The following is a 63610-nucleotide window of genomic DNA, read 5'->3' on the forward strand; positions in this document are numbered from 1 at the left end:
GGTGAGTCACTGCAAGCTCCGCCTCCCGGGTTCACGCCATTCTCCTGCCTCAGCCTCTCTGAGTAGCTGGGACTACAGGCGCCCGCCACCACGCCCGGCTAATTTTTTGTATTTTTGGTAGAGACGGGGTTTCACCGTGGTCTCGATCTCCTGACCTCGTGATCCGCCCGCCTCGGCCTCCCAAAGTGCTGGGATTACAAGCGTGAGCCACCGCGCCCGGCCGACATTCCTTCCTTTTGGGCAGTGATTATTAAGAAGGGAAGTGGAAGATATATATGAGGTTTCCCTGGGGCAATTTTTCAAGCTACACATCTCTCCTCCACAAATAGATATATTGCTTTTTGTTTTCTCCCTAGAATACTACAGAGACCCCATTGATTGTAGTGTGCCATATCCCTTTGTGTGTTGGGGGTGCAAAAAGTTAAGAATTGTTTGAGGTTTATCATTGGATAAAATGTTCCCAATTAGAATTTTACAAAAACATAAGACGTTTTGTTTAAATTACATTATTTATTTTTTAGATCATCCCTCTTAGTCCTGCATGCATTGTTAGCACAAAAAGTTGAACTTGATCACAACTTCCTTTGAAGAGAGAGTAGGTACACAATGACCATCTGAAGAGTTTCTCCACGGATGGACCAAGAATTCCAGACGTTGGTAACACTGTCAGTAACCTACACAATATTCAATACAAAAAATTTACCAAATATCCTGTTTAATGTAAACAAGGCAGGAGGCAAAACAGAGTATTACAGTAACACTATTTTACAGGGCCCAGAAAATGTGATTATCTACCATGTTTTAACACATAAAGTGTCACAATGACATGCACATTTAATTTACTATATAACCCAAAATATAACCATATAATGTGGTTTTAGCACTTCACTGTAACTTCTTCTGTCAGTACTGATGGACTTCATAATTAAATGGCAATTGTATATTAATGCAATAATTTATGGAAACATTACCATGAATTTATGAAGTAATTCCATAATTTGTGCCCTGTAAAATTCAGTGTAACAATGTTTACACTAGCAACAGTGTAAGCAAGCTAAGAATTTTGGTCCTTATATATATACATATATACACATATACACACACAATAATGTACAATTAAACCAAAAAGCTATGAATCCACTCACAGCTTCCATATTGCACAAACAGATATATTATGAGAAAGTTACATAGTTATAAGGTGAGTACTATATGGCAATAGGCTAAGACAAATCTGAGTTCAATCAAGTAAAGAATGTGGCTCATAACTAAAAACAAACCCAAAGACTATATTGTTAGAAAGTTTTAAAAAATGTGCATACTTATTGATACAAATGTGAAGCAAGGCTGAAATTCACTTTGGAACTTGCTATGGCAATCAATTGTTATGATGGTGCTTTCCACTCAACATAGTGCATTTTAGTCACTGTTTTTGCAAGTACTGAGTAACAGAAATATTCAGCTGTCAACAGACGGTAAGAAAAACTAGTGATGCAGTATAATGTTTCACTAACAAATTGAACTCACTGTGAGAGCTTCTACTGGCTCTAGGTCTGAACTAAATATAAAAGAAAAAAGAAGGGAAGAAAAACAGAAACTTAGAAACAAATGAAATCTTAAGCCTTAGCTGATTACAAATTAAAGTCATTACAATAACTTAAGAAAATTATATTTTCAGAAGCAGCATACACATACACAAATATAAGAGTTAAAGCTTTTCTGAGCTTGGTTTCATGGATTAGTTATAAGGTCCCATAGTGAAATCAAGGATAAAAGAGTATTTGGTTTCAGAGGTAATATCATTGCTACTACACCTATTGAGCACTATGAAAACATTAAGAAATATCTAATATCTCTTAATGCCTTAGTTTAAATACTCGTATATCAAAGTAGACTGTTACTACATCTAGAAATGGAAATGTCGAAGTGTTCCTTGTATGAAGTGATTAAAAAATACAGCAAACTGAATAATGCCTTCACATCATTCAAAATGATTTAAACAAAATCACGCACAAAATCACTATCTCCCATTTTTGTGTTTTCTTTGTTTTACTTAATAAATTTCTTAGAATAAGCTAACAAAGATTTGCATGAAATTAGAGGTTTAGTCTTTTTGTTGTTTTAACAGTGGTAAGCATTCTAGAGCTGAGGCTATTCATAATCTTTTGATATTTTGTTAATAGCAAAAACAAACTATGAAATAAGCCAGAAAAGCTAACACAACAAAATGAGCAGATAGGAGTAAAACAAGCCTCTATGCACATGCCACACAATGTGTATATGCAAACATGCTACATAAAATAACTTCCTAGAGGGGGTAGTGACAGTTCCCTTCAAGCTGGAACCTTTGATAGCCTGTTCCCCCAAATATCAGCAAATGAAAAGATAAAGAAAAAAGTGCTGCGGCTTAACATGTCAAATAAAAACAAACAATAGCTTAAAAGCAGTATTTGAGTGATCAGCATCACTTAAAGGAAAAATAGAAAGTGGACTGGCAAACACGATTTTGTCAATCAAGTACAAGCATGCTGTGCCCAGCGCAGCTTTGCTGAACTACAGGTTCCTACATGTACACCCATTCACATACATACCCAATTTCCCCAAATCCTTTAACACGTAAACAGGACATTTAAAAGTCTGTTTTCTTTAATCTCTTTAGAATCACTTAAAACAAAAGACTGAACAAAATAGAAAAAAATGTAAACATCGAGGAGCCACTGGCACTTTGATTGCTGCCAAGGGTTATCAGTCAGTTCCCCACCTAGACACCACCATGCGTTTCAGTAAGAAAATCAAATTATAAAGCAATTTTCTGAGAGGGAGAGAGGGGGGAAAAAGGTTCTCAACCCAGTACATGTTACTTAGCTTAAAAAAATACAATTTTAGCAAACACTATCAATGGTGAGCATAAATTCAACACTGTTGCGAAAATGACAGTTTAAATAAACTGGGACCCACACATGAAGAAAATCACTAACATGGCTATGTGCACAAAAGAGTAAAAGAACATTTCTTTAAAAATATAGATATATTAATCAAGAATTTATCATATTAAATTGTTATTCTTAAAAAAGCTGAAGAAAGTTAATGGTGCTCTACACATTTTTATCTCCTATAATTAATTCATTCAATGGTTTCTGAATTGTATTTTTTTCTCATTTACAGTTTTTTTCATATTTTGTTTGATAAGAATTCTGACCTTAAAAAGTTATAAAATTAGTGATTTTTTTTTGCTACTTATTAATCCAAAAGAATATAAGCATTTGAGTCCCAGAGAATGTCAAAATGCCTTGCTACCTAAAAGGATATTAATATAACAGAAATATCATCAAAGTCATGACATCAGAAATATTGCAGCTTTTCACACAGTCATTAGAAATGCTTATTTCCTGAAGTTCCTTTGATTGTATCCTGGATTCAACAATGTGCAATTTTATATATATAGAACCATTATGATAAAGCCAATGAAAACAACATTATACAACATTTCACCAAGAATCTCCACTCAATAGGTTCTTAATGGTTCTGTCCAGTTTACAGCAATACTTCGTTTAAAAAGGCTTTTTATCCTCTTGTGGCTGAGTGGAACTGAATCTTTTTTGATGAAATGTACACAGTAGTTCTGTTCCCCTAGTTACTTGAAAGATGTTATTTATGGTGTGGAGGAAGCGTGATATTTCACGAATGCAATTGCCGCCAGCTCCTTACAGAACTCTTCTAACACAATCACACCCTCTAGCAGTGTGATGTGGTCAATACTGGTAAGGGAAAAACAGACAATAAATCATTTCAAGATCTCAGTCGATCATTAAGTTCACTGAAACTTTTGGATTTAAAAAAATATAAAACACTAACTTACATAGGGCCTTCAGGTTCCAAACCAAGTAATCGCTTTCTGACTAACAGAAGCTTGGGAGTAAAGTCTTGAATACGCTGGATTCGAAGCATAAGGTCTCCAACAACCTGCATCACAGAGGCAAGGCACTTCAGTTCCTAAAATCAGCTACACAGACAATCTCAGGATTTAAAAAAAAAAAAAAATCTTCATTCCCTACTATTTAATAAAGAATGTAAACTTTCACTACTCATATAATCATCTTTAACCAAGGACTCATACCTAATTCTTTAAAATAAAAGTTACATATTATTTAAAATAATTTTAAAAATAATAGTTCAGAATGTATAATATTACTTTTAAGCAGTAGATATATTTTTCATTATGTGACACTAATTGCATACAATGATATTAACATATTAATTGCACAGATTTATCAATCCTAGCAAATATAACAGAACTAGTAACTCACCCTGACAATTACAGAGAAGAGAGATCTACAGCCGGGAGCGAGGTTCACGTAAGGATCCAAAAGGTACTCGTGGATGTGTGGATGAGGGAAGAGAGAAAGTCTAGATAACACTGAGGTTACCTGTAAGTTTACATCATATGGCTATGGAGAGGTAGAAAAACAGAAAGGCATTGAATAATAACGTATACCTGAGCGCTTAATTTACTATTTCAATTTGTCCTTTTAAGAAAGGAGAATCTGGCCAGGCGCAGTGGCTCACACCTGTAATCCCAGTACTTTGGGAGGCTGAGGCGGGCGGATCACCTGAGGTCGGGAGTTTGAGACCAGCCTGACCAACATGGAGAAACCCCGTCTCTACTCAAGATACAAAATTAGCCGGGTGTGGTGGCACATGCCTGTAATCCCAGCTACTCGGGAGGCTGAGGCAGGAGAATTGCTTGAACCCGGGAGGTGGAGGTTGCGGTGAGCCAAGATCACGCCATTGCACTCCAGCCTGGGCAACAAGAGCGAAACTCTGTCTCAAAAAAAAAAAAAGAATGGAGAATCCACCAACTTCCTCCCTGCTCCGCATGCTCTTCTGCAATGAAAATATCTACAACTAAACTAGCTCTCATCATCTCAAATTACATATATTGCAGGCCTAAAACTTTAAAGATTTAAAAAGCATATAAACATATAAAGACAAATACGTGACACAGAATGTTTATTTTATGCAGGTTGATTCAATTAATGAAATTGTTCAAGGGGTCATAAAAAAGCACCAGTGTGTCATATATAATATTAATTACAGAGGACCCATTGAGCATAAGACCAAAAAACAAGAAGGGAAGATATCACATCTTTTTAAATATAGTAATTTTAGAAGTGATATTCCTCACCTCAGATTATTCAACTACTACCAATTCCCAAAAACACATATACAGTAAAATAAAGTCAAATCAGAGAACGTTGTCAGCAGAATGAAAGTACTTGGGGATAGAATCGATGATGACCCCTATGCCTCAAAGTGAATGAGAAGGTTCAAAATGGTGATTACAGAGAGGGATCATCTCATTTCTTGCCTGAGTATTAACTTTCCCCAAACAACTGTCTATCTGTGTACAGTTCCTCACACTTGTTTTGTATGAAATAGCACGATTTTACTTGAATCTAGTTGTCTGTTTATTCTTCACAGAAAGGGGCTTTACAGAGTTATGTCAACATCAAAGCAAAAGGCACACTACACAAGGAGTTGCTACTACTTGCTCAGAACTTTCAATAGAAACCTCTCACCCCTTCCAGTTTGCTTCTTCTAAGCAGCCAAAGGAAACGGATTGGTTGCAACAAAACTAACTACAGTGAGGAGGCTGCAGAGAACCCAGGTGGCAAGAGTGAGACAGACGCTGCAGCACAGTGGAGGGAAGAGGGAGTCAGGACCGAGTGCAACATCAGCCAGCACAGCGGAATGTTTTACTCTCAGCCACTGAACAACCTGCAAAGCCTTGATCACAGTGAATAGCAATGAGGCAGTCAATCTCTGGCATTCAGTGGAGAATGCTCGGGCATGCGCCAGTTCTGCTACAGACTTCGGCATTTTACTGTCTTTTGAAAATCACCACAGCTACAGACGCTGTGATGAACATGTTTTGTTACATAAACAAAAACTCTCAAGTCCTATGCTGTAAGGCCCATTTTAGTCTTTCTAACTTACTACTAGATTCATGAACATGGATTTTTTTAAAGAATAGAAACTGCTCCGAGTCATTTTTTTTTCTTTCAAAACCTAGCTGTAAGGAAGGTAATTGAAAGGAAATCTGCATTCCCAGTAAAGGATAGTTTAAGAGCAAATTCTCCTACTTGGTAATACTTGGGGGCTTTTGGGTATTTTTTATTGACATAGCATGATTGTACCTATTTTGGGGGTCCATGTGATATTTTGATACATTTCACAATGTGTAATGACCAAATTAGGGTAACCGGGACATCCATCACCTCCAGCATTTATCTTTTCTTTCTGTTGGGAACATCACAGTTCTCTTCTAGCTCCTTTGAAATATACAATATGTTTTTGTTAACTAATTTTCCTACTGTACTACTGAATACTAGAACTTATTCCTTCTAACTGTATTTTTGGACTCATTAACCAACTTCTCTCCATTTCTCCTCCCTTGATAATATTTACAATAGAATAGCCTTCTCTGAGACTCAACTCAAAATAAACAATGAATTTACATTAAATTGTATTTTAGGTATGAAGGAATCATTTACAAAAAAATAATTTAAAAGAATGCATTTAGTAAAAAAAAAAAAAAAAAAGTAGAAAAAAAATTTAAAATACAACTCAAGTCCAGAATTGTACATGACTCTTCAATGCAGGTAGTTAAGATTTTTAGGTCACTAAATTTTGCCATCTGCAGGTGCTTAAATAAATAAATCAATACAATTTGGCTTTAAACGAATATATTACTATTTAGACTTTGTATTTTCTCTGTGTGGTGTTACTTTGGTTTGCAGTTTATTTTAACATAAATCTAGGTCATAGGTTGCTTAAGAAATTTAAGGCTGACACAGATTATTTCTTAATGTAGTAAAAATGAAAATAAATTTCAACAAGCTAAACTTGTTTCACTGTACTCTGAAATGGTCTCTACTTCCTATTGGTAATAACTTTAAAACAAGCTGGCCTTTTTGGAGGTTGTTGGTACTTAAGTGTTTATATCTATGATTTGGGGTCCCTTTATTTTATACTTTATACAGTATTTACCTGAAAGGAAAGCAAGCCAGATTTCTCTGACATGCCAAATGGACTTGGCCCATGTTTTTGGACTGAACTCAAATTTTGAGATAATAAACTTTGACTTAAAAAAGTAATATCAACTTCACTTTAACAATTAGAAAATGTGACAAGTAGCTAAGTTACTTGATCAAATTCAAACTCATCATGCTCAGGGCAGGGACAAGATTTGGACTCCTTACCATGTTCCCAGTGTTCTTTACATTCTGCTATGAGCTTTAGTATTTTCATATCTTTTTACAATCACCACCATTACAAACAATAGTAAATGTTTGTATTATGAATTTTTTTTAAATTAGCATTGTGATAACACAATAGTGTTATGAATACTTGATACTGTAAGTTCTCAATTATGCATGAAGATATTAGCCACTTGCCAAACTATTCATATTAAATGTTTAATCTCAGTCAGGTTACCTAGACTCTATTAGGAATACATACTAAGAAAATGCCCTGCAAAGAGAAAAACAAAAGAAAAAGAAAAAAGAAGAAAGAAGGCCAGGCATGGTGGTTCATGCCTGTAATCCCAGGACCTTGGGAGGCCAAGGCGGGTGGATCACCTGAGGTCAGGAGTTCGAGACCAGCCTGAGCAATCTGGTGAAACCCCGTCTCTATTAAAAATACAAAAATTAGCCAGGCGTGGTGGCATGCGCCTGTGATCCCAGCTACTTGGGACACTGAGACAGGAGAATCGCTTGAGCCTGGGAGGGAGAGGTTGCAATGAGCCAAGATCACACCCCGCACCCCCACACCGGGGGAAAAGAAAAAGTTGGGTTCTCAGAAAAAAAAAAAAAAAAAAAGAAACAGGGAGAGAAAGAAAAAAAACTACAAGCAAGTATCACTATCAGCAAAAATGTTTAGGAAAGAAAGAAAATAAAACTAGGCCAAAAATGCTTAGCTTCCTAGGACTCGTGTTTTATCTCTGAGATCAGACTATACCAAAAAGGCTTTGAAAATCAAGGGTTTTTTTGTTTGTTTGTTTGGTTTTTTATTTGGTTTTAGAGATGGGGTTTCACTATGTTGCCTAGGCTAGTGTGCAGTGGCTATCCTTAGGCACAATCATAGCGCCCTACAGCCTTGAACTCCTAGGATCAAGCAATCCTCCTGCCTCAGACTCCTGAGTAGCTGGGACTACAGGTGCACCCGGCTCAAGAGTTTTAAAAATAAAAGGTTTCAGACAGGGCTCCATAGCTTACTAGCTGTAAGTCACATAACTGAAACCAAAGATTCCTCATTTGTAAAATAATACTAGAACTCTGTCTTGCCTATGATACAGGGTTACAGGAAGAATGACTGAAACAGTCTATGAATCAGCTGTGTGCTATGAAGTGCTATCTGATGAAATTGAAAAGTATTTTAAGTATTTCAGATACTGTTTTCAATGTATCCTTTTGTGCCAGCACTCTACAAACTAGAGAAAAAGTGCTCAAGTTTGAAGATTCAGGGTGGAGCTTTCAATTCAGAAATTACTTTTTAAAATTTAGATTTTTTTTAGTACTTTCGGTCAAAATATCTAAACATTACTGTCTTGATACTCATTGTTATTACCTCTTGCTTGTTAGCTTAATCAGATTTAAACTATGCCTAGCAAACTGGCTCAAAAACAAAAACAAAAAACAAAAAAGCCACAATAAACTGATGAATCCTGGCTACCCAGGAGGTTTACACAGCCATGATGTGAGGCCACAATACCTATTAATAGTCAGATTTTTATACTTTGCTTGTCAGGTTTAAAACAACCAACCAAGCAACACTAGAAATACAGCACATGCTATTAAGAGGTTAAAAAAAAAAAAAAAAAAAGGACCTGGTTTCTTACACAGATTACCGTCAGAAACAATGCTGACTAAACTCTAACATAGTGAAATACTTCTTAGATTACAATTTCTTTATTTAACTTTCTGGTTATTGAAGACAGCCTACTTAGTAAATTTCTTTTACAACTCCCTATGCTCACATAAATATTTAACTAAAATGTTAAAAAAGAACACGTACTTTAATATACAATTGCAAATTAATTCCAAATTGGTCCACTCAGTTTCTACACTGAGGAAAGTACTATGCTAGTTGTGTTCTTTCAGGTTTAGATTCTAATGGGTCAAGCATTTCAAAGCTTTTTTTTTTTTTTTTTAGACAGAGTCCAGCTCTGTCTCCCAGGCTGGAGTGTAGTGGCACCATCTCGGCTCACTGCAAGCTCCGCCTCCTGGGTTCACGCCATTCTCCTGCCTCAGCCTCCCGAGTAGCTGGGACTACAGGCACCTGCCACCACGCCCCGCTAATATTTTTGTATTTTTAGTAGAGACAGGGTTTCACCATGTTGGCCAAGATGGTCTCGAACTCCTGACCTCGTGATCCGCCCATCTCGGCCTCCCAAAGTGCTAGGATTACAGGCTTGAGCCACCGCGCCCGGCCTTCAAAGCTCGCTTATCACTACGCTTACGAGCCAATGAGAGATGGAAGGAGGGATTCCATAATCCCAAATTTATTTCTCCTAACAGTTAGATGAGATGTACATAGCAACCTATCAGCTGATGGTGATTTTTATCCACCTTTAAAGGAGTACATTAACCTTTTCTATTTCACCTCTCCCTTATGAAAATGAGGATCGTTTACAAGCTTTGTCTAAAGAGCCAGGTTCATCTAACACTATTCTGTAATTTTATTGAGACCAGAGTGTTCAAGATTCAATCTGAAATGACATTTAGGGTCTTCTAAATCGAGCATCTGTATTTGTACTAAAGGTACTAACTAAAAGGCTAAGAAAGTCATAAAAGGAAAGCACTCCTAATCATCTCCAAAATGTGTTAAGGATATTAAGACAATGGCCTATCATGAGAAGTAAAATAAACAAGCAGCTGTCAGCCCAAATAAATGTTTTTAACATACAGACTGCATCACAAATCTGCCAGTTGTTGGCAATCAAGCTTCAAGAAAAAGTCACCCAGTGGAAAAAGAAAACAATAAAAGTACTTTATTGAAGATCTACTAAGACTTGAGATGATTCCATGGTGAATGGCAACAAAATAATATGAAAATTAGTATTTTAAAATGTATTACCTGATCAAGAATTCTTCCCATTCTGTCAAACAGCACTTTCAAAAAATGACCTTCAAAGAAAGCTGCTTCTAAATTGCACTTTTCCAATGCTTTTGGAGACCCAGGCCACTCCCATCTTAAGCAGACAGCACAGTAGTCTCGGAACTAGGGGGAAAAAAGCATGTGAATCATTAAAGAACAAAAACAAATTAAGATGAAATAGAAATGATTTCCTCAAATAGGCATATGAAAAACCACTTGAATGCAGAATGTCTGCTATGTTTGAGGTGCCAAGGGAGAGGGGGAAGAGATGACTCAGATCTTTCTGTGACTAGGGGCACAGGTAAGATTATATTAACTGCTGCTACCAGTATAAGTTGATGAAAAAGAGACATATTTTAACTTTACTAAAATACCCCTAACAGCTCTTTCCTTTAAAGGAATTTAACTCTTTAGTTACTTTTATCACCGATTTAGAGGACATTTAAAAAGCAAAGTCGGACCTAGCCAAGTTTTCAAATTTATTCTAAAATGGTATATACCATAGATGAATTGACGCATGTTATTTGAGAAGACAAGCCTGACGTTCCTAGAATGGATGCACACTAGTACACTAGGCATGATGTTATGATAGGATCAAACAGTGCTACTGACCAGTGCTGGTCCTCAAAGTGTTTACTACTGTCCACAATGAGATGAGGACAAAAAGCAAGAGCAAGCACTTAAAAACGTTCCTAACAATTTGACTATGAAGAGTTTTATGTCTGTTAACTCTATGAAATAATCAGGGTTTGTATTTTGTGTCTTTTTTTCTTTTCATTTTTCTACAATAGGAATTCTTTTTTTTTTTTTTTTTGAGATGGAGTTTCGCTCTTGTTGCCCAGGATGGAGTGCAATGGCGCAATTTCGGCTCACCACAACCTCCACCTCCCAGGTTCAAGCGATTCTCCTGCCTCAGCCTCCCAAGTAGCTGGGATTACAGGCATGTGCCACCACGCCCAGTTAATTTTGTATTTTTAGTAGAGATGGGGTTTCTCCATGTTGGTCAGGCTAGTCTCGAATTCCTGACCTCACGTGATCTGCCTGCTTTGGCCTCCCAAAGTGCTGGGATTACAGGCATAAGCCACCATGCCTGGCCAGGAATTCATTTTTATTGCATTTACAAAAGTGTTGGTCTGTGACAGATTGGAAATAAAAAACAAAACAAAACAAAACAAAAAAAACACCCTGGTCTTTCACTACAGATAGTTATCAGTGAAACAGTGTGAATATTTATAAGCAAAAGAATAGTTCATTTAATAAAAATGAATTTTAAAAGTCTCCCCCAATATGTAATTTACTTGAATTGAAACAAAAGAAATTTAAAGCACTGTTTTCTTCTACATTCCTTCCCTCTTCAGATTCTCCTTATTTAATAAAGCAAAATTACTTTGACTTCTCTAGTTTAGAAATTACCTGAAATTAAAACAGAAAATGGTTGGGGCGGTGGCATGAGCCACCAGGTCCAGCTAATTTTTGTATTTTTAGTAGTGACAGGGTTTCACCATGTTGGCCAGGCTGGTCTCCAACTCCTGACCTCAAGTGATCTGCCCGCCTTGGCCTCCCAAAGTGCTAGGATTACGGGCGTGAGCCACCGCGCCTGGCCCAAATCTCAATTTTTAAGAAATCATTTTTACATTAACACTTCCTATATTCTGACTTATAATTTCTTGTATCTTTTGGTTTTTCTAATATTTCTGAAACAATTATAGCTGCATTTGTAATCACAAAATGGAAATGAGAGAAACTTTACAGAAAGAATAAAAGCAGTTTAAAAATCCAATCAGTACTGCTGAAAGATGTATTTTACTTTTATTGCCTTTACTTGATTGTTATTTGAATGTTACTTGCTACTCCATTAATTTATTCATGTATTAATGCAGATGAATTCATGTATTAACGTGGACTTGAATTAAAGTATTATGAATTAACTATGTGCATATGCAGATTAGTTATATATAATAGCATACTTCAATACAAAGAATTTAAATAAAAATTAAATGTACATTTTTCAGATTTGAGAATTTTTAAAATTTAGACTATATAAATTTTAAAATTCTCTTTCAAATTTTGAAATATTTTATTCTGGTTATTTATTCAACAAATACTGAATAGTTACTGATACTGTAAAATGTATAAAGCTCTAAGCTACATATTTTGTGGGATTTAATGGTAAATCAAGCATGAATCCTACCCTCAAGAGACTGACTATTACCTTATAACCCCAAGGCAAGAAACAAAACACAAAGGACCACAAAAGATGAGACATAATGCCATGAGCATGAAGATGAGTAGTTACCTTTACTGTTGGGAAGGGAGAGGAGGAAGAGGGTAAAAAGAATAAATCACGAGCTGGCATTTATTCTGGATGTTGAAGACAGTGTAGAAATATAGATATCAGATGGTGGGTGAGAAATAAGAGGAGAACCTTGTAGGCAAACAGAATAGCATCAATAAATGCATGTAAATGTTATATTTGGATAGCAAGCAAAAGTCATAGTAAGAAATACAGAAAAGCAGGCTGGAAAATTGATCCAAAAGGATCCTTAATTCTAAGATTTGATGTCTAAGTATTTATACTTCATGAGTTAATAAAGAAGGGGTTCTCAGATCCACGCTTGAATGAGATTAATCTGTTAATGGCTTCTAAGCAGAAGGAACAGGCTCAGGAAACAAGTTATGAGGCTACTGTAATCCCGGCAGAGGTAATAAAGATGTAAACTAGGATTCTGAAAGCAAAAAGCAAAAATGGAGAAGGGGCAGACAGGAGAGATATAGTAGGGGCAAAACTGATGCAACTTGGCAATACACTAGAGGCTAAGGAGAATAGAAGATGAATGAATCCCAGGCAACTCTGCAATACAAACCTTGAATGACCAGGAGAATGGATGTGCCACTGGCCACAGCAGGAAACAAAGGAGCAGATGCAGTTTTAAAGGAATCAATCATAAGTTCCGCTTTGGAAAGATAAAGTCTGAGGTCTTAGAAGAACATCTAAGTGGCTGAGGCTAGAGCTTTGGGGACACCTCAGATAAAGAATTCAAGACAGAAAGCATGTTAAACCAAAAGAATATCAAAGGAATGAAGATAGAAAAGAGGGCCATTGATAGATATTTTTGGTTTTTTGGCCACATCATAATATGGTGGACAGAGTAAAAATGACACCTGACACCTAAAAGCAGCAGCAGCAAAGAATGATGCTGCAGAAGCCTTAAGAAAGGAGAAAGTTTGAAATGGCAGGGGCTGGGGTGGGGGGTGGGAAGTGGTTTAAACGAGTTCAGCAAAGTTACAGGACAGACGCTCCATACACAAAACCAGCAGTATTTCTACATTTGGAAAGAACAATCAGAAAATGAAGTTCACAAAATAATTTCACTTACAATAAAGAATACTTAGGAATAGATTTAATGAAGGAAGTGCAAGACTTGTACACTGAAAACTATGAAATTCTGTTGAATAACACTAAAAAGAACCTGAGTAAATGGAAAAATATCCAGTGTTCATGAATTGGAAAACTTAATATTGTTAGGATGGCTGTACTTCTCCAATCAATCTACAAATTCAATGTAAGCCTTACAAAAATTTCAACTGCTTTTTTTTTTTTTTTTTTTTCAGAAATGGACAAAGTAATCCTAAAATTCACATGGAATTACAAGGGACTCCAAATAGCCAAAACAATTTTGAGAAAGAAGCAAGTTGAAGGATTCATATTCTCAATTTCAAAACTTACTACAAAGCTGCAGTAATCGAGACAGGGTGGTGCTGGGATAAGGACAGGTACATAGGTCAGTGGAATAGAAACGAGAGTCCTCAAATAAACTTTACACTTACAGTCAATAAACAGAAAATAGCCTTTTCACTAAGTGCTGCAGAGACAACTGGATGTCTACATGTAAAAAAATGAATCTGGACCCCACCTCACACTATATACAATAATTAACTCAAAATAGGTTAAAGACCTAAATGGATAAATTAAAACTATGAAACTCTTAGAAAGAGACTTAGGTGAAAATCTATGTAATCTTGGTTAGGCAATGATTTCTTAGGGATGGCACAAAAAGCACGAAGAAAAAATAGTTAAGTTGCACTTCATCAAAATTAAAAACTTTTGGCCAGGTTTAGTGGCTCACAACTGTAATCCTAGCACTTTGAGAGGCCAAGGTGGGCAGATCACTTGAGGCCAGGAGTTCAAGATCAGCCTAGGCAACAGGGTGAAACTCCATCTCTACTTAAAATACAAAAATTAGTTTGGTGTGATGGCACAAGCCTGTAACCCCAGCTACTTGGGAGGCTGAGGCAGGAGGATCGCTTGAACCCAGAAGGCGGGGGTTGCAGTGAGCCGAGATTGCGCCACTGCATTCCCGCCTGGATGACAGAGTGAGACTCTGTCTCAAAACAACAACAACGAACAAACAAACAAAAAAAACAAAATTAAAAACTTTTGTGTGTCAAAGGACAGGACACTATCAAGAAAGTGAAAAGGCAACTCCCAGATGGGAGAAAATGTTTGTAAATAATATATCTGATAAGGATCTACTATGCAGAATAGTAAGGGACTCTTACAACTCAATAATAAAAAGACAAATAGCCCAATTAAAATACAGGCAAAGGATTTATTTTTTATTTTTGGGGGACAGGGTCTTGCTCTGTTGCCCAAGCTGGAGTGCAGTGGCACCATCAGTGGCTCACTGTAACCTTAAACTCCTGAGCTCAAGCAGTCCTCCTGCCTCAGCTTCCCCAGCAGTTAGGAATACAGGTGCATGCTACCACACATGGATAATTTTTTTTTTTTTAATTTTTGTAAAAATGGGATTGTCCAGGCTGGTCTCAAATTTCTGGCTTCAAGTGATCCTTCTGCCTTGGCCTCCCAAAGTGCTAGGGTTACAGGTGTGAGACACCACACTTGGCCAGGATTTAAATATTCTTCAGAGAAGAGTACAAGTGTCTGCTAAGCATATGAAAAGGTACTCAACATCATTAGTCATAAGGAAATGTAAATCAAAACCAAAAGGAGACACCACTTCACACCTCCTGGGGTAGCTATAATTTAAAAAGAATAATGGTAAGTATTGGCAAGGAAATGGTGAAATTGGAACCCTAATACACTGCTGGTGTGATGTAAAATGGTTGCCACCACTGTGGAAAACAGTTTGGCAGTTCCTCAAAAAAGTTAAATACAGAATTATCATGTGACCCATCAATTTTACTACTAACCATATACCCAAGAAAACGGAAAACCCGTATTCAAGAAAAAAGGAATATTCACAGCATAAGTATTCATAATAATCAACAATTAGAAACAACCGAAATGTCCATTAACTGAGAGATGAACAAAATATCTGTACAATAAAATATTATTCAGCCATAAAAAGAAAGCAAGTACTGATGCATGCTTCAGCTTGAATGAAACTTGGAAACATTACATTATGCTGAGTAAAACATGCCAGACAGAAAAGGTCACATATAGTATGATTCCATTTTTGTGAAATGTCAAGAATAGGCAAAGTCATAGAGACAGAAAGTAGATGAGTGGTTGCCAGGGCTGGGGGTTGGCGGGGAGAAGGAGTCAATAAGAAGTGACTACTTTATTTGTACAGGGTTTCTTTTTGGGGTGATAGAAATCTTCTGGCATTAGATAGTGATAATGGTTGCCTAACATTGTGAATATACTAAAAAAACATTAAATTGTACACTTTAAAATAGTTAAAATTGTATTGAATTTTATCTCAATACAAGTTTTCTTTGCAGGAGGAATTTTTTAATACAATTTTTAAAATCTTACGATGTAAAATGCTGTAAAGAGGAAAGAAGAATGAGAAAAGACTCCTTAATTTAGTACCTAAGAGCAAACCTTCGAGCAAGTCATTTGAGTGAGGTAGAAAGGTGAAATTCAGGGGCTGAAGGAGTGACAGCTGGGCAGCAGAGGGACTATACTTGTGAATCACTGTCTGCATCAGAAGGAAGGAGAAAAGGATAATGGCTTGTGGATGAGGATCAAGGGTGCATGGTGGGTAGAATTATTAAGATATCATGTTTTGGATCAGTAGGAGAAATGGATTCGTGTGAGATATAATTTAAAGTGGGAAAAAATTAAAGAGCATAAAGAAATCTTGAGATGGAGACACACAATCGGCGAAGTGCAAACTAAGGTCACTTGTACAAAGCAAAAGTAGTGACAGCAGAGACCAGGTGTCTCTCTCTTTTTTTTTTTTTTTGAGATGGAGTCTTGCTCTGTTGCCCAGGCATGATCTTGGCTCATTGCAACCTCCACTTCCCAGGTTCAAGCGATTCTCCTGCCTCAGCCTCCCGAGTAGCTGGGACTACAAGCGCCCACCACCATGCCCAGCTAATTTTTGTATTTTAGTAGAGATGGGGTTTCACCATGTTGGCCAGGCTGGTCTCGAACTCCTGACCTCAAGTGATCCACCTGCTTCGGCCTCCCAAAGTGCTGGGATTACAGGTGTGAGCCACCACACCCGGCCCAGGTCTCATTTTTAATAAGAATGAAGTCATTTCCTTGGAGCAGTGGTGGTGGGCAGTGTGACAAGGGGTGTGTGTGTGTGTGTGTGTGTGTCTATTCTTAGATTTCATTTCCAACATTTAGTGACTTCACTTACCTGTCTATGAGCATCTCGGAGGTAGGTGTCATATCCCGTGCCCTCAACATGGTAGGAGGATTTTGCGTCATCCGGTACCAGACAGAGAAAACTTAAATGAAAAAAGCCACAATTATGCAAGATGTCCATTTGCATGAAAAAAAAAGGAAAAAAAAGTAAAAGTGAAAAAGACCATAATCAATATCCTCATAATTCAATAATAACTTTATAAGTACTAAAGTATCTAGTGATATCGTAAGTTCAGCTAAGTATTAATACAAATGGAAACCCGAAAAATGAAATTATACGTTGTTAATTCCTTATGTTGAATAAGTTTTACAATTCATTGATTAAATATTCTCATTATTTTAAAGGATTTAAAAATTACTAATTCCACTTAAAATAGAAGTAAGCCTAAGAAAGACATGTTTTTCCTCTTCAGATTGCCATGATATTTGTTAATCTCAGGAAACTGGTTTTAAGTAATTGAACTTGAGATTTTTATGTGCCCTAATTTTGCATCTTGAGCCACACGCAATTTATCTCTAAAATCACCTGCCAGAACCAGGTATATCAGTGACAACATTGCAAGGGAAGCAAAAGAGAGAAAAAAAATTGCCACAGAAAAGGGCACTTTTAAAAAAACATAAAACCACGAGCTAACGAAAAGGAATAGCCCAACACTTAGCACACATGTTTAATAAGTACATCTTATCAAACCAGCAATTCTCAATGTTGTTACAATTAGGAATTACTTAAAATTAAACCATTTATATTTTTTTAAAATGGGATGACTCAGCACGGTGGCTCACGCCTGTAATCCCAGCATTTTGGGAGGTCAAGTCGCAGTAGCCATGCAACTGTAATCCCAGCTACTCAGGAGCCTGAGGCAGGAGAATCGCTTGAACCCGGGAGACGGAAGTTGCAGTGAGCAGGGATCACGCCACTGCACTCCAGCCTGGGCGGCACAGTGAGACTCTGTCTCAAAAAAAAAGGTGGGGGAGGGAACTCTGAGGGTTCATTTAACAGCGGTTAATATTAAGCAGAGCTTTTCTCTAGTATCAAGTGTTGCCCGCAGGCTTACATAAGCAAGACCAAAAAAACTGACATAATCTTTAAAGAAGATCAAGTTCATAAGAGATTTCTGTAACCATCTAAGAGCACAGCTCTTACATGTTACACACTTTGGGAGGCCGAGGCGGGCAGATCACTTGAGGTCAGGAGTTTGAGACCAGCCTGACCAACATGGTGAGACCCCGTCTCTACTAAAAATACAAAAATTAGCTGGGTGACGTGGCGGGAGCCTGTAATCCCAGCTACTTGGGAGGCTGAGGCAGGAGAATCGCTTAAACCCAGGAGGCGGAGGTTGCAGTGAGCAGAGATCACGCCACTGCACTCCAGCGTGGGCAACAGAGCAAGACTCCATCTCAAATAATAATAATAATAATAATAAACAAAAACAGAAAACAAGTAAGAGAGATGGAAGTCAAATTTTATATAGCAACTCACCTATTTACAATTTTATGAACTTCAGTTTTTCCATCATTTTTGGGGTGGTCTGGAGTAGCAGGAGGCGAAGAACTAAGCCACTCTTGGTTTGGCAAAATGCTTTCTGGTGAAATGTCAGTAAATAATGGATCTTCTTCCAGATCTCTAAGTTAAATTTAATGACATATAAAAAACATTATTTTATTATGACATTTTCTAAACCAAAAGATTCTCTACTATGTTCTTAGAAAATGTTACATAATTTTGCTAATATAAAGGATTAAGGAATTATGTATATTTTCTAGGCAAATTAACATTCTATACTATTTTGTTATTAGGTCTAATGAATACACAATATTATTTGTAACGTAAAAGGATGATAGTATCAATGCATCTAATTTTACTTTTAAGAACTTTTAAACTGTAAGAGGTATTTCTTTTGAGGATAAGGGAGACAGATAAGAGGAGAGAGAAAGTTCTATCTCTACATGAAATGCTGAACTCACGGAGTTGGACGGAAACTTACACTGCTCCTGCTATTAATCCATTTTCTACCACATCTTTATCTTCTGGGCACAAAGGTTTATATTCTGTATAATTTCTTTCTTCAAGATTTCTCAAGACCAAGTTGTAAAGAATGTGCTCATTGGGTTTTTGTAAAAGATGTTCAAACATTCGTAACGTCATTATGCTTATCTGAAACCAAAATTGATAAACGCTAACTGAAAAATGTCTTTAAATAAGTTACTCTTCTTGCCATCTTGTGAGTCATGCTTTCAATTTCCAAAGCCAATAAAAGAGGTTGTATTGAAAATATCTCAAGTATAATACATTAAAACCAGTACTTCAAAGAATCTAAGTCCAATTCTAAATCATTACGTAGCTTACCTCATCAGATATGTGATCACAATGTTCAATTAACCTATGCCTTAAAGGATGTCTGCTGATTTCTGCCAGAGTTTCTGGTTCCCTCTGTTCTCCAAGGATAAAAAACACCATTTCTTGAAGCAAAACATCAGAGGTCACTTGCCGAACGATGCGATGAAGCAGAGCAGTGGATGTGAGAATACCCATCTCAGAACTGAGCACAGTGAACAGGTAGTTAGTGGGCAAAAATAACATGACACAGTGATGCGGTTTTTTTCAAAAGAAAACAGGCTACTCACGTTTGCATTAATTGAGGTTCCATAACACCAATGAAAAATCTTTCATGAACAGCTTTGGCAAGAGCAACAGCAGCAGTCTAGAATATAGTAGGAACATCATTTTTTTTTTAAATATAAAAGAAAGACTAATTTGTAACATTAATAAATCAGTTTGCACTCCCCAACTGAATTAACGTTGAAAGACAAAACTTGCCTAATGACTCTCTTATTGGTAGCATATAAATCTAGATTAGATGTTGGCTACTGGGTCATTTACACTTTTTTCTAAATTTCCAAGAATAAGAGGAATAGGATGAAAAATTATTCCAATGTCGGTATAGTATTAACATCTCACCAAAGAGCAGGACTGAAGGGAAATCAGTGTTACTTTGTAAAGTACTGTACCATAATATTTAAGGAAATATAAAAAGGGCAGAACTTGAACTTTGATTTATTCTAGAACTGTAATACACACATACAAACTTTTTTGTTTACTTATTTTACTAACCATGGTATTCTAAGACAATTAAAATGTATTTGGGATATAAATTAGGTATTCCAATTTCACTTAATAGATATTTATATCTTAAAATGATCAAAAAAACAACAAAAAATTTCAAACCTTTTGGGCTTCCTTAATGAGCTGATCACAATAATCAAACCAGGAAAGAAATGAAATTAAGGCTCGTTTTCCTGGAAATGCTGAAGCATCTTCTTTATGACTATATGAGTCCAAGCTGTAAGACAAGGAAGAATTGCTAAGTCCAAAGTTATCCAAAAGCATGGACCCTATTCAGAATGTAAGGAAAAATGAAGACACATGAACACACTCAGATAATATGGTACATTCGCATAGGAAATGCTGGAGGACAGTGAGAAGAGGATTCCATAAAAGAAACCAAAGATAAGAGAAAACCTTTTAAATAAGAGCTGTAAATAATTTTCACATATTAACTAGGAGAAGAGAGGTTAAAGCAGAATGGAACTGTAGGAGGCCAGGCGTGGTGGCTCATGCCTGTAATCCCAGCACTTTGGGAGGCCAACGTGGGTGGGTGGTGGATTCACTTGAGGTCAGGAGTTCGAGACCAGCCTGGACAATATGATGAAACTCTCTCTCTACTAAAAATACAAAAAAAAAAAAAAAAAAATTAGCTGGGCATGTTGGCGCATGCCTGTAATCCCAGCTACTTGGGAAGCTGAGGCACGGGAATCGCTTGAACCTGGGAGGCGGAGGTTGCAGTAAGCCAAGATCGCTTCACTGCACTCCAGCCTGGGCGACAGAGCAAGACTCCACCTCAAAGAAAAAAAAAAAAAAAAAAACAATGGAGCTGCAGGAGAAAAAACACTGGGATAGCTCCTCATACTCCTGCCCTACATGTTACCAAGTAACATCAACGAAAAGATAGAGGTTCTCAGCTGCTGGGATGGAAGAAAAGAACGGTGAATGGGGATCTACAAACAGAAATAGCGAGTAGACTTCTCTTCCTGCCCTAAAACGCAATACAGTCGTAATGTTAACAAGTGAGTCTGCCCTATAGATGTTGACAGAAAATAGAGTGGAAAAAACAAAGACAGATTAAAAATACAGAGAAATACAATAAAAGGTGATTATGTCAAAATATTAGGTTGCTTATAGGTGGTGGGATTATGGGCAACTTGTTGATGCTGCTTTATACTTTTTAATAACTTATAAACTTTCTGCAATAATCATATTTCCCTATGATAATCAAGTTGGGGAGTCTAAAAGGTAGAAGAGGTGAAAGAATGAGGTAGAAGAGATTCTGTACCAACAGGCCAGGAGACAGATTAGACTGCTCTAGAGGCTGTGGAAATTATTTTAAAAGGAGATTCCTTCTTTTAGGGTTTTTTGTTTTTAATAATCAGTTAAAATTATTGGTTTTAATGTAAGCCCTTAAAAATTGATCAGTAAAATGGACAAAATAAAAATATCTTAACTATATAACAGCTGGATTGTTCCCACACCAATTCATTACCACTGACTGACAAATTTAATACAAGCTTCAAGAAAATATTCCCATTTAATGATCACTAGTGGTGTTCAATTTTTCAAAGACTTCTACCATTGCAAAATAGAAATGGATTTTAAAATGTAGGTGTAAGAAGTCACCTTTATGGGAAAATACAAGTAACGGTCCTTACCCCCAGTTAATTGCTTCCACGGTTTCAATATCTAACGGATCCACTGACTGAGGTAGGGCCTTGTACAGGGAGGCAAGTCTGTCTGTCAGTAGTTCACACAAGCAAGTGCTCTGTGTAAGGCACTTTGCAGCCGCAGGCTCTGGCAAACTTACTAACAGCATCAAGCCTTCACATGCCTTCACAGCTATTCGGCCATCCTAAAGGGAAAAAAAAATCCCCCTTCAATTCTTGAATTGTATATACATCAGGTTGTTTGAAAAAATTCAACACAAAAGGACTTAATGTTTCACACTAAAAGAAAAATAGATTTTGTCTATTTTAAATGCATATTATTGGCCAAGTGTGGAGCTTCACGCCTGTAATCCCAGCACTCTGGGAGGCCAAGGCGAGTGGATCAGCTGAGGTCAGGAGTTTGAGACCAGCCTGGCCAACATGGTGAAACCACATCTCTACTAAAAGTACAAAAATTAGCTGGCGTGGTGGTGCGCACCTGTAATCCCAGCTACTCGGGAGGCTGAGGCAGGAGAATCGCTTGAACCCAGAGGCGGAGGTTGCAGTGAGCCAGGATCGCACCACTGTACTCCAGCCTGGACAACACAGCAAGACTCCATCTCAAAAAAAAAATAAATTAAAAATTAAAATTAAAAAAATAAATAAATGCACATTATTGAAATAATGTTGGGGGAGAAAAGTAAGGACCATAACTCACAGGACTTCTAGTAAGATTTAACAAAGAATTCACTAAATTGTAATCCTGGTTTGGACGAACAACCGAGGCCTCTGGCAGTGAGGCGACACTGAGGTTATCCAAGCTTGTGGCCAGGTGATCCATCTGATGAGGAGGCTCATCTTCCAATTCTGTTTGCTCCATTCCAGTAGCACCAGATAGTTCCTCTGGTTGACGGGACTGTCCTGTATCTGTTGACAAGGAATCCTGACCTTTTAATGTATCTTCTGAAATCACATTTGGTACTCCTTTGGAAGCCAATGATTTCATCTTATTCTGAAAAGGAATATATGTTTTATAAAATTCACATCAATAACTTTTTAAGCCAAAAATAATATTTTAATGGATTTTTCTATAACATTCCACATGCCTAGCCAAAGTAGCAATAGATGTTATGTCACATGAAAATATTCTGACTTTTAACAAACTGTATTTTAGAATGATTTTACCATTGCATAGGAGTTTATCACACTCCTCATACTGACTACAAAATATTTTACACTGACCATAGGTTTCAGTTGCAGTTAACTTTTTTCTCATCACTGGACTACTGTAACTACATAGTCTCAATGTTAATTCTTATAAGATCATAGGGTGGGGTGGGGGGGTTTGCAGGGAGGGAAGTACAAACTTACAAATAAAAATATTTTAAAGTTCAAAAGTTACCAGCATTAGACTGAAGGTTTCCGCAAAAGCCCCCAAATTCTCTCAAATATATAAGCATCTTTTCTAAGTTTTTCCTTAAACCTCTACTCTATAAGAACGCAAGAAGCTGGGCACAGTGGCCCCATGCCTGTAATACCAGCACTTTGGGAGGCCGAGGCAGGAGGATCACTTGAGCCCAGGAATTCGAGAATAGACGGGGCAACATAGTGAGATCAGATGGGGCAACATAGTGAGATCATGTCTCTACTAAAAAAATAAAATAAAATAAGCTGGGTATGGTGGCTTGCGCCTATGGTCCTAGGCCTTGGGAGGCTGAGTGAGGCAGGAAGATTGCTTGAGCCTGGGAGGTTGAAGCTGTGGTGAGCTGTGATCATGCCACTGCACTCCAGCCTGGGCACAGAGCAAGACTCTGTCTCAAAAAAATTAAAAAAAAGAGAACCCAAGAAACTACTCAGGGGACATTTTTACCAGTGTCTTTAGGACAGAAATAAAATATGCTTGAAATGCTGGTGCTCCCTCCCCCAATCCACACACCCAAACACAAAGAGAATCTTAATTGAAGCAAATTAGCAAATTATTAGCTTCAACGCAAAAGTTATCTTGCTTTCCATTTGAACATAAGAGCAGAAATCAAATTACACAAGTAGGTTAAAATTCACTATAAACTAACTTCTCCACAGGGCCTATTATCATAGAAACATATTAAAGGCTGAATGAATTCAGGGTTCTACTTCCAAAGTTATATTATACTAATTATAAATCACTTTTATTGCTGTTAAAAGTATAGGTTAGACCAATCTTCTTGAGAAATTGAGTTCACAGAACATATTTATTAAAAGAAAACAACTCTATGGGACTCAATGAATACTCCAAACAATTTGCCAATTTCCAACAAAATCAATGGCATATTGGCCGGGTGTGGTGGCTCACATCCCAGCACTTTGGGAGGCTGAGGCAAGCGGATCACTTGAGGTCAGGAGTTCGAGACCAGCCTGGCCAACATGGTAAACCCTGTCTCTACTAAAAATACAAAAATTAGCTGGGCATGGTGGCATGTGCCTGCAATCCCAGCTACCAGGGAGGCTGAGGCAGAAGAATCACTTGAATCTGGGAGGCAGAGGTTGCACTGAGCCGAGATCATGCCACTGCACTCCAGCCTGGGCGACAGAGCAAGACTCCACCTCAAAAAAAAAAAAAACCAATGGCATATCACACTCTTTATGAAAGTAAAACATTTCATTCCATTTAAAATACTAGTAATATTGTTGGGAGAGGTGTCTCAAATAAGAACGGCAAGAGGAAGGATGTTAGTATAGCACTCCGTCCTTCAATCAATGTTTCTCAAAGTAAGACCCAAGATTGTTGGTATCCTGGTCTTCTGTGGGGCTTGATAAAAATGCAGATTCCTAGGTCCCATCCAGACCTGCTGAATGAGAATATCTGGAGGTAGAGCCAAGGAATGTGCTTTTAGAAAAATTCCCTAGGTGATGAGGAACTGTGGCTTTAACACTTTGGTTCCTACTAAAACTGTTCCCCTTCTGTTTTAGGGATCTCATCAGTACCCACAACAGAGTCACACACATAGCTTCTACATCTCTTAAACTTCCCTCCCAAATCAAAGATTTGCAATACCGAATACCTGCTAATTATCTCCATCAGGAAATCATGATGATTCAAAGCATCCGGAACCAAAATTATCATCTTCCCCTCAAAATCAGCTCCCTTGGGGCCCCTGTTTTTCTACTAGCAGCAGCCTTATTGGTTCAGGAATTCCAGCATTCAAATCATCCTTTCCCAGCTTCTGCATCTGAGCAGTTACAAGGCCATATAGAGCCTACCTCTAGTCTGAACAAACGCATTTCATTCCAACCCACTGCTTCCAACTTGGTCATAGTCCTTGTTACTTCTTGTCTGGGTTACTCCATCAGTTTCCAAATTAGTTTCCCTGCTTTTATCTCTCCTCTCACAGAATCTGCCATATAAAAGGCTGCTGCCAATTTAACTTAAGGCACAGATATCATCACATAATAACATCCCTGCTCAAAAATAGTTAATGGCTCCCCAGTATCTACAAGTAAGAATAAACTCTTCATCTTGTCATTCAAAGCCTTTGACAATACTTAGTCTATCTGTTTAGGTGCTTCTTGCCACACATCCTAATTATACTGTTTCCTGAACACACCACAAACTTTTATATCTTCATTCCTTATGTTCACTCACTCTAAACATCTGTAAAGGCTCATTTCTCTTTATTTATTTATTTTTTATAGAGATGAGGTCTTGCTATATTGCTCAGGCTGATCTCGAACTCCTGGGCTCAAGCAATCTGCTTGCCTCAGCCTCCCAAAGTGCTAGGATTACAGGTGTGAATCACCGCGCCCAGCCTCATTTCAGAGACGACCTCTTCCAGGAAGACTTTCTTGATGACCTAGAGCTGATGAATCTCTCCATCCTGCAAGTACTTAAGGAATTTACTTTGTATCTTTCCTTTGATTCTCACCTTACTCTACTTTATACTATCTGAACATTCATTTACTGTCTTCACCAGACTGTAAACTCCTTTAGGACAAAGACTGTTTCTTTTCTTTCTTTTTTTTCGTTTTTTTGAGACAGAGTCTTGCTCTGTCGCCCAGGCTGGAGTACAGTGGCGCGATCTTGGCTTACTGCTACCTCTGCCTCCCAGGTTCAAGCAATTCTCCTGCCTCAGCCTCCCGAGTAGCTGGGACTATAGGCACAGGCCACCAAGCCCGACTGATTTTTTGTATTTTTAGTAGAGAAGGGGTTTCACTGTGTTAGCCAGGATGATCATGATTGATCTCCTGACCTTGTGATCTGCCTGCCTCAGCCTGCCAAAGCGCTGGGATTATAGGCATGAGTCACCGCGCCCGGCTGGCAAAGACTGTTTCTAACTCATCTACCATATATATTTAACCCATAGTAGATGCAAATATTGGCTGACAGTAATGAATAGAGAGAGATGACATTTCAGGGAATACATGCTCGAGAACTGCAAAGCACTTTTGTTCTTATCTATACTTATAAGTAATAAAACTGCATTTCTGGCTGGCCACGGTGGCTAATGCCTATAATCTCAGCACTTTGGGAGGCTGAGGTGGATGGATCACCTGAGGTTGGGAGTTTGAGACCAGCCTGGCCAACATGGTGAAACCCCATCTCTACTAAAAATACAAAAATTAGCTGGGCGTGGTGGTGCGCACCTGTAATCCCAGCTACTTGGGAGGCTGAAGCTTGAGAATTGTTTGAACTGGGAGGCAGAGGCTGCAGTGAGCCGAGATTGCACCACTGCACTACGGCCTGGGCACAGTCAGACTGTCTCAAAAAAAAAGCAAAAGCAAAACAAAACCCTGCGTCTCCCTAAAGAGTCATTCATTTAGTGTTAACTGAGCAGTTCCCATGCATTGTGCTAGATTCTAGAGAAGCTGTGGGGACCCAAGATTAATGAGACAGAATCCTTGTCCTCAAGGAGCATACTGACTAGCAGGAGAAAATAAAATGCACTTAAATAACCAGTGCTGGGGGACTGTAGTAACTGACATTAAACACATATGAATAGTCCTATTCGTTAAAAAAATGCAGACACCTACCACCTCAGGCTTTGGAGAAATATGTCATAAAAACACTGCACAAAGCAGATGTGTCACTAATTCTGAGGGGTGTTCTCTGTAGTGAGGTTTAAATGTAAATGTTTTTCTGAAGACAGGTACATACAGTGTACCTCACCATGAACACACATAAGCCTACATATTTCGTCTGCTTCTGATCTATGCTATGCACTTAGAAAACAAGTTTCAGAAATGTTTGAGAAAGAAATTTTCCAGGCTTAAGTTTGGGGAAAAAAATACATGCATTCCAAGTACACTAAGGTTATCTAAGAAAACTTTAGCAAAAATGAACCTTGAGAAGAAAAATCTCAGCAAAACTGAGATATTTCTCATAAGTATATAAAAAACTAAAAAAAACCTCTAATATCATTATAAATCTTTAGAAATCCAAAATCATAAGACTGTTCCAGCCATTTTGAAGCAAATTTGCAAAAGATGATACGAAATATAACGCACATCACGAACAACACATGATGCGCATGATGAGTGTTAAGGGCACGTGTAGTCCTTAACAGCACCTAGAAATTGAAATTCATGAAATTTTACAGCTTAACTGCTTACCTAATTCCAGTTAAGAGGCCAGAATAGAATCCTAATTTACTTAGTAATGTAAAATAGAAAACAAACCCATATATTGGAGTGGCTAACATTTAAAAATAACAAAACAAAGACCTAACAACATCCAGTGCTGACGACAACATGGAGCAACAGGAGCTCACGTACACTGTTGATGGGATGCAAAATGACAAAGCCACTTGGGAAACAGTTTGGCGGTTTCTTATGAAAATAAATACACACTTACCATATGATCCAGTGATCCTACCCTAGGTATTTATCCAAGCGACATGAAAACCTAAATCCACGCAAAAATCTGTGTGTGATCTTCTTAGTGGTTTCATTCACAATTGTAAAAAACTAGAAACGACCCAAAAGTCCCTCACTGGTGTATGGATAAACAACTGTGGTACATCCATACAATGGTATACTACTCAACAACATAAAGGAACAAAATCATGGATGAATCTCAAATGCAATAAGCTAACTTTAAAAAGCCAGAATCAAAAGGCTAGTTACATTGCTATGACTTTTTGGGAAAGAGAAAACTGTTGGGATGGAAAATAGATCAGTGACTGCTAGGGCGTAGGGGTGGAGAAGGGATGACTACAAAGGATCATGGGGTAGTGTGACAGAGCTGTTGCACATCTTGATTATGGTGGTCACACAACTGTGTTCATCAAGCTCACAGAATGTAGACTGAAAAGAGTGAATTCTATTGCATGTAACTTATATCTTAATCCAAAAAAAGAAAAAGAAAAATTTATTTATGTATTTTGTATTATTTGAGATGGAGTCTCACACTGCTGCCCAGGCTGGAGTGCAGTGTTGCAATCTCGGCTCACTGCAACCTCCATCTCCTGGGTTCAAGCGATTCTCCTGCCTCAGCCTCTCAAATAACTGGAATTCCAGGTGTGCACTACCACACCCGGCTAAGGTTTGTATTTTTAGCAGAGATGGGGTTTCACCATGTTGGTCAGGCTAATCTTGAACTCCTGACCTCATCTGATCCAACTGCCCCAGCCTCCCAAAATGCTGGGATTACAGGTGTGAGCCTGTAACTGTGCCTGGCCAGAAAAATATTTTTTAAAAAACTGAAAAGAAGGCCAGGTGTGGTGTCTCATGCCTATAATACCAGAACTCTGGGAGGCCGAGGCAGGAGGATCACTTGAGCTCAGGAGTTCCAGACCAGCCTGGACAACACAGGGAGACCCTGTCTCTACAAAAAAATTTAAAAAATTAGCCAGGTGTGGTGGTGTGCACCTGTAGTCCCAGCTACTTGGCAGGCTGAGGTAAGAGGATCACTTGAACCAGTGAGGTGAAGGCTGCAGTGAGCCATGGTCATGCCCCCATACTCCAGCCTGGGCTACAAAGCAGGACCCTGCCTCAAAAAAATAAAAATAAAAATAAAAATAAATTACAAACAAAAAGGTAAAAAGACAAAAACAACATAATCATTTTTTCTAAAATATTCCAAAATGACTTCACTGCTGAAAAAAAGAAGTGAATGAAGGCAAAAAGTACAAATATATATTTTTTACTTTAAATCTAGGAGTAAAATCCAAAATATCACTTGATTTAAATAAACTATGATTTGGTGACTATGGCTATCAAAACAGTACAAAATACAGCAATCCCAACTGCTATGAGGTTGGAGAGATAACTCGTGCTTTTTTCTATCTTGTCCACATCTGCACATGCCATCCTTATCCCAGGCCAGATTTCCCATGCTACATACTAGGGCAAGCTTGGCTGAAAATATGATAGCATATCAACTTCTGCGACTTGTCTATCTCTGATTCAACCTTCAAGCTGCCCTCTTTTAAGCCGTGACTTTCTATCTGTCCAGTCCCTGTACCGCCTCATATATCTGGCTCAACTACATTCTTTGAAATTCTTTTTTCCCAGGAGAATAAAACAGTGATATTAAAGGAAAAATAATTCTGGGAAGTAAAACAAGCTAATAACCTGCAAAATAGAGCTCCTTCTAATATTATTCACAGAATTCAATTTTCATAATGATCTTAATATAACTATAGTTTGAAGGTTGCTAAGAAGTGTATCATACCTCTAGGAAAAAGTTAACCAGGTAGGGGTCCTGTTTCAGCTTCGCACACACAATGCAAAGAAACTGAATCTCTTCATTTTCTGTTGGTGTTGCTAGGACTTCACCACACAGTCTAATTAATTTCTGTGAAAACAATTGTTTTTAACTTTTTAAACTTAGGTTACTTTTCCCAAATTTGTAAAATAACCATTCATTTACCTTAAGGATATTTAAATTTTTCATATAATGCAAATATCCTGCATTAATCAGAACACTAATGATATTTATAATTATATCAAAATAAACTTACTAGTAAAATTTTCAAGTTCATTATCACAAATAATTAATGAGTTATATAATAAATTCTCCTTCAGATGTCATGGAGGTAAAATCCAAGGAAAATTCATGTATAAAATTTTAAAAGAGAATTAGACTACAAGTACACTTAATGCTATGTGATGCATAAAGAAAGCTCAAGTATTTGCTCATTTGCATGTTAATTTTGGAATAATTTCATTATTTTTACTCTCAGAAAAATAATATAAAATTATTTCAACATTAAAAGAAATCAAACCAAATAATTTTATGTAGGGGGAACAAAATACCTGCACTGGCCTGTGCACGTTAATGTGTGGAAGCAGTGGCTGCCGGATTCTTCCCAGAAGTTTCGTATAGAAAACCAAAACCTGCTGTTTCATTCCCGGAGGACACTGGGTATAGGAAAAAAGGAAGCCAACAGGCAAACAATAGACAATGCAAACACATTTACTGAAAAGCTTAAAAATTGGAGAGACAATGTATATGAATGTATTCCACCTTGAAAAGACAATGTAACTGGCCAGTTAAAAACTGTCAGAATAAAATTTTCAACCAAATATTAATAACGGGTATTCTAGAAATAATACTGTATATCTGAGACCATAATATAGCATGTGAGCATAGGCTCATGTAGTTACAAACAGCATGGTGATAATGTCGTTGAGATTAGAGTTTCGTGCAGTCAATGTCAACCTGTTTATATTCTAAACGCTGGGGTAACATGAAACTATGATAGTTAACTCCCTGCCGGAACAAAGGCAAAATCTTGTTACTTACACTAACGACAGACAGGTCATCAACAACTTTCCATCATATACATGTAGGAGTAAATAAAGCCTCCTAACACACATGTAAATAAAAGGAAACCTATGGTGTAAACTGTTGTGATTTTATCCTAACATCATTTTAAATTAGAGCTGTGCCTCGGTATACACGGTTATACCCAAATCTGCACTCACTCAGTTCCGGCAGTCAGCCCCGTGGAACCCACATATGTGAAAATTCAGCCCTCTGCATAGGCAGGTTTTGCATCCTGGAAATAGTGTATTTTTCATCCATGTTTGGTTGAAAAAAATCTGCCTATATGTGGACCTACACAGTTCAAACCCATGTTGTTCAAGGGTCAACTGTAAATATTCTTTGCCTATTATAATCATAATGTAAATAATTTTATATATTTATATTATGATTATAATAGGCAAAGAATGTTTAATAAATTAGTTTTTATAACATGCCAGTTGTTTTAAGTATTTGCTGAAAAGTAGGTAAACCCAATGATCACTCACACTGCAGATTAAGAGAGTATGAATTAACAAGGTTATGTTCTTTAATTAAGCTGCTTATACTGCTTCACATTTCAAATACAGTTACAAAATAAGTATTTCCAAAGCATCATCATAGACATGCTATCTGGAAATAGTATAAACTATAATCTTATGCACAATATTTTTAAGCTACCAAATACTTTACATTATTTAGATAAACCACTAAATTATATTTACAATCACCTGTATTAAAATAAATTTACTAGAAGTACAATTACTAACTTCTGCTCAAAAATCAATTAATCAATTTATTATTAACAATCCTTCTCTCCAAAGGACAGGAAAAAGGAGGAGGAGAATGAGTGACAGAATATTAGGGAGCAGGTGTGTTGCCTAAAAAACATAAATTGAGTGAATTTAACTTAAAAGTAAATTACAGTATTACAGACAGAGAAAAGGAAATCGTCTTGCATGCTACTATTCATAACTCTCTTTGTCATGAAAATGTGTCTATAGGTTTCTTTTGTTTTAGCCTAACTTTTTTCACATATATCATAGAAATTCACAGAACTATATAGACTTTTAGGGTTGGGGAGGCCCCTTAGCAAACACTTCCTGGATTTTAAAGAGGAGGAAGATTAACCAAAGAGACTTATGATGGTCACAGTGTGTGAATAATGATGTCAAGACTGGAAGCCTGGCCTCCTAATCTGAACCCAAGGCTCTCCCGTCCCCTCACTCAGCCACACGGCTGGAAAACTTGTTTCTGTAAGTAATTTGAAGGTTTGCAATATAAAATATTATTGATATCATAATTTCAGCTTTGTAAAGATTTTTCAAAATTCATCAGGCCTAAAAAATATAAACTGGCTCCACTTAACAGTTTAGGTGACATTCTCTTCCAGGACTATGACAAATAATTCCTATTTTTCAATCCTATTTTAACTGACTTCCTTCTATCTCTTTTTTTATTCTGAGCTCATGTACTTGAGTTTCTTTTTTTTTTTTTTTTTTTTTTTTTTTTTTGAGACGGAGTCTCACTCTTTCACCCAGGCTGGAGTGCAGTGGCATGATCTCGGCTCACTGCAGGCTCCGCCCCCCCGGGTTCACGCCATTCTCCTGCCTCAGCCTCCTGCGTAGCTGGGACTACAGGCGCCCGCCACCTCGCCCGGCTAATTTTTTGTATTTTTAGTGGAGACGGGGTTTCACCGTGTTAGCCAGGATGGTCTCGCTCTCCTGACCTCGTGATCTGCCCGCCTCGGCCTCCCAAAGTGCTGGGATTACAGGCGTGAGCCACCAAGCCCGGCCGCTAGTTTATTTTCATAAATGTTTACATTGGAATTCTAAGCAGCCAAGTACTAGCTGTTGTCTAGAGTGTTTGGAATCTTTCTATCTCTATGGACATATTTGTATAGGCTACATAATTTTCTTTTTTCCACAATCTTAACTTGAATCCTGCCATGTTCAATACGTACCTTTATAATCAAGTATTTGGCAGCTTCTTTATTCATAAGACATTAATGCATGTACTAATGCCCAAGAACATGGTGTGGATTAGGAACTTACATCAGCTTTCCCCAAGGTGTATAATGTTTCCAAGATCTTGTGATGGAGCAAATATTCCATACATGGCCCCGTCTCTCCAGATTCCCGTTCATTTTCTTCTTCAACCAGTATATCTAACATCTGTTCCAGATGCGATGGAATATTTGTATCGGTCACTGGGGCTTTATCATCTAAACAATAAAAAACATTCATCAAATATTTAAACATTTTTAAACTGCATATTTGCACCTAAAATACTCTGTATTTCCCTTTTCCTATTCAAACTGAGAAAAATCTGAACTACACACTTAAGTGAGGTTTATAAACATAGTATGATTATCTCTGCTAGAATTTAGATGATGCATTTTGTCATATTCTTACCCCAAAACTGAATCAATATTCTGAAATATGGCTAGGCACGGTGGCTCACACCTGTAATTCCAGCACTTTGGGAGGCCGAGGCAGGTGGATCACCTGAGGTCAGGAATCCAAGACCAGCCTGTTCAACACAGTGAAACTTCCTCTCTACTAAAAATACAAAAAAATTAGCCATGTGTGGTGGCGGGCGCCTGTGATTCCAGCCACTCAGGAGGCTGAGGCAGGAGAATTTCTTGAACCTGGGAGGTGGAGGTTGCAGTGAGCAGAGATCGCACCACGGCACTTTAGCCTGGGCGACAGAGTGGGACTCTATCAAAAAAAAAAAAGAAAAAATATCTGAAATACATTCCATAAGTTAACATTCATCTATCCATAGTAATTCAGAAATAAGAGCTATTTATGTGGGAAATGGGAACATGACAAGGAAAAATACATGTCACATCAAAATGTTCTATGTGTACTTATAATTAAAATATTTTTTTCACTTAGCCAGTTCAGAAGATCTGAACTTTAAGTCTCTTTAAATAGAAATAGGTTGGCCTTGAACATGAAGGCAAATAACCTGGAATATATGAAGAGGACAGATTCTGTTTTGGATTGCTACTACGTTACTTTGTAGGATAGGGAAGTCTGTCACTTAATGTCCCTACTTCATTTTCTTCTATTAAAATGAGAAGCCAAAAGGAAAACCCTCTATTAAAATTACTGACATCTCTCATTAACGAATAGCTGTTTTCCAAAATCTGTTTTTCAAAGTTGCTTCTCAGGAGAATTTGTATTAAATATTATTGATTTCTTACAATAAAATAAAAATTTAGTGATATTTTTTAACATATCACAGTTAGACTCAAACATCACATGGTTTTATCAACCCATCCTTATTATACTAAGGTTAAATTACTCTTAAAAATGTGAAGTTTTATAGAACATTTAAATACAAAATACATTAGGAAGTGCCAAATTCTTTACTTATGTCTCTATTTTCATTTACTTTGTCTCTATTTTCATTACTTCTATAGTTTGAACAACACAATTCTGGTATGCTATGTACTGATATGCTGCTTTGTCTGTATGTATACTAACACAGACAGAAAACCATAACACTAAGCCTTATGGAGCAAACAATGGATAGAGAAGGGTCACCTTTGTTTTCAGGAGGACATATGTGTCAAGTTTGATAAGGGCGGGACAGTCGTTAAAAGCATGGACCCTGGAGTTAGACAACTTGGATTCAAATCTTGGCTCTGTCACTTTCAGCTGGATGAACTGGTGCAAACTACATAAGCATCAGTCACCAACATCTATAAAATGGAACTAATAAACACCAGTGAATACTGTTATATGAATTCAATGAAATAATAAAGCTCAGTCCTTAGCACAAAGAATTCAAGAAATGTTATGTCTCATTTCATATTCTAAAATGAGTAGCCTAACGCTAGCAAAAGATGATTTGTAAGTTTACTTGTAATTTACTTTTTAAAAATGTTGTTTTCCCCATAATTGTAGCCTTTATATACACAAACGCTCCAAGAAAGAATGAATGTTCAAGCTCTATCCACACTGGCTTCCTTAAAGTTCCTGGGATATGCCAAGCATGCCACATGCTCTGGCCTGAGGGTTTGTGAATTATGTCTCATTCCCGGGACACCCTTCCCCCAGATATCTAGCAGGCTTGGTTCCTTTCTCCTTTAGATTTCAGCTCACAAGTCATACTGGGCAATGAGGCTTTCTCTAACCTAAAATAGCCAACTGTCCACTCTCACCACCCAAACATACTCTTTAGCCTCCTTCATTTTCCCTTGACGCTTAACATCTGACACACTATACGTATTTGTCTATATACTGTCTCCCTCCTCCCAATCAATACATAAGCTCCGTGAGGACAGCAGTGTTGTCTGTTTGACTGACTGTTCTATCCCCCAGTGCCTCAACAATGCCTGACACATAGTAGTAGGTGCTCAACAGGTATATTTTTAAATGAGTGACTGAATCTTAAAGACAAAGATAAGATTGTCTATAAATTTAAATATAAAATAACTCTGAAGACTTATTTAAAAATATTTTAGTATTTTACCAATTTTCTGTTTAACTTTCCCAAATTTTCAGTTAATATCAGCATTGTTCCTTACCTGAAGTCTCTATGTAGTAATGGGTAATTGCCTTCCAGTGATAAACAAAATCTTCTTGTAAAGGAAGAGAAGGTGCAAGCTACACAAACAAAAGACCACAACAATTAAGAAAACGGCATTGAAAGTTTCCCATAACTTATAACTCTGTATTTATCTATTACGATGCAAAGGTAGCATAAAAATAAGGGGTGAACTTTGTTTTTATATGTCAGATATTAAAGAGAAACAAAATAAGTCAAATCCAAGAAAGGAAAAATGAGTTATCAAGAAAGAAGAAAAACATATTTATCAATATTATTATTAAACTACAGTATCGAGCTTTTTTTTCCTCCCCTGACACTTGTTTAAAAGTAGGTTTCAGGCTGGGGGCAGTGGCTCACACCCATAATCCCAGCACTCTGGGAGGCTGAGGTAGGTGAATCACTTGAGGTCAGGAGCTCAAGACCAGCCTGGCAACATGGTGAAACACCATCTCTACTAAAAATACAAAAATTAGCCAGGCGTGGTGCTGTGCGCCTGTAGTCCCAGCTACTGGGGAGGCTGAGACAGGAGAATCGCTTGAACCTGGGAGGTGGAGGTTTCAGTGAGCCAAGATTGTGCCACTGCATTCCAGCCTGGATGACAGAATGAGATTCCATCTCAAAAAAAAAAGAAAAAAAAAAAGTAGGTTTCAGAGGTATATTAAATGAAAATGTACCAATATTCTATTACTGAAATATCAGTAAAATGAAATTACTAATAGCCAGGAATCTTTGTACCTAGGACTTTGAAATGCAAAACAGTAAAAAGCTGCTATGTAATTAGTTCCACATCATCACTATTAAAACATATTCCAAAGTCAACTTCGTAATCAGATTAAAACTGTACCCTCCATTCAGTGACATACAAATGTAAATCTCTTTTTTAAGCTTGGATTAGGCAGTGCCTATTTTTAGCAAAATAATTACATGAACAAGATACTAACAATTAAAATTCCACAAAGTCAAAAATGCTCAACATTTTAGCTCTAAAACTTACTTCAGAAGTTTTATGACCAAAATTATATCCCCTCAGCCATCTTATAGCAAAAGTACAAGTATTTCAAATGTGTGTTAAGTGGATAGAAAAAGATTTGCATACACTTTCTACATTTCTTTTCCTTAAAGAGTGAAAAAGAGTGAGAGCTCCCCTAGTCCTAGTGTTGTCAGAGGCCTTTGAACCAGAGCGACTCCATCTTGAACAGGAGCTGGGTAAAATGAGGCTAAGACCTGCTGGGCTGCATTCTCAGGAGGTTAGGCATTCTTAGTCACAGGATGAGACTAGAGGTCGCAGGTCTGATATCACAAGATACAGGTCATAAAGACCCTGCTGATAAACAGCATTTGGTAAAGAAGCTGGCCAAAACTCACCAAAACCAAGATGGTCACAAAAGTGACCTCTAGTTGTCTTTACTGCTCATTATACACTAATCGTAATGCATTAGCATGCTAAGAGCCACTCCCACTAGTGTCATGACAGCCTTCAAATGCCATGGCAATGTCTGAAAGATACCCTATATAGTCTAAAAAGAGGAGGAACCCTCAAGGCTGAGAATGGCCCACCCCTTTCCCCAGAAAGTTCATGAATAATCCATCCCTTGTTTAGCATATGATCAATAAATAACTAGAAAAATAGCCAACTAGTAGCTCTTGGGGCTGCTCTGCCTAAGGAGTACCCATTCTTTTGTTTCTTTACTTCTCCAGAGTCCATTTTCATAGACTTCCTCTAAACAGATGACCTAAAAGAGGTCATGTTATTCTTGCACTTCTACTGGTACCATTTTGATTTCTTCGTGTCCTCAGCATCCACCTCAGAGCTGGCAACCCTGTCGAAACAATTTCCGAACTATTGTCCAAATTATAAATATTGGTCATAAACATCTTAAGTGTTTCAATCAAGAAGATGAAATGTATTTATGGAATAAAATAGACCTGAAAATATTTCAACAATCATCAATATCTTCCACTGTAAATAGTACTGTGTAAAGAGAATAAAATATTCACCTTATTTTCAAAAAAAATAAAAATAAAAAAGACTGCAAGAAAGGTGTTAAAATCTTTGGAAGTATTTTAACTTCAAGGAGAACATGGGGAGAAAAAAAACTTATGGGAGATTGAGGGAAAAAATTAGGAAGAAAATTAAGAATCAAAGTATTAACTTGGGAAAATAGTATCATCTTCCTGAAATGTTTAGATAAAAAAAATGTTTTAATCAGCCACTTGTTTTTAGAATGTTCTCAAAATACATAAAACCTCTTCCTAATTTTTTTGGACCTGACTTCTATAGACTACCTTTATATAGTGAAGTGCATTCACAAGTGGGACAAACCCAAATGAAATCTGTTGTTTCAGGAACTGTACCTAGTTAAGATCTTAAGTGTAAATGCTAGGATTTGTTAAATTTTTCCAAGGCAACCTCCTGGGTATGTGAGGAGTTACAGTATCCTTCTTCCAGATTATTTCAGGAGTGGGATTTATTATTTCAAGGGAATTGAAACTGTATTCTCTGGTCACTAGACAGAGAAGTCTTACTGCATTTGTGTCAGGACCTTTGTTGTAGGTTACAGTCAAATTCAAAGCAGAATGGTGTTACTTTGTGAATACCTCCCTCCAGGAGTTAGATTTAAATAAGACACCTATTTAACTAGAAAGTTAAACAGTTCTAAATTGCTAATAGATTAGTAACAATCTTGTTCAAACATGAATAAATTTCCTTATTTATGTAAAACTTTCTAGTAAACTTGCCACTTTCATTGCTAATTCTAACATGCAAATTACCTATTTTATCATTGCATAAAAACATTGATGCTCTGAGTTAAAAAAAAAATATGTGAATCAGTACCAAGAGATTCCAAGTTAACTTTTTACAACACAGAGAATTAAATTTTTAAAAATTCATGCATGACTATCTCAACCCCAAATTGACATGAAACCCTTAACTAGACTTTGCTTTCTCTGCAAAGCTTGACCAGGCTCTTCCTGACTAGGATGGAGTCCCTATATATGCCTTGATACTCTTTCTTTTTTTTTTTTTTTTTTTGAGACAGAGTCTTGCTCTGTCGCCCAGGCTGGAGTGCAGTGGTGTGAACTCGGCTCACTGCAAGCTCTGCCTCCCAGGTTCACGCCATTCTCCTGCCTCAGCCTCCTGAGTAGCTGGGACTACAAGCGCCTGCCACCACGCCCGGCTAATTTTTTGTATTTTTAGTAGAGACGGGGTTTCACCATGTTAGCCAGGATGGTCTCGATCTCCTGACCTCATGATCCGCCCGCTTCGGCCTCCCAAAGTGCTGAGATTACAGGCGTGAGCCACTGCGCCCGGCCTATGCCTTGATACTCTTTACCAGCTGGCTTGCTCTCTTTTATCCCATATCCCACTTTTGTCATTGTTTAATTATCCATCTCTTCCACTAGATTGTCAGCTCTATGACGGCTGGAATTGTATCATCTTTTTCATCACTCAATCTCTGGTTTCCAACTCAGGCATGACACAGAGTTAAGTGTTGGATAATATATATAAATACATAAATAACACAGAAGTCACTGCCTTTTAATGAGTAGTTATGCGCCAGGTGTAATACTGCAAATTTTGCACATACTGTATGATCTTAAACTCTCATGATAAACCTATTTTGCTCAAACTCTTAAGACTCAAAATCAGTTAACTGACTTACCCAAGGAAACACTGCCTTCAACTGGGAGTCTGGACTGTGTCCAATATACCCGTCACACAAAAGTATCTAGATGGATAATTCAGATGAAAACTAGTGTTCTAAAAGCCACCTCTGCTTTGACTGTGTCTCATGTATCATCAACATTCCACTCCCAGATTTCATTTTATTTTTGAGACAGAGTTTTGCTCTTGTTGCCCTGGCTGGAGTGCAATGGCGTGATCTCGGCTCATTGCAACCTCTGCCTCCCGGATTCAAGCGATTCTCCTGTCTCAGCCTCCCAAGTAGCTGGGATTACAGGCGCATGCTACCACATCTGGCTAATTTTTGTCTTTTTAGTAAAGATGAGGTTTCATCATATTGGTCAGGCTGGTCTCGAACTCCTGAACTCAGGTGATCCACCCGCCTCAGCCTCCCAAAGTGCTGGCATTACAGGTGTGAGCCACCGCGCTTGACCCCACTCCCAGATTTTTTAAATGCTTTCTGCCCCCGGCTTTCCCAATGACCTTCCCCATCTTCTCTGTCTCTCCAAAGTCTTGCTCACTTCCTTCCAGAGAGCCTTCTATAACAACTCCAATCCTAAATGCTTGCTTCCTTTTCCTATAGAGTTCACTGGCTAAACCAATCATCCAAATGACAATAATGGTTGACTTTTACTGAGCACTTACTATGTGCCAGGCACTGCACTAAGCACTTCATGTATATTATCTCATTTTAGTCTTCACAACAATTCTATAATAGGTTTAATTATTTCCCTTTATAATGAAGAAATGGAAATGTATACATATCAAGTAACTTGTCCAAGTGTAGAAGGAAGGGACAGAGGCAGGAATGGAACCTGATTCTGTCTGGCTCTACGGGCTAGAACACAATCTTAGGCATTCCTTATTCTGTAATCTCACTTGTATGTTTGTTTCCCAAATGAGACTGTAAGCACTGTGACCAAGGACACAAGCACACCAAGTCCATCTTGTTTCCCTCACTTGGAGCCACGCTTTCCTGGTGACTCAGAAGACATGTGCTGAATGAGTGAAGGACTGAAGCTAGAGATCACTTGTTGGAAAAGAATATGCCTAAGAAAACATGAGATATATTTGATTTGTGGTTTGAATTTCCAGGGCACAGGAGATTTTTAAGGAATTGCTAGTCTCAACAATCATCATGAACTCTTAACTATAATTTGAAAAGAAAACATTGCACTTACGTTCTGAAAGATGACTTCCATTAAAGGGATTAGCTAAAATGATAAAACTCTTCCCTGACACTGTCCTTTATCCTCTCTGGAGTAAATCTGCCCTCAAGGGTGGAACTGGTTGGAATTTAAGAGGAACATGCCCTTGGCACATTCCCTAGTGAGGACTAGGCTCTCCAAATACCAAATTGTACTAAATGGAAAGTGTTTTATCTATCTTTTGAAGAAGTTGTGTTAAAACAATCCAATCTAACCCTGGAACTAACTACAAGAAAGGCCTGAATTCAGACTTGTGACATGTGGCAACTGGCAAACAGAACAGATTCATTTCATAAGGCTCTTACTGGCCAATCATTTCTATACTGAGAGAAGACTGTCATTTCTAAAAAGGGAGGCAAGAGTTACATTACAGTTCTTGTTTTTAATCAAGGTGTGAACTTCTCTTCCATACCCAAAATGCAGTCTATCAGCTTAATAACACATTTTCAAATATTAATTTTAGAAAATATCTTAGTCATATTTTTCACCTGGTAAGTAGTTACCAGGGAGTGAGGAGAAACCATTAATTAAACAATAAGAAAAACTCTATGTTTAAGCCTCACTTAAATGAATACATCCGGTCAATGCTAAAAAAACTATTTGGGCCAGGTATAATGGCTCCATCCCTACAATCCTGGCACTTTAGGAGATGGAGGTGGGAGGCTCGCTCAAGCCCAAAAATGTGAGACCAATCTGGGCATTGTGAGACCCAGTGTCTACAAAAATTGTTTTTAAAAATTGGGTGTGGTGGTGTTGGCCTACAGTCTCAGCTACTCAGGAGGCTGAGGCAGGAGAATCGTTTGAGCCCTGAAGGTTGAGGCTGAAGTGAGCCATGATCATGTCACTGCACTCTAGCCTGGGTGACAGAGACCCTGTCTCGAAAAATAAGTAAATAATTAAAAATTAAAAACTCATTTGAAGGCTCGCCAATTGAATAAGGAAACCTGGAAAGTAATCATACCAAAATGGTTGGAAAAGCATTACTCCACAGACTGATCCAACAAAATAATGACAAAAGGTCATGTCAGCATCCAGGTATTTTCTGTCTCTGTATAATCCTGATAACTACGTTAATTGGAATACTGCATCAGGAAATGCTAATTTGGGCATAAAAATGAACAGGAATGCACAGAAGAGCTAATGAAATGAACTGAGGAATGGTAAGATTGGTTCATAGAGGAAAATATCAAGCAAATTAATAAACAGAACTGAATAACTAGAAACTAATCTTGGGCTACAAAAAAAATTATCCAAATACCACAAGGATGGCTTATTCATCATTGCATATGAGTTCATTCCCAACAGAGAATGTTAAAAGGGGGGGAAAAAAGGTTAGTATAGAACATAAAACATTTTTCATGAGATTTAACCACCTATCAAGATAAGATAGGTGGTGCCACAAATGAAAACATTAGGTCTAAGCAAATGAAAACATTACATTTCTAAATGCAATGCATTAATTTCAGGACTAGGTGAATACAAGCCACTCTAACTTCTTCTCACTAACCTCAGCAAAGTAGGCTAAGGATATTACAGAGCAGGAGCCAGATAATTTGGCAGATGCTAATATATACAATTATAAAAAGATAACGAGGACAAGAAAACACAGGCCTCCGGATAAAAATGAGCCTTTACTAGGAGAGCAGGAAAGCCATCTTTCTTTTTCTAAGTACTTATTTCTGTAAATACTAGCCTGATGGGTAAAGGATATAAATATAGTCGGTATCTGTGGGGGACTAGTTCCAGGACCTCTCTTCCCACCCCTAAAATCTGAGGATGCTCAAGTCCCTGTTATAAAATGGCATAATATTTTCATATAACCTATGCATACCTGTATACTTTAAATCATCTCTAGATTGCTTCTAATACCTAATACAACGCCTACACATCACTTCATTCACATAGATTCAGGTCAGTACTTGAATGTGGCAAATTCAAGTTTTCCTTTTTGGAACTCTGCAGAACTTCTTGCCCCCTGGAATATTTTTTTACTTGAGTTTGGTTGAATCACAGGTGCAGAGCCTATGGATAAGACAGCTGACTGCGCCGGGCGCAGTGGCTCACGCTTGTAATCCCAGCACTTTGGGAGGCTGAGGCGGGCGGATCCCGAGGTCAGGAGATCAAGACCACGGTGAAACCCCGTCTCTACTAAAAATACAAAAAATTAGCCGGGCGTGGTGGCGGGCGCCTGTAGTCCCAGTTACTCGGAGAGGCTGAGGCAGGAGAATGGCGTGAACCCGGGAGGCGGAGCTTGCAGTGAGCCGAGATCGCGCCACTGCACTCCAGCCTGGGTGACAGAGCAAGACTCCGTCTCAAAAAAAAAAAAAAAAAAAAAAGACAGCTGACTGTAATATATTAAATTTTGATTATCAAGTATCTCATTAAGTATTCCCGAGTATCTCATATATTCAATGTTAAAATAAAATGATTCGGGCCGGGTGTGGTGGCTCACGCCTGCAATCCCAGCACTTTGGGAGGCCAAGGCGGGCGATCACTTGAGGGCAGGAGTTTGAGAGCAGCCTGGCTAACATGGTGAAACCCCATCTCTACTAAAAGAAAAAAAAAATTAGCCAGGTATGGTGGCGCGTGCCTGTAATCCCAGCTACTAGGGAGGCTGAGGCAGCAGAATCGCTTGAATCCGGGAGGCGGAGGTTGCAGTGACCTGAGATCACACCAATGCACTCCAACCTGGGTGACAGAATGAGATTCGGTCTCGAAAAATAAATAAATAAATCTTGGTATTTTTAAAGAAAACAAAATATAAATGTTTTAATAAATTGCAGTTAAGTTCTTTTAACAAAAGTGCTTGAGTGTGCATAAGCAAGAAAAAAACTAAAAGTTGTCTTGAAGTCTACAACTGTCATTTCCCTCCGTGTAATACTGTTCTACGTTCATGAAACCCTGTTTTTCCTGTTTGATACATTTGCCCAAGAGCTTGTCCTAGAGCTAAATATTTTAACGCTTCCCATGTATCACTTAAATAACAACTGTACTAAAGTTTCTTTTTATTACTGAAGGCAAAAACTCCATTTTATTTTTGCCTGCCCATAAAAAATCATTGTTGTATCTGACATTTTTTAAAGTGTACATTTTAAAGTGCCCTATCACATAATATGAACATAGGAAGAGAATGTTATGTTAAAAATTAGCAAAGTAATTGTTTCTGCACAGAATGCATTTTTCAATTTGGGCAGTTCTCCCAGAATAAAGTAAACAAGTAAAGCAACTAGCATTCTTACTAGAACAGTGACAAGACATTTTCCTTTTAGTTTCTTTTCACTTGTTAGTCTATTAGAATACCTGAATACTGTCTCTCTATGCTGGTGTCTAAAACCCTCAAAGGAGAGTACAGTTGCAGGATAAACGAAGAGTGACCAGGAAGAGAACTAGACAAGAAAGGAAACAGATGGTCTCTGTGCTTCGTGAGCTTGGAAGCTGTCGAAAGCAAACTCGATTGGACCCTCCAAACCCATATTTCAGATCAATCCATAAGGTTCAGCTGAGTTCGGCCTCCAGGCCCAAGAAAGCAAAAGCCAGCAACCCCGGGGCTGGTCGGCTACTCCCTCGCCAGGGTCGCCTCACAGCAAGACCATGCCTCTCCCACCCCTACCCCCAAAACCAAGACAAAACAGAACCCAAGCCCAAACGGTGCTTGCTCGTTTCTTTTGTCTTGCTCAACGCTGACCACTTTTTTCCGGAGAAGGTTAACGTTAAGGGAGCCCAGGGGAGCTCCCTGCGACCCCGCCGGGTGCTCCCCGAATCCCCGTCCCCATCAGAGGAATGAGGCGACCACCGAGCAGGATCGGGCGGCCAGGTCCTCCCCGGCACCCCCGCCCCGGCTCCTGGAGAAGGGCAGGGACCGCCGGCCTGGGGCAGCCAGGGACCGAGGGGACTCGCGCAGAGCCAGGCCCGAGGCCCCGGGCGCCCCCACGACCCGGCGGCCACCCAGGGCGCCCGCCTGGGGCCTCACCCCACCAGGGGCCAGGGCCGCCGAGGGCCGGGCCGAGGCCGCCCGGCTTGTCCCCGAGGCCGCCGGGGAGCGTAGGCCGCCGCCATCCCCGGCCTGCCGTGCGCCCGCAGCCCGTGGCCTTACCGCCTCCACGGCGTGCTGCAGGATGGAGGTGAACTTGGAGAACATCCTGTCCCGGGACTGCAGCAGCCTCTCCCGGGACGACCTGGAGAGCTCCTCGATCCGCCGCCGCCGCCCCTGCTGCGGCTGCCGGGGCCGCTCCAGAGTGAAGGCCGGTGCGGGGCGGGGAGGACGAACTGAGGACCGAGGCAGGGCCTGGCCCGGCCGCTTCAGGTGTGCGCGGGCGGCGCGGCGGCTCCGGAGGCCGCCGGGACACGGCGGGCGGCGAGGAGGGCGTTCGGCGCGGACTCGGGGCCCCGGGAAGCTCCGGCGGCGGCTCCGGTTGGGACACGGTGGCAGTCCGGCTCAGGTTCCTTCCGCCCGCTCTGCCCGCCGCGGCCTGCAGAGGGCGCCGCCGCAGCCCGGGGAGGCCCGGCCAGGCCTGCCCTGCGGCGGAGCCGCTAGACGCCGCGGGGGCGGGAGGCGAGTTGAGGCCTCGGCCTCGCCCGGGGCAGGAGGCGTCCTGGGGGCAGCCACCGCCCTCTCCCGGCTTTGTCAGGGCGCCTGGGACACCGGCTTTCTGACATTTTTACAGCTCAGCGATTCTCAAGAGTTTTGTTTCTCCAGTGGAAGTAACAGGCTGAGTTTGTAGGGACTCGCAGCCATCCATATATGCATATAGTATTCAGAGGTTCTTTCTGTAAGGACTGATTTGGAAGACTCGTAAGAAAACAATGTTCTTTAAGCAAACATTGGCAATGGATTTAAATGCTCAGATTTTGAACAAATCAACGACTGCAGGTGAAATGGCTTTGCTAACTGTAAAATATATTATTATTCAACATTAAAACAGGAAATCCCACATGAGCACATGGTAAGATGGCTGGCTCAGTTTAAATAGCCCGTTATAATGTTTATATATAATATATAATTTATTTGTGACGTGGTTGATAGTGAGGTGTAGTGATTCAGAACAGCATTTTCTATTCAGTTATCAGATGATACCGGAAAACATTAGCGAGGGAAAGAATCTGAAAGGAGTCCAGTAAATGCCTAAGGCAGATAAATAGAGCTACAGGGTAAGCACTTGGGTGGAGGCTGCTTAAAATACTCCCTAACAGTGTATTAGTCAAGCCTTGAAGAAGCAATTCAGGCTGGTAAAGTTTAGGTTGAGTTAATACAAATTATGAAAATATTTGTATCCTGAAGAAATTTGTTTTATGCCGGTATTGGCCTTTTACTAAAGGATCATTAAGTTCTTAAGATGAGGTGGGGAGTGAGTTTTGCACAACCAGTGATGAAAATACATATCTGACGCAGGCGCGGTGGCTCACGCCTGTAATCTCAGCACTCTGGGAGGCAGAGGCGGGAGGATCACTTGAGGCCAGAAGTTCGAGACCAGCCTGGCCAACATGGTGAAACTCCGTCTCTATTAAAAATACAAAAAAAAGAAAAAAATTAGCCGGGCGTGGTGGTGTAATGGGATTACATGCTTGTAACCCCAGCTACTTGGGAGGCTGAGAATCCTTGAACCCAGGAGGCGGAAGTTGCAGTGAGCCGAGGTTGCGCCATTGCGCTCCAGCCTGGACAACAAGAGTGAAACTCCGTCTCAAAAAAAAAAATACATACACACACACACACACACACACACACACACACACGTATATATACATATATACACACACATACGTTTATACACACACAAACGTATATATACACACATATATAAACACACATACGTATATATACACACATATATATATATACATGTATACACACACACACACATATATATGTAATTGATTTGTGGAACAGAGAAAAGGTGGCTGTCATATGGAGTGGTGGTAACTGGCCAGGCTCTGGGGCTGGGTAGCCTAAGTCCCAGCTCTGCCACCCACGGTGGAAAGTTATTTAACTTCTCTGTGTTTTGATTTGCTTATATGTCAAAAGGGGAGAACAGTACCTTCCTCTTGAGGTTGTTGTGGGAACTAATTAATATATGTAAAACACTTTAACAGTGCCCAGTCCCTAGTAAGAGATGCACAGACACTTATACTTGTTCTGAGTTGTAGTAGTGGTATTTAGCAAAATAATAGGGCCAGAAATCAGGACTTAAGGAGGAGATCTTAACTGGGCTTCTTTTCTCTCCTGTTTTTGTGGTTTATATCCCTGCGGTGCTCCTTGGCAGATAAATACGACCTTAATTTTCTACGTACTATCCCCAGAATGCTGGAGGCATCCTCTGTTGTTTTGTGCCCCTTACCAAATTCTGGCTGTGTCTGCTTCAACTGAGAGCACATAATGTTGCTTATTATTATTATATTCGTACACAGTTTAAGATGGTTAGTCATATTATTAACCATAATTAGTTTCATGATCTAATTATCATGCATTTATATGGCATTTTATAGTTCCAAAATGCCTTACAACCACTAATTGTATGAGGAGGTCTTACTCAGAGTTGTGTGTATTCGATGATGTCTATCTTTGTGTACTTATTATAAACACAATAAAAGATATGTTTTGCTCTAGATTAATATCAATATTTAGGATGGTGATTCATCTGCCTGCTCTCTAGGTTTCAAGACATACAAGTTGGACTAGAATTGCAACTGAGCAGATATTCCTATTTCTGATTGTCATCCTAGAATGCCTGCTGTGACTCTGACATAATCAATTAGCTTAAAACATGGGCACAGTCGGACCTGCCCCCAAAGCCTGTGATTTAAGAAAACACAAGAAAACGTTCCCCTAGCCTCCAAAACACTTAGGTGTGGGTACCTGAAATTTCTCAGTTAGAACTTAATGCCTTTATCCCTTTGGCTTAAGCCAAACAAGAAACTTAGTCCTTGTTAAAATGAAAATACTCTTGGGAGATATAACACATCAAACTCTGTCATTCATTAGACCTCAGGGGGAGTGAATTTGTTAAATCCTTTTCTAAAATGAAGTTTAATTAGTGAAGACACAGAAAAATCTAGAAAATTGGAACCCAGTTGGGATGGAGTTGAGAAAAGAGATAAAAATAAATCTCTCTTTTTTTTAACTTTTTAATAATAGTCATTCTAACTGGTGTGAGATGGTTATCTCATTGTGGTTTTTATTTGCATCTCTCTAATCAGTGATATTGAGCTTTTTTTCATATGCTTGTTGGCCACATATATGTTTTCTTTTAAACAATGTCTGTTCATGTCCTTTGTGCACTTTTTAATGGGGTTGTTTGTGTTTTTTTCTTATAAATTTGTTTAAATTCCTTATAGATACTGGGATATTAGACCTTTGTTAGATGCATAGTTTGCAAATATTTTCTCCCATTCTGTAGGTTATCTGTTTACTCTGTACAACAAACACCCATGACATGAGTTTTACCTATATAACAAACCTGCACATGTCTCCCTGAACCTAGAATAAAAGTTTAAAAAAGAAAGAGAAATAGATGATACCTGCTTCCAGAGTTTGGCAGACTTCTGGAATTTGTGAGTTGAACACATTAATTGTTAGCAACATTCCCTTCTCAAATCTCACTAAAATGACAGTAAAAGGATTTTCCAAAACATATGCCCAAGAGGATAAGTTAGGAGAGGAGAGAACAGCAACAGCATTTTCAGAATTAGAAAGTGCCATAAAATGGGTTAACTCTGATGTGGCTGACCTAAGAAAGCTGAATCCTAAGCCAACAATGAAGAAAGCCAGGAATCAAAAGTCATCCCTTGGTATCCTTCACGGAGGCTTTGTTCCAGGACCTCCCAAGGGTACCAACGCGTGAGGATGCTCAATTCCCTAATGTAAAATGATGTGGAATTTGCATATAACCTAGGCATCAATCTCCAATACACTTTAAATCATCTCTAGGTTTCTATAATACCTAATACAACAAGTGCTATGTAAATAATTGTTATACTTTATTGTTTAGGGAATAATGACAAGAAAAAACCTGTACATGTTCAGTACAGATACAATTTTTTCCCCAGATATTTTCAAAAGTCTTGAAAGAGGTTGCCTCTGTGGAACAGGAAATTGGGAGTTTGGGAGGAAGGACAGAAGCTTTCATAACACACCTTGTAAAACCTCTTAACTAAACCCTATGCTGCTGTAACACAAAGTTTGTCAAGGGGAGAAACTAGGAGCAGGAAACCATTTCTGATGCTTTTGTATAAGTTTAGACAAGGATTATAAGGGTTCATCCATGTAGGAATAGGAAGGAGATGGTAGACTTGATAGATGAGATGTGATCAACCAAATTTTCCAAGTGATAAAAGGAGTTATTTGGTGAAGTGAAAGATGTTGCTGGAGTTTCTAGCTTGGAAGAAGTTAGTTGAAGATGCCATTAATTGGAATAGGGACCATGGAGATGTAGAAAGGTGATGAGATGGATTTTTTAATATGTTAGAATTTGATTATCTATACATTTACATCTGTGTGGAGACATAGAGTATTGGGTGATGAGTTTGAATTAGGAAGTAAAGAGAGAGATCTGGGCTGATGATAAAGATTGGAGGATCCTTTCTTTCTTTCTTTCTTTCTTTCTTTCTTTCTTTCTTTCTTTCTTTCTTTCTTTCTTTTTTTTTGAGATGGAGTCTCTCTCTGTCACCCAGGCTGGAGTGCAGTGGCCCGATCTCGGCTCACTGCAAGCTCCGCCTCCCGGGTTCACGCCATTCTCCTGCCTCAGCCTCTCCGAGTAGCTGGGACTACAGGCACCCGCCACCACGCCCGGCTAATTTTTTGTATTTTTAGTAGAGACAGGGTTTCACCGTATTAGCCAGGATGGTTTCGACCTCCTGACCTCGTGATCCGCCTGCCTCAGCCTCCCAAAGTGCTGGGATTACAGGCGTGAGCCACCGCGCCCAGCCGGAGGATCATTTCTTAAACATGGTAATGGAGATATAGGAAAAAAATGAGGTAGTTTAGTGAGATGGTGTGGTTAAAGGAAAAAGACAGAATGGATGCAAACTTGAGGACTCCCTGCATTTAAAGAATAGGAAATGAAAGAAGAGCTCAGTTAGAAACAGCAGTCAGAGATAGGAAAACATACAGTAAAGAAGTTCAGGGAGAAGTGAGTTTCAAAAATTGAGAGGCTGGTTCAAGGTATGGTGATAAATTAGCTCAGTTCTGCAGTTGCCACAGAAACAAAAGGGAAGCTGATGGATCTGAGAACCATTCATAAAAACCGTGAAAACCCTGGTGTTCAGTGTTATATTTTCTTGGTGCATTCTGTGCATGTTCAGACCCACCTCATGGTGACAGTGTCTCACCTTAATCCCATGATCCCTTTGTAGAATTTTTGCCACTGGAAATTCTCTGTGTAGACAAGCCTGCTCTTTCCAAAAGCACAATGGAGTTAGCACTGTAGGGGCATCCCCCATCCTGGCTAATTTTTGTATTTTCAGTAGAAACAGGGTTTCACCATATTGGCCAGACTGGTCTCAAACTCCTGACTTTGTGATCCACCTGCCTCGGCCTCCCAAAATGCTGGGATTACAGGCATGAGCCACCACGCCCAGTCTGTAGGGGCAATTCTTAGCCAATAGGGGATGGAATCTGATGGATAAACACTGCAGTGCCCTGTCTTCCTGGTGGGCAATTGTGGGAAGCAAATCTAGGAAGTGTCCTGAACACTCTTCAGGAGGTCCTGTGGGATCAGTACCCACTGACCACAGTGGTGACCTCGTACACTTTTCCTCCTTTCCTCTCATTCTCCTTACTTCCTCACTCTGTGATCTGCAGGGAACTTCCTACAGTTAAGTCTTTGTCTTAGGCTCCAATTTTGAGAAAACCCACTATGTATGGGAGTTGGAGTGGGAGAAACTTAGAGGGAAAGGCTGAGCCTATCTCCACAAATTGGATATAGGCTAAGGACGATACACCAGCACTGTCCCCTGCCCCCACCACAGGCTAGGAAATTACAATAAAGGAAGCACCTCCTGGAAATGAGCAGTGCTGCATATCAGAAAAATTCCAAATAACAGTGGCCTAAGGAAGTTTCTTTTTCAAGTAAAAGAAGTTTGCCTTGTTAAGTAGTCATGACTATAGCGTGACGAATCCATGAGATCACCAAGGAGCCACACTCTTAGCTTTCTGCATCACTGTCCAGTGCTGTCACACTCAGGATCACTTCATGGTCCCATATAGGTGCTATAGCTCTAGTTACCAATTTTAGGGCAGTAGCAGGAGGAAGGAGAGAAAAGAGGAATTACCTTCTTCTTTGAACAAATCCATTCTGAAAGTTCTACACTTTTGCTTACATTTCATTCGTCAGAACTTATGTAATCATACATCATGGTTAAAAAAGAAAGCTGGGAAACGAAATGTTTAATTCTATGTAACCACCAGAAAAATTAAAAATACATAGTATAACTTTCAAATTTAGTACAAAAAGTTTTTCTCAATCCAATGCTCTATAATAAAGAAGATAAAAAAGATACTAAAAAAACCTGATGCTAGGCATGGTGGCTCACACCTGTAATCCCAGCACTTTGGGAGGCCGAGGCAGGAGGATGGCTTGAGCCCAGGAGTTCAAGACCAGTCTGGGCAACATAGTGAGACCCCATCTCTATTTTTAAAAAAAGAAGCCTGAAAAATGAAAAACACAAAATAGGTCTTTCTATTATAATATATGTAAATGAGTTTAACTCATCAATTAAAAGGCAGAGATACATACATTGAATTTTTAAAATGACACTGCATTTTCTAGAAGAGACACATTTAAAAGGGAAGAGAAAGGCTGAAATCAGTAAATCCAAAAAGATATACCAGAGAAATATAATCAAAGAAAAGCTAGGATAACAATACATTAGACAAGATAGAGTTGAAGATGCGAAACATCACTAGGGATAAAGACAGATATAGCATACTAGTAAAATAATATTAGATCAAGAAGACATAATGTTTATGGTCATAAACATGTTTACTAATATAAATGCAAAATTTATAAAGCAATAACTGACAGAACTGCAGAGAGAAATAGATGAATAAACTATTATATTTGGAGTTTTTAATTCACCCCTCATATAATCAGACAGATCCAACTCAGGAAATAAGCAAAAATGTAGGCTATTTGAATAACATGAGTAATAAACTCAAAGTAGATGTTATGGAGAAATTTATATACATCAAATAAATCACTTTTTCAAGCATACACGGAATATTTACAAAGTTTGATTATGTATCAAGCCACAAAGGAAACCTAAGGAAATTCTAAAAACACATTCTTTTTTTAACAAAATTAATTGAGCGAAACGTACAACTACCCACACAAATGGAAGTTATATCCTAGTGGGAAAAATCAATAACAAACACAAAATTGCATGTAGTGATAAATGCTATGAAGAGAATAGAACAAGGGGATAGAAGATGATTTGGGGAAGTGTTATTTTAAGTTAGGTGGCCAGGTAAGTCTTCTCTGAAGAGGTGCTATCTGAATGAAGCTAGGACATTAGCTGTGTGAATAGGAAAGAGATGAGCATTTCTGGCAGAAGAAGAGTGAGTGCAAACGTCTTAAGATGGGAAAGAGTTTGACATGTCTTAGGAAGGCCACTGTGGCTGGAGTAGATAAGTGATGGAGGAGAAAAATAGAGTTGAATATACGAGAGGAAGCCATGTCAGATCACGTAGAGCAGTTTATTCTCAATGCTATCCAAAAGTCCCCTTTTCTTAATGTAAAAATATTAATGGAAGTATAACAAAATACACAGATTCACATATGTACAGCTGAGTGAATTTTTACAAAGTGAACCACCTGGGCACTCAGCACCCAGATCAAGAAAGAGAGGATACCACAACCTTAGAAGCCTCTTTGTGCCCCTTCCTGGTCAATTACCCTTGCTATGGGTTACCACTATTCTGACTTCTTTATTTTTTATTTTTATTTTTGTATTTTTAGTAGAGATGAGGTTTCACCACGTTGGCCAGGCTGGTCTCCAACTCCTGACCTCAGGTGACCCGCCCATCTCGGCCTCCCAAAGTGTTGGGATTACAGGTGTGAGCCATTGTGCCCAGCCCTATTTTTTATTTTTTAATTTTATTATTTTTTCTCTTTTTGTGCCACATCTCACCTGGATATTCTGACTTCTAACACCGTAGATTAATTTGCCTCATCTGTTATATCTCATTATTATTATTATTATTTTTAAAGACAGAGTCTTACTCTGTTGCCCAGGCTGAAGTGCAGTGGCACCATCTCGGCTCACTGCAACCTCTGCCTCCCAGGTTCAAGCAATTCTCATGCCTTGGCCTCCCTAGTAGCTGGGTTTAAAGGCATGCACCACCACGCCCAGCTAATTTTCCTATTTTTAGTAGAGATGGGGTTTTACCATGTTGGCCAGGCTGGTCTCGAACTCCTGGCCTCAAGTAGTCCTCCTGCCTTGGCCTCCCAAAGTGCAGGGATGTGAGCCACCATGCCCAGTCTCGTTTTGAACTTTATATAAATGGGATCATATGGTATGTATTTTGTCATTGTTGGAGGCAATGTTCTCAGAGTCAAGTTTGTTAATATTGTGGTTCTGATCTTCTGTATCCTTAATGATTATTTGTCTGCATGTTCTATCAGCTTGTGAGATGTGTGATTGGCTCCCACTCTGGTGGAGCCACTATTGTGACTTTTTCTACCTTTAGTTATGCCGATTTTTGCTTTATATATTAATATTTTGAAGCTATGTTATGTGTATGTTCAGATTTTGACTTTTGGTCCCTTCCTGGTGGATTGATCTCTTTATCCTTATGTATGTCCCTTTTATGATAACAATGCAATTCTGGCTTTTCTCCTAATGGTTTGGGTCCAAGGAATCACAACCTGCTGAGGTGCTTGCTGAGGGCAAAGGGATGTGGAATGAGTGGTGGAAGATGGTATATATAGGCTGGGTGTGGTGGCTCATGCCTGTAATCCCAGCACTTTGGGAGGCCAAGACGGGCGGATCACCTGAGGTTGGGAGTTTGAGACCAGCCTGACCAACGTGGAGAAACCCTGTCTCTACCAAAAATACAAAATTAGCTGGGCATGATGGTGCATGCCTGTAATCCCAGCTACTCGGGAGGCTGAGGCAGGAGAATCACTTGAACCTGGGAGGCGGAGGTTGCGGTGAGCCGAGATTGTGCCATTGCACTCCAACCTGGGCAACAAGAGTGAAACTCCGTCTCAAAAAAAAAAAAAAAAGGAAAAGAAAAAAAAGGTGGTATATACTAGCTATGACCATATGACCACATGACCAGTTGTAGAAATGAGAGCTAGTGCAGTTGTATTTCTTCCTTATTTTAATATGGATATGTTTGTATATATACTTTTTTTAATTTTTAATTTTTTGTAGAAATGGTATCTCACTCTGTTGCCCTGGCTGGTTTTGAACTCTTGTGCTCAAGTGATCCTCCCACCTCAGCCTCCTGAAGTGCTGATATTACAGACTTGAGCCACCATGCTTGGCTTGGCCTGTTTGTATGTAGAAACTTGCAATGATCTAGAATGCTCCATTTCATTACCCTGAAATGCATCAAAGCTAGACCATAGTTTTTACATGTGGTAGAGTAGTCATTGTATTTTTTTCAAAAACTTGTTTTCTTCCCACTCTTATTTCCCTATCTTCTCAGTATTTAAACTATGGTATATCAAAGGGAGAGTATGAATTAGCTCAAAGAACACCCAAAGACCAAGAGAGAGATTTTATAGCCTCTTTTGGAAAAATAGCTGGTGTGTTGTTAATTGTGCACAAGATAGTTGTACTCTGTTAACTAGAAGCCTAAATTTTGAATTGTCTTCATATGGAAATTGTGATTTAAAGTGATACTTGCCAAGATGACAAAAGATGGACTGTGGAGGTTTTGTAATGTGTTGATCTGGTTAGGCTGACCTACATTTCCCATAATTCCCTTCCCTATGTTTCCAGTTAAGGGTGTGCCACAAGAGACGTACTTGTGTGAGATTTGGAGGACAGAGTGGAGGAGCAAATATATCAAGAGTATTATTTTTTTGTGCTCAGAGGCTGGGGAAGGGTCTGCAGGTGCTTTTGCGGCCCATGCCTGTTGTTATTTTATCTGCTGGCTTATCTCCTTGGTGTGGGGCAGCAAGCAGGCTGCAGCTGTTCCATCTTTCCCTGGATCTTCCTTCAGCTTCACTGACTCCTCATCTGACTGTGTATCCTCAACCAGATGTGTGTTTATCTCTGTGACAAAGAGCATCGGGTTCTCCTGCAGGATACCCACATCATGAAGGTTGGAGACAGAGAGAGCCTGACATGGGTACCAGTCAATGCTCATGGGTTCCATCTTGTCCTTGCTGCTTTGCACCCCCTGACAGCCTTCTTCCTAACTGCCTGCCCTGCAGACTTCAAGCTGCAGCATTAGATATGAAGGCAACAGCCTTCAAGACTTTATCAGCTCCCATTACTGCATACGGTCAAATCCCAGTAATAAATCCACGTGTGTGTGTGTGGTCCTAATGGTTCAGAATCTCTAATTGAATACTGACTAATATAGACCTATACAAAATGGTAAAATTGTATTTAGGGAAGTGTGGTTTTTTTTCCTTCCATTATTCCTTCTGTTTTTTTCACTCATACCCCATAAAACCAGTGTCATAGGTTTTGGCAGTTACGTTTAGGTTTTCTAAGATACAACTTGAGGAGATCTAGCGTGCTTCATTTTATTACCCTGAAATGCATCAAGGCAAGACCATAGTTTTTACATGTGGTAGAGTAGTTATCATTGTATTTTATTGTATTTTCTTTTCAAATGGATTTGAGTCATTCATTGCATTTTATCCTGAAACTATGTTGATGGTGATAAGAATTTTTGGGTCCCAATATTAGGTGGCTTGATGAGAACAGTTTTGAACTGCTGTTGGCTTAATGAGAACAGTTTTGAACTGCCATTGTTGCAGGAAGTGACTTCACAGGCGTGGACTGTGAAAGTGAAATCTATACTGTGAACTTTCGAATTGATGCTGTCACTGTTTAAGGAGCTATGGTACAGATAACAGGAGTAGTAGGTGTGCTACTACCAGCACTGACCCTTAGCTGTGAAACTGATCTTCTTCAGAATGATCCTTTTTAAAGTGAGGACTTCAGTCTGTAGTTTGGAGCTATTAAGCAGTATCTGTCAGGTAACAATCTAGGTTCTGCATATGGCTTAATCAATAAATAAAGGGGTTTGATTTTTCCATCTTATAATGGTCAAGAAGTCAAGCAGTTCCTAAGCAGCAGGGTGTTGGGAGGCTGATAGGTTTGCTTGTCATACTTCCATAGATTTGGCTGGGAAGGAAACAAGTCCAAGGGGGAATTAGAAACTTTATTACTTGGGTCACAGCAGGAAGTATGAGCTTTTCTCTGGTTTGCATGTGTGCCCCCAAGTTCATGTGTTGCAAACTTAATCCCCAGTGCAACAGTGTTGGGAGGTGCGGCCTAATAAGAGATGATTAGGTCATGAGGGCTCTGTCCTCATGAATGGATTCATGTCATTATTGCAGAAGTAGGTTATTGTCAAAGTGAGATTATTGTAAAAGGGAGTTCAGGCCAGGTGCGGTGGCTCACGCCTATAATCCCAGCACTTTGGGAGGCTGAGGCAGGCGGATCACTGAGGCCAGGAGATTGAGACCAGCCTGGCCAACATGGTGAAACCCTGTCTCTACTAAAAATGCAAAAATTATCTTGGCATGGTGACACACACCTGTGGTTTCCCAGCTACTCAGGAGGCTGAGACAGAAGAATTGGTGAACCCAGGAGGCAGAGGTTGCAGTGAGCTGAGATCATGCCACTGCACTCCAGCCTGGGTGACAGAGCTAGACTCTGTCTCAAAAAAAAAAAAAGGAGTTGGAGTTCAGCCCTTTCTCTCACACTCTCATGCTCTCTTGCCCTCCCACCTTCTGCTGTGGGATGATGCAGCAAGAAGGCCCTTGCCACATGCTATTATCTTCATATTGAACTTCCCAGCCTCCAGAACTATGAGAAATAAATTTCTTTTTAATTAATTACCCAGTCTGTGGTATTCTGTTGTAACAACACAGAACAGACTAAAACAGGCTTCATGCTTCCATCAGTTTCCTGTGCACTCAAGTCCCATAGGAGTCAGTGTGGATCAACCTCAGGTGGATGCCACATACACAAGTTTGTGTCACAACTGAGAAACACTAAGCATAGGAATCCTCCAGTCGAATAAGGGGGCTGCTAGCAAGCCTGCCCATCCTCCTCTCTAGAGAGAGACATTATCTTTAAGTATTCTGGAATGTAAGCAAATCTTTCCAGAGGAGAAGGAAACTTCTATCCTGGAATATCTCTGGGTGTCTCTATCTCTACTATCCTGGTCAGGAAACACATCGGCCCTCTGACCTGGAAAGAGACACTATGTTACACACACATCCTCGTAAAGCTAGTCCAGGGTAAGTTGAAATGCCATGGAGAATTGCCTGCCAAAAGTAATATCTGGTAAAGAATGTCTTGAGGGGAGAAATAGGTCTTCGCAACACTGGGTCACTAGTCTCACGTTATCTCCATCAAGAGGAGGTTTCTTAGGATGGCTTGAATAAATTTTTGCATAGTCTAGAATTGCAGACACATATTGGAAGGCAAACTCCAACACTTGATTTATTACTCTTTATTTGTACTCTGTGATCCCCGTATCCTTTGGAGTCTGGGCCATCACCAAGGCATGGCTTGGAGTGGTCTTGGGAAATTGCAATCTTGCTAACCCCCATGATCTGACAACTGCTCTAGTAACGTTTTAAAATAGTTTTAAAATTTCAAAACAATTTAAAAATTATAATAGAGGTGCAAATACAGTTCAAAACATCTGAACTATTTCAGGGTAAGCTGCTGACATTATGTCTATCACTCCTATGTACTTTCGTGTGTCTTTCCGGCAAACAAGAACATTCTTTGACGTAACCACAATGCAACTATATTAGTTTCCTGGGGCTGTCATAAGAAATTACCACAAACCTGATGGCTTAAAAAACCAGAAATTTATTTTCTCATAGTCTGGAGGCCAGAAATCTGAAATGAAGGTGTCACCAGGGCTGTGCCTCCCCTAAGCCCCAAGGCTCCAGGGGAGGATCCTTCCTTGCCCCTTCCAGCTTTTGGTAGCTCCAAGCGCTCCTTGGCTTGTGGCTGCATTGCTCTAATTTCTGCCCCCCTCTTCACACGGCATTCTCATCTTGTGTCTTCTCTTCTCTGTGTGTCTCTTATAAGGACACTTGTCATTGGATTTACAGCTCACCTAGATAATCCAGAATGATCTCATCTCAAGATTCTTAAGTTAATTACATCTGCAAAGATGCTTTTTTCAAATGAGGTCACAGGTGTCAGGCATATCTTTTCGGGGGCCACCATTCAACACACTACAATAACCAGCATCTGTGTATTGAAATCAGTATCAATGTTGAAATTGCTGTTATCTGATCTGCAGACCCCACTTCAGATTTCACCAGTTGTTTCAATATCCTTTATAGTAAAAGGATCCAGTTCAGAATCCCATGGTATATTTAGTTGTCATGCCTCTTTAGCGTCCTTCAGTCTGGAACAGTTTCTTGGTCTTTCCTTGGCTTTCATGATGACATTTTTGAAGATTATAGGCTGGTTATTTTGTCAAATGGCCTTTAATTTAGGTTCCCAGTGTTTTCTCATAATTAGATTCAGATGTGCATTCCTGGAAGGCCTATCAGAGAGAAACATTTTCTTCCCGTGCATCCCATCAGGTGGCACCTATTTTTTTCTTTCTTTTTCTTTTTTTTTTTGAGATAGAGTTTTGCTCTTGTCACCCAGGCTGGAGTGCAATCGCATGATCTCAGCTCACTGCAACCTCTGCCTCCTGCATTTGAGCGATTCTTCTGAATCAGCCTCCCTAATAGCTGGGATTACAGCTATGCGTCACCACACCTGGCTAATTTTTTAATTTTTTTTTTAGTTTTTAGTAGAGATGGGGTTTCACCATGTTGGTCAGGCTGGTCTCTAACTCCTGACCTCAAGTGATCCGCCATCCTTGGCATCCCAAAGTGCTGGGATTATAGTCGTGAGCCACCACACCTGGCCACCTATTTTCAATTTGATCTCTTGGTTAAAGTGGAGACCACCAGACTTCTCCACTGTTAAATTATGCTTTTCCTGTGTATGTAAGTATCCTATTCTTTGTCAAACTTTCAGTTTAATTCTATCACCATGGACTTACAGTTTCTTGTTTTAATCAAGGGGTTATCAACCATTACTATTATTTTTTCTTCTTTGTCATTTTTTTTTTTTTTTTGGAGATGGAGTCCCTCTATGTCACCCAGGCTAGAGGGCAATGGCTCGATCTCAGCTCGCTACAAACTCTGCCTCCTAGGTTCAAGCGATTCTCCTGCCTCAGCCTCCCTAGTAGCTGGAATTACAGCTGCGTGTCACCACACCTGGTTAATTTTTTGTGTATTTTTAATAGAGATGGGGTTTCACCATATTGTCCAGGCTGGTCTCAAACTCCTGACCTCAAGTGATCTGCCTGCCTCAGCCTCTCAAGTTGCTGGGATTCCAGGCATGAGCGACCGCATCCTTCCTCTTCTTTGTTTTCATGTTATTATTTGATACTCAAATTTTAGCCAGTGGGAGTCCCTCCAGGCTGGCTGGCTTTTTTTTTTTTTTCACATGTCACCATCCTTCTTTGAGCATTTTCTTGCTTTCTGGCAGAAGACATTCCAGTCTTATTTCATACTCTTCATGAATCAGTATAGATCCATATCTGTGATCATCTCTTGGCCCAGAAAAAGCAAAACAACCAAATGTACTGTTTGATGTTTTGCCCACTGGGAGGATTTTATTTCTCTCCTCTTTTTTAAGGACACTCCTTTGTGTTGAAACATTGCGGGAGTCCTCTTCTGGTTGGTGCCAGCATGTCATGAAGCAGTATCTGTAAACCAGGCCTTAGTTTTTTTCCCCTTAGCTGATGAAGAAGAATCCTCTTATGAGACCATAGGCATGGACTGAAGGAGAGGCAGCAAGACCTCAGGAGTAAGTGTTGTAAGATATTGAGTCACTTGTACATTCGGAATCTACTTGAGCCTAATTTCTTATATGCTGTTTCCACTGAATGAAGGATTGCTGTTACCCATATTCAACATTATGCTTTGGTGGGACAGATACCAGTGTTCATGATGGCAGCTTGGGTTGCACGATTACTTAATGTCCCATATTTAGGCCTAGTAGTAATACAGGAGCTTTTTCTCAAATTAGGAATCATTATAGTAGAAGAGGGCATGACTTTGCTCCAGAGACCTGTGGACCTTCCTACTGGGGTTTGTCATAGACTCCATATAACATCCCTATATGCCACAGACACTGAGCATCACTGGCTCTGTTGAGTCATCAAGCCCAATGGGCAAGACAGCCTGCATTACATCCTGGATGTACTTCATAACCTTCATTTATTCTATTCTCTACCCAGAACCAACAGCCTTATAGGCAACTGGGAAAATGGGTTGGAGTGGTGTACAATAATAGCACGTAGTATCTCCAAAAATTCAAGAAGGCCCTCAAATCATCGTGTCTTCTTTTTAGTAATACACAATACGAGGTATAGTAACTTATATTTCATTTTGGAGGAGATATCCTGACGTGTTCCAAACCACTGAATCCCTAGAAATTCAGCGTGGGCCTTGGAATACCCATGGAGGTTTTCTTCAACCCTCTGTCTCTAATGTGCCTTAATAAGACATCTAAGGTGTTTGCTACTTTCTGCTTATTAAGTCCAATCAGAATAATGCCATCACTTTGCTTATTAGGTAAAATTAGCATAATGCAGCAGATCATTGTGACATTCTATAGAGTGTCAAGATGATTGAAATTTCTGCAGACGAGATTAAAGCTGACAGCAGAAGGCTGGGCGAGGTGGCTCACACCTGTAAATCCCAGCACTTTGGGAGGCTGAGGCGGGTGGATCACTTGAGGTCAGGAGTTCAAGACCAGCCTGGCCAACATAGTGAAACCCTGTCTCTACTAAAAATACAAAAATTAGCCAGCCATGGTGGCTCACACCTGTAGACCCAGCTACTTGGGAGGCTGAGGCAGGAGAATCGTTTGAACCTGGGAGGCAGAGGTTATAGTGAGTTGAGATCATGCAACTGCACTCTAGACTGTCTCAAAAAAAAAAAAAAAAATGCTGACAGCAGGAAAGTTGGCATAGCCCTAAGATAAAATCATAAGATGCCCCTAGAAACCAAATTTCTTCTAGTGGTCCTTGCAAATTGGTAATAGAGAATAAAAAGCACTTGCCAGAGCAATAGCTACATGCCAGGTGCTGGGACTCTGTTGATTTGCTTCAATAAAGAAAACAGTAGAACAACAATTGAGTTGGAGTTACCACTTGATTAAGTGTATGATTATTCACAGTCATTTTCCAAGACCTATTTACCTTCTGTACAGGCCAGACAGGTGAAATAAATGGGAATATAATAGTAATCACCAGACCTGTATCACATCTTTGATTTTTGCATAAATCTCTGCAGTTACCTTAAGGGATGCAGTTTTGCTTTTGGTTTATGATTTTGATGGGAAGAAAAAGTTTTGAGGGTTTCCACGTCAACCTTCCTACCATAACAGTCTTTACTTCACCAGTCAAGGAACCATTGCAGGGATTCTGCCTGTTGCCAAGGATGTCTATTCTAATTATACAGCCAGAGACTGGGGAAATCACCATAGGATGGGCATGTAGATGAACTTAGGCCAAAACACTATTTATTACATGAACATTATAAGTTCACCACTTTGACTGGTGGAATACAGTATTATTATGGATCTTCAAGAAATGGTATCAGTTTAGGGCTAGTGTCTAGAATTTCTCAAAAGACTGGGGTGTTCTTTCTCTGGTGTATGGTAACCTTAGAAAAATGTCCACAGGCCCCTTTGGGAATGACTTGGAGGAAGATGTATAGTATATTCCTTTGATATTTTTGTACAGTCTTTCCTCAAGAAGACCTAGCCTCCCCATCACTCAAGAGACCCTGGATTCAAGAGCTGCCTAACATCTAGAAACTTGGTAAGAGGCCAAGACTTTAAGGTAATTTGATTCAGATTTCTAGCCACCAGACCTAGAGTTCTTACTGTTGTACTGATCAAGTGATACTTCAGTAGGCTAACCATTTATTTTATTCCTAGATGGATCATGATCCATAGTCTGCTAAATTAAGACATTTTGATTATATTCCAGTACTTTCTGCTGTCATTACAGTAATTTCCACTACCATGTTTCTGTTAGTTAAGTGCTTCCACTTGGCCTGTATCTTTTCTGAATCCCATCATTTCCACTGTCTCATTGGCAGCCTCTCCTACTATCATCTCACCATCACGGAGCTTTTCAAGGATGCTTGCTCTCACTTCATTAATACATTTCTTATGGCATAATGAACAGAGTGCCTTCTTAGCCTTCCAGAAGGATATAATAGGGGATGGATATGCATGTTGCAAATGATAAACGAGCTTCACCTTCTGTTCCTCTGATCTATGGGTACACTCCTCCATGTCTATGCCAAGGACATTCTAACAGGTCACCTTTTAGAACGTTGAGCCCAAAGTTCAATCAGTCAACCAAGAAAGTGTTAGAGCTGCTTCCAGCTGTGCTAGTTCACACACCTTAAACCCAAAATATCTTGTAAATGCATTCATGTGAGTACATTTGATATGATCTAATTTTATGTCTTTTCGAGTACACTTGTCAAATTCATTTCTAACATATTTCCTAGGTTTTCTCTACATAATTCCCAGTCTCTCTACATATTAGAAAAATCTGGAAATTCTTTCAGCATATGAGCTATGTCTTCCTGGGTTAAACTTAGCACTCATCTCCTTAGAGGATCCTGATATTTGACTCCAGTTATGAGTCTAGAGTCATTCAGGGGTGGTCAGGGAGGGTCTTGAGAAGGATAGGCATCTCTTTGCAAGGCAACTTCCCTAAGCTATACAGGATCTTTAAGCAAACCTCTTCTCCTCAGACACACAGGAGGGTAGACTGTTTCTTTTTCCTTTTTTTTTTTTTTTTTTGAGACAAGTCTTGCTCTGTTGCCCAGGCTGGAGTGCAGTGGCGTGATCTCGGCTCACTGCAAGCTCCGCCTCCCAGGTTCACGCCATTCTCCTGCCTCAGCCTCCCGAGTAGCTGGGACTACAGGTGCCCACTATCATGCCGGAATGATTTTTTGTATTTTTTAGTAGAGATGGGGTTTCACCGTGTTAGCCAGGATGGTCTCGATCTCCTGACCTCATGATCCGCCCATCTTGGCCTCCCAAAGTGCTGGGATTACAGGCATAAGCCACCATGCCCAGCAGTAGGGTAGACTGTTTCTTCTTGCAAGAGAGCCTTGGAGAGACTTGGGAGTTAAAAATTTTCAATTTTGTTCAGTTAAACCGAGAGGACCCCATTCTAAATCTCTGGTCTACTCCCTCTGAGTGTCATAAGTATAACATAAGACAGCATGTCTTATGACAAGTCTGTGAATTCAACTGAAGTTATCATTTTGCAACCCAGACGACTAAATTTCGGGTCTGATTTTCAGTAAGTTTGACTCTATAGCTATAAAAAAAATAGTAGATTATCTTAGGGCCACCATGGATCCTCTGTAGTTCTTTGTAATTTGAGATGAATCTTCTTTTTTTTTTTTTTTTGAGACAGAGTCTCATCCTTTTGCCCAGGCTGGAATGCAGTGGCCTGATCTTGGTTCACTGCAACCTCCGCCTCCTGGTTCAAGTGATTTCTTGCCTCAGCCTCCTGAACAGCTGGGATTACAGGCACCTGCCACCATGCCTGGCTAATTCTTGTATTTTTAGAAGAGATGGGGTTTCGCCATGTTGTCCAGGCTGCTCTCAAACTCCTGACCTCAAGTGATCCACCTGCCTTGGCCTCCCAAAGTGCTGGGATTACAGGTGTGAGCCACCATGCCCAGTCTGAGATGAATCTTTAAAATCCTGGTTTTAAGCTGGGTGCAGTGATGTACACCTGTAATCTCAGCTACTCAGGGAGCTGAGGTGGAAGGATCCCCTGAGCCCAGGAGTTTGAGGCCAACCTGGACAATGTTGCAAGACTCCTTTAAAAAAAAAACAACAACAACTAAAAGAAAAACAAAACAAAACAAAAAACACTAACCCTAATTTTGTTATTTTTTTTTTCTGTATTCTCTTTAGTGTAGTCAGAAGCAGCTAATCCACCCCATAATTCTTACAGTCTTTATTACTACTGTAGACATCAAGTGCCATAGCCACTTGGTCTTTCAAGCCTCTTGTTTCAGTAGAAACTTCACACAAACAACTACAGGTGATAATTTAGTTCCTCATATGCCCTGCATATCTGCAGACCATTAGATTCCAATTTCCAATTTCCAATTAACAAAGAGTTCAGTACTGCTTTCAAAGTTGAAGACATAACCAAACAATCCTAAATCCCATTTTTTGAGAGTTTATTTCCTGGGAGTACTCTATCACCAGGTACCACATTGGTTAGGGTGTACTCAGGAAACAGAAACCACACTAGTCATTTCAGCAGAGAGAATTTAATATAAGAAATGTGTTATGGGCTGAGCACAGTGGCTCATGCCTGTAATTCCAGCACTTTAGGAGGCCAAGGCAGGTGGATCACTTGAGGTCAGGAGTTCGAGACCAGCCTGGCCAACATGGCAAAATGTATTTTTATTTTACACACACACACACACACACACACACACACACACACACACACACACACAGAAATTAGCTGGGTATGGTGGCTTGCACCTGTGGTCCCAGCAACTCAGGAGGTTGAGGCAGAGGATCACCTGAGTCCAGGAGGCAGAAGTTGCAGTGCCACTGCACTGTAGCCTGGGTGACAGAGTGAGACCCCATCTCAAAAAAAAAAAAAAAAAAAAAAA

General features: G+C 39.3%; 1 protein-coding gene across 1 annotated transcript; it reads right to left on the reverse strand.

Annotated features, from left to right (window-relative positions):
* Positions 1–478: 478 nt before the first annotated feature.
* FHIP2A (FHF complex subunit HOOK interacting protein 2A) lies at positions 479–44148 on the reverse strand. Its single transcript, XM_032177026.2, has 17 exons — positions 43804–44148; positions 34795–34873; positions 32309–32478; positions 29765–29869; positions 29181–29303; positions 22251–22544; positions 21542–21738; positions 20004–20118; positions 19403–19479; positions 19125–19317; positions 18763–18932; positions 18258–18401; positions 16770–16860; positions 10135–10278; positions 4305–4445; positions 3857–3960; positions 479–3755 (listed from the first exon to the last, which is right to left on the reverse strand). The coding sequence occupies exons 1-17, from the start codon at positions 43846–43848 to the stop codon at positions 3650–3652; spliced, it is 2298 nt and encodes a 765-aa protein (XP_032032917.1). The 5' UTR covers positions 43849–44148; the 3' UTR covers positions 479–3649.
* Between the last annotated feature and the right edge of the window lie 19462 nt (positions 44149–63610).

The sequence above is a fragment of the Hylobates moloch genome, unplaced genomic scaffold (genome assembly GCF_009828535.3).
Source record: "Hylobates moloch isolate HMO894 unplaced genomic scaffold, HMol_V3 SCAFFOLD_3, whole genome shotgun sequence".
Classification (NCBI taxonomy): Eukaryota; Metazoa; Chordata; class Mammalia; order Primates; family Hylobatidae; genus Hylobates; species Hylobates moloch.

What these genes read in the sequence shown, in the direction of transcription:
- FHIP2A (XM_032177026.2), bottom strand. Translation starts at nt 43,848, where the DNA reads ATGTTCTCCAAGTTCACCTCCATCCTGCAGCACGCCGTGGAGGCG. An exon ending in TGCAGCACGCCGTGGAGGCG is followed by an intron (nt 34,874 to 43,803) that starts GTAAGGCCACGG and finishes TTGTTTGTGTAG; the next exon opens with CTTGCACCTTCTCTTCCTTT. An exon ending in TAAATCTTACTAGAAGTCCT is followed by an intron (nt 21,739 to 22,250) that starts GTGAGTTATGGT and finishes TTTTCCCTTTAG; the next exon opens with GATGGCCGAATAGCTGTGAA.